Source organism: Aegilops tauschii, chromosome 7 (genome assembly GCF_002575655.3).
Source record: "Aegilops tauschii subsp. strangulata cultivar AL8/78 chromosome 7, Aet v6.0, whole genome shotgun sequence".
Lineage (NCBI taxonomy): Eukaryota > Viridiplantae > Streptophyta > Magnoliopsida > Poales > Poaceae > Aegilops > Aegilops tauschii.
Window position 1 is genome coordinate 419,889,373 of NC_053041.3, and position 72,089 is coordinate 419,961,461.

The 72,089-nt window shown below is 44.4% G+C and overlaps 2 protein-coding genes and 1 non-coding gene across 3 annotated transcripts; all 3 read left to right on the top strand.

Annotated features, from left to right (window-relative positions):
* Positions 1-28,993: 28,993 nt before the first annotated feature.
* Positions 28,994-31,162, top strand: LOC109763582 (uncharacterized). Its single transcript, XM_020322431.3, has 4 exons — positions 28,994-29,281; positions 29,825-29,930; positions 30,535-30,683; positions 30,776-31,162. Exons 1-4 carry the CDS (start codon positions 29,093-29,095, stop codon positions 30,869-30,871), a joined length of 540 nt encoding a protein of 179 aa, XP_020178020.1. The 5' UTR covers positions 28,994-29,092; the 3' UTR covers positions 30,872-31,162.
* A 2,006-nt stretch (positions 31,163-33,168) lies between these two features.
* LOC109763590 (NAC domain-containing protein 105) lies at positions 33,169-34,965 on the top strand. The gene is made up of 3 exons (XM_020322441.4): positions 33,169-33,615; positions 33,718-34,025; positions 34,159-34,965. Exons 1-3 carry the CDS (start codon positions 33,450-33,452, stop codon positions 34,621-34,623), a joined length of 939 nt encoding a protein of 312 aa, XP_020178030.1. The 5' UTR covers positions 33,169-33,449; the 3' UTR covers positions 34,624-34,965.
* Positions 34,966-36,507: 1,542 nt separating this feature from the next.
* On the top strand, positions 36,508-36,579 carry TRNAQ-UUG (transfer RNA glutamine (anticodon UUG)). Its single transcript has one exon. It is a non-coding gene; the product is annotated as a tRNA-Gln (tRNA).
* The last annotated feature ends 35,510 nt before the right edge of the window (positions 36,580-72,089 follow it).

Below are 72,089 nucleotides of genomic sequence, written 5' to 3' on the forward strand. Positions count from 1 at the left end.
CTTTTCCGGCACTCCGCCGGAGGGGGAATCGATCACGGAGGGCTTCTACATCAACACCATAGCCTCTCCGGTGATGTGTGAGTAGTTTGCAAGTGGCCGTGAAGGGATTGACAACCCCTTTATCGCGTTGGTTGCAAGGTTCTTGATTGTTTGTGCAGGTACTAGGTGACTTGCGTGTAATCTCCTACTGGATTGATACTTTGGTTCTCAAAAACTGAGGGAAATACTTAAGCTACTTTGTTGCATCACCCTTTCCTCTTCAAGGGAAAACCAACGCATGCTTAAGAGGTAGCAGTCTGCAAACATAGTATCCACAAAGGTTGGTCCCTGCTTCTTGCTGAGGACACTGAAATTTTTTGTACAAAATTAGTCATGTATTTGTCCTGTTAGGAACAATATAACCAGTGTTAGATGTATTATTTTTTCTTTGGACAGAATAGAAAGAGGTTTACTTAGAAGTTTGAAAATTTGACTAGTGTAAGGAAAGGTATTTGTAGACTGTTGGATAAATTTTCCGAAAATAACGGATTTCGGTGTGTTACCAGAGAAACGATCTCGTGCTGCAGAGGTTGTTCCGTCTTGAACAGGTTCCCTGGTTTAGTTTTCCACAATGCGAGCACACTGCAAATGATGATGAATTTTGACAACACAATTATTGAACCAGGTATGAATGCAAATTAATTTCAACATCATAGAATTCAATACCTATCCAAGAATTGATGAATATGCGTCAGATCCTGAGCGTTTGTTGACTCTCTGAGAGAATCGATGTAGTAAACTGTGTTCTGGTTTGGAACAATGAATACCAATATCCAGTGATTGCTACATATTAAGAAAGCCATGAACTTACGAATGATGTCGAAATCTGAAAGACAATCAGTGTATGTGTGGTTGTTTACTTGACTTACCGTTCATGATATGGCCAGAGAAATGATTCTGCATGGGACGTGTTTTCGAAGATACGGACGACCGTGTTAACGGCCCAGTCCCAAAGGCCCTTACCATCTAATGTTGTGCCATTTGCTAATGCGGGATCTATGAAATACACACTCTCCCTTTTTCTTCTCTGCGCGTTTAATGCCCCGAGAGGAATAAAATGCAGTTAGCTATTTATCATTTACAGCCTTGTATGGAGAAGTTGATCAGGGTTTATTAAGTACTTACAAAATCAGGCATCTAACAAGAGTGGCATCGAGCACGTTGAAGTTGAAGAAGAGATGTAAGTCCTTGAGACTCACATTGATGTAACCAACATCGTGTTGGAAATGATCTCTATTGTAGTGGACTAGCAAAGCATGATGACCTGCTGACATTTGATCCATGCAATATTCATGTAACTCGCGGCAACTGGAGCTGCACTCATCAAAGTATTCACCAACAAGAAATGGCTGGCCATGGGCGTAATTGCATGCTTCAAGTACGTCTGCTTTACTTTTAGCAAGAAACAATTCTACTTCTTCATCATCCATGGCGTCAGAAATAATATTACTCCCTGATTCAAACAAGCTGCTGTTAATTTGGTTCTGGGCGATGCTTTAAGTAAGAGGAAATCATTCTCTTTCCTCTTCACTCTCCCACTGCGCTTCCTCGTGGTCGTGGGTGTAGCCTTTTTGGCCACTTCCTTCTTGGTACTTGAAGCATTTCTGGCCGAATGTCTGGTTGGCTGCAAGGTAGACTGCCGAGCTGACGGTGAAGCTTGGACGGACTGCTTAGCAGACGGTTTATCTATGTCGGACCGCTGAGCTGGCGGTGTTGCTGTGACGGACTGCTGGGCTGTAGGAGCAGAGGCATCGGACTGCTGACCATGCGTTGAAGCTATGTTGGGTTTCTGCGCAGGTGCTGCCAACTTGTTGGTGTGCTGAGGAGGCCGTGCCAATGCGTTGGTTTGCTGAGCAGGAAGTGCTGACGCATTGGTATGCTGATCACGCACCTGTAGACTGACGGACTGATGAGCAGTCGGTTCTGGACCTACAGACTGCTTAGCAGGCGGTTCAGAAGCATCAGACTCTTTAGTAGTCTGTTCCACCAGGTTGGTCTGCTGAGCATGTGCTGCAGCTGGGTCTCCCCCCGCTGTTTCAGCGGCCGGCATCTGAACCGATGGTGCGTCATCAGCAGTTGTAGCCCTTGCCACTGGCTGCTTTGGGGCGGAGGATGACATGGCCTGTACGCCACAAAGTCGGGCCAGTTAATCACAGGTTGATGCATCAGCTCGCAAGAGCTGCTGTGGCAAGGAGAGCGTCACCGGTTGAGGGGCGACAGTGGTTGCTCTTGGTGGGGCTTCAGGAATCTCATCGATGAACTCTATTTCCTTTCATGGCCACTGGATGTGATCTAACAGTGCTTCTCCCAAGGTCCTTTGCTCATCGAAGTCTCCTAGGACATTCTTCAGGGCAAATTCATTGAATCCAGGCTTTACTTCAGTCACGTAGCACTTCACACAGCCCGGCTTCAATGGCACATTGTCCAAGAAGAGGGCATCTTCCAAGAAGGGTGAGAAAACCCAGGCTGTTGCACATTTTAATGTACCTTCATAATGTGTAAGCACGCCCTTCAGTCTGTCTTTCATTCCAAATAGATCAGATATAGCATTATCACGAGCAGCTGCAGTCTCAGTGTCGCTGGGGTCAGCTGATGCACACCTACTCTTGTGCAGTGTTCTCGCGCAATAAGCAGCATCCTCCATGCCCGCCTCCCCTCCCATCTGCTGGCTATCTGTCAGTGTTAGAGTCTTCTGCATCATCATTGACTCCTCAACATCCTTTCAAACAGCCAGATAAATCTCCTTCTTCAACCTTTCATACAATGCATTCTGCTTCATTTCACTCCTTGCTTTTTTCATGCTGAGCCTCTCTTCTTTGCTGAGTGTGAAAGCCCTCTTCTGCGGGACATTAACACCTATACCCCTTGCACGGCCAGGGGGCTCTTTTGTGTCCAGAGCAATGGACAGAATGTCACATGGCCCTGAGTTCCTGTAGAACCTTCCAGGGATCTTGGAAGCCTCTAACATCACTTCATACAGTTTGGCATCACATGCGTTTTCAAAGTAATAAGTTCCGTCATCACACCTCTTTGCACGTGCCCACAAGTAGTCTCTGGCTCGTTCGCCCCTGATTTCACTAAAGGCCGGATTCCCACCCGCCACTACTGCTTCTTTGTCCTCCTGTTCCCATATCGGTTTCATGCCGTAGTATCCTGCCACACCCATATGGTGGGGGTGTATGTTCTTCTTCTGAAGTTCTGATTGCTTGAAACTCTTCTCAGCAAACTCTTTAGTTGCCCTGACCCTTTTGAATTCTGCCCAGTCTGCCTTTGTAATTAGGGGGTATGCGGGGATTGGGTCCTTGCCTTCACTCAAGTACTTCTTGTACAACACGTGCTTCCAGTTTCTCCAAGCATCCCTAGCCTTCTTCAGTGCAGCGTGTTCCACCTGCATTCTCCACTGCTCTAGAACGTTGAAGTGATCCATGATCTCCCGGACTATCCTTCGCCGTGTTCCTGTGTCAGCCTTCCGAAACCCCGGCAGATTAATGTTGAGCCTTTCCCTGCCAACAAATCCACACACACTCCTGAACCTCATGTGTGCTTTATCTGGTTTAGTTGGAGCCCAGGACTTTAAATCAATCTCGGTTACTTCATATACACCTTTAGGCTGGTGTGTGGGCTTCCTTGGAGCGGTCCTCCGTGTCCTGACCGAAAGGGTAATTGCTGCAGCTCCATCCCGTTCAAGACTACTTGATCCCTCACAATCTGCTGAAGACCTAGGGTTGTCCGAATCAGATGAAGATACATGGCCTGAATGAGTGTTGTCGCTGCTACTCGGTATCTACAGAGAACACATGCGAAACTCAGGAAAGGAGGATAAGCATAAAACTAACAACTTGGTATCAAGCTTTCTAAACATGCCATGCAATAATTTAGAAAATGTACGGCTAATTTCTTAAGTTTGTGTGACTCGGGCACCCGCGATCTGTAAATAGGCAGTAACTTATTGGAACAAATACAACTTATATGTAGTAAGGAAGGTATATAATGAACATATATACGCTCTCCGTTATTTTATAGCCAATTTGGGAACATACGGATTGAAATTGGAAGAGGGATTGCGAGGAAATATGCCTCACCGCGATGGAGAGCAGTAACTAACAGGCTTCTTAATGCAAACCCGACTGAACCACAGGAGAGGCGAGGGTTACTGCATCGATATGCTCAAGGGCGGCTGGCGAGCAAACGAAGATGGCAAGGCGTGGGCCGCCACGTGTTGGGAACGACAGTGGACGTAGGCTTGACGCCGAAGAGCGGGCACACGGCCGGGGTGAGCACGGCGGCGCCGGAGAGGGTTCTGCTGTAGATCTGGGGGAGGGGGGAGCTGGCGAAGGAGATTGGGTGGACTAGTTGTGCGAAACGTGGGCGGGCGGTGGGGGGTGTTGGGGACTCCGGGTGTTGGCGGCCTAGGTGAAAATATCCCCGGTCGTCGCGCGCGCAGCAAGGCCTATGCAAACGGTTGTCTCTAAGCGCTTGTGTGCACAAACAGAATAATTTCATTTGAAATGAAGATGTACTAATTTTGAAATGAAGACGTGAGTTCGTCGTTTCGCCTCTAAATTTTTCCCACGTAAACCAATCACAATTTTACCACGGGTTTGATTTGCTGGCACATTTCAGGTCTCGTGTGCTATATGTAAGACATTTTTTGGCATTTACTGTGCATGTTGGCATATAAATCAATTCCTAGCCGGACTGCATTTCCTGTCAAAAGGGATGATGGTTGTCGTTCGATCTGGGAGCATCCAACGGTGCAGACGTACGATCCGTGGGGTTTGGGTTCTGGCCAATTAGAACGCACGACTCAGATCGCGCGCGCAGCAAGGGGGGCATCGGCCACGGTTTGGTAGGCACACGGCTTTCATGTGTGAACTGTGTGCTATTTGAAAACATTTTTTTGGGAGGGGCTATTTGAAAACATGTACATGTGTTGTCGAAAGGGATGAGGATCGCCGTTCGATCAAGGAGAATCCAACGGTGCAGACGTACGATCTGTGGGGTTTGGGTTCTGGCCAATCAGAACGCACGACTCAGATCGCGCACGTGGCAGAGGGGTGGGGGGGGTGCATCGGCCACGGTTTAGTGGACACACGGCTTTCGTGAGTGAACCGTGTGCTCTTTGAAAACATTTACATTACCTAACATCATATTTTTGTTCGCATGAAAACATGAGTTCATCGTTTCGCCTCCAATTTTTTCCCGGGTAAGAAATCACGAGTATAGTGGAGAGTGTCATATACTAGTATCATGAATATACAATATATATGATACTAGTGTATGATACTACCTTTAATTAATTATAGCACATAGTATAATACATAGGCCACGTTCGGCAGTCCGCCAACTCCTTCAAATTCTAGAATATGCAGAGCAGCTGTTTGCTGGCTCCAAGGATTTTAACTACCGCTCCGGAGCGAACCATGGAGCCGAGGGAAACCGAACGTGGCCATAGAATATAGTATCATATATAGATCATATTTATTGGCATGCATGACACAAATTAGCATCGCATTTAACATGATACAGTATCTACCTATATGTTACTCTAACCCTCTTTATATATATATATATATTTAATTCTTTGCCACATCAGCATACTTGCTAATTCCGAGTGCATGACATCGTCGGCTATGATACCACCACTATGGCCAGCCTTATATAGTGAGGAGTATCATATACTATATATATATAATATCATGCATATGATACTAGTGTATGATACTACGTACGTACCTTCATAGTGCATATATAGTATCATAGAGTAGTATATATCATAGATGGTCATATTTATGGCCATGCATGAAACAAAGTAGTATAACATTTATTACATATATATGTTACGGTATCTACCTATGTTACTGCTTCTTTGCCATATCATCATATTTTCTATTCCCGAGTGCATGATACCGGCTATGATACCCCCACTATGGCCACCCTAATAAGGTTGGTCGTAATATGGGAATATCAAGCGGTATGATGCATGCCAACTAGACTTTTTGGATGATGTGGCACACAGTTAAATGAGGAAAGAGAGGGTGTGGTATCATATCATGATACCGTATCATATTAAATGTTGTACTACTTTGTGTCATGCATGGCAATTAATAAGGAACCTAAGATACTAACTTATAATACTATGCATGCGCGCATTACGAAGGTATTGCCGATCATATACTAGTATCATGCATATATACTCCCTCCTTTCCGGTTTATAGGCTTATCTCAAAATTTTAGTTTTTCCATTTTATAAGGCCCAATTTGGTTGTTTCCCCATCACATGTCCAGATTCCAAGGTGGATTAAATCATTGCATGCAAGTATTAGGAGAAAGTTGACCAATGCATGTACTTTATATATGCATGCATGTATTGCAATTAATACATTTGGAAATATAATTTTTTGAGGAAAACAAAAACATTAATTGGGCGTTTTTGCAAACTACAAAAAGTATTCCACCACTCACCATCTACCTTGGTTGGTGAGATTTTTGAATTGAGCCCTATAAGACTGGTTCTAATGGGGGGTATCATATACTAGTATCATGTATATGATAGTGTATGATACTACTTCCGTAATGCATATTATCATAAGTTAGTATCTTAGGTTGCCTTATTAATTGTCATGCATCACACAAAGTAGTAGTACAACATTTAATATGACACGGTATCATGATATGATACCACACCCTCTCTTTCCTCATTTAATTGTGTGCCACATTATCCAGAAAATCTAGTTGGCATGCATGATACCGCTTATGATACTACCATTACAACCAGCCTAAACCGGAAAGGAGGGAGTATGAGACTAGCCACAATGGAGAGTAACATACACTAGTAACATACACATATCCCTAGACTATGTTACTACCTTCATAGTGGGTAGTGACATAAGTGTAGTGTCATGCAAAGCTTCATTTATTAGGTTATAGACTCATATTGCATTGGGACATGTGATATTACAGTAACTAGCTAAGTTACTGAAACTATCTCTCTCCTCATTAACTTATTGCCACATAAGCAAGTTTGCTGAGTTGGAGTCGATGTTACTGCTGAAGTTACTCCCACTGTGGCTAGTCTGATACTAGCTAGTCGTCTATGATATACTAGCTACCTCACTAAGAGCATGGTTATAATAATACAGCCAAGGGTCCGCTATAAGAAGTTGCCATGTCATATACAACCAACCTCTTAGCGGGCATGTACAATAATAGGTTTTAAATACGTACTAGTTTATCAATAGTTGGCCCACCTTACATCCTCACAAAGTGTCCTGGGTCTCGTGTTGCAGCTGGCTCTACTAACCAAGAGCCCGCTTCTCTTCTCTTTCCTCCAACTAATAAGCACATATATATTATTCTATTCCTTATAGCCTGCTTAGACTACCCACAGTGGGAGTAACATAGGTAGTACAATCACACGTATCTAGATAAAATAGATGACGTGACAAGCAATAAATGAAGAAAGAGAGAAAAGTGGTAACATAGCTAGTTAGACTAGCCACAATGGGCAGTAACATAGACTAGTAACATGCACATGTTACTAGTCTATGTTACTACCTCTATAGTGGGGAGTAACATATGTGTGGTAACATGCAACACTTCATTTATTTGGCTATAGACCTATTTTGCCTTGATATGTGTGATGTTACTCATACTACTAGTAACTAACTATGTTACCACTTTCCTCCATTTCTTTATTTATTGTTTGCCACATCATCTATTTTATCTAGATATGTGCGATGTTACTACCTATGTTACTCCCACTGTGGGTAGTCTTACTAGTAGTATGAGTAACATCACACATCTCAAGGCAAGATGAGTCTATATCCTAATAAATGAAGTGTCGCATGTTACTACACATATGTTACTCCCCACTATAGAGGTAGTAACATAGACTAGTAACATCCTATGTTACTACCCATTGTGGCTAGTCTTATGTCACTCTATTGTGTACTTGCTCTAATGCATAGTATCATAGAGTAGCTAGTATCATATGTAGTACTTTATTTATATTGTCATGCATGACACATAGTAGCATAGCTGAAAGAACATGCGGTGCCCCCATGTTTGGTTTTGGTAATTTATGACAATCTCTATGGACTAATGGTTGCCTTGAGTTATATTTGAAGGATTTGTCCATAGGCATTTCTTGAAGTTCATGTGTTGGTTTCAAGGAGTTTATGTGGTGATCAAGGTGTTATTAAGGAATTATCCAAAGATTGGTCATGTGAGAGTTGAGCTTATTGCAAGCATGTCTTGGAGAAGAAGATTGTGTGATCATTCATGTATATCTTCAAGACATCATCCAAAAGAAGAGAGTTGAAAAGATTCAAGGTTGATCAAGACTAAGTCAAGAGTGAATCAACTTGATCAACTCACAAAGCGTAGAAGATGTACCGAGAGGGATCAAGCGATCCCATGGTGTGGTAAGCATTGTCAATTACGCTTTGTGTACTAACCCATGATCTTCGTGAGAGTTCTTTGTGGGGTTAGGTTGCGGTGTGCAAGTTCAAGTGAAGCATCATTAAAGAGATCAAATGCTTGAAGCTTGCCGTCCATTGTGGTGACAATGGACTTGTGAAGATGTTGCGGTGTGCAAGTTCAAGTGAAGCATCATGAAGAGATCAAATGTTTGAAGCTTGCCGTCCATTGTGGTGACAATGGACTTGTGAAGATGTGCGGAAGAGTGGCTCACCCATAGTGGAGTATGGGGGAGCAATCAACTAGTCTTCATCGAGCCAACGCAATCAAGAAAGGTGGTCCAACTTGAGGGAGTCAAGATCGTCATCATCTAGCTCAAGTGGACCATGTGCAAGGCAAAGGTTTGCCCTTGATAGGTTTTCTATTTTACCGGTCTCGTGATGGTAGTTGGGAGACCGGGTTATAGGATCGATTGCCGTACTATCAAGGGGGGCTCTCGATGAGTAGCTTGATCGTATCATTCGTAGAGAGCTCAAACCATTGCATCCTTGCATCATCTTTATTGGTTCTTGTTTGGTTCTTCTCTTTGTGAGTTTTGGAGCTTATGGTCATCTTGATGACAAGCTCGAGTTCATCGAAAACGGAGTTCACTCACATCTTCTATGATGTTTTCGATGTTGGAGGTTATGCCGGTTCTTCTCGGTTGGAGGTTTCACTCCTCTATTTGTTGGCATATCTCCCTTGCCTCTCCTTTATTTCGATGTTGGAGGTTATGCCAGTCGCTGTTTTGATGCTACTCGTCTTCCTCTATCCAACAAGCTTGAGTTTGCTCAATTCGGAGCTCATATGAAGAAGTTTTGGCAGTTCTGTTTTTCTCCCTGCGGTAGTACTGCGGTGGCAGCGGTAGTACCGCTTGTAGCGTCAAGCGGTAGTACCGCGGCGGCAGCGGTAGTACCGCTTGTAGCGTCAAGCGGTAGTACCGCTCTACTACCACCTCGATTTTGGGTCTTCTCTTTTCGTGTCGGGTTCAACGGTAGTCGCGCGGCAGTAAGGCACGGTAGTTCCGCCCATAAGCGGTAGTACCGCTCCGGTCGAGCGGTAGTACCGCTGGGGTGAGCGGTAGTACCGCTTATAAGCGGTACTACCGCCCCAAGGTTCATGTTTTGTTGATCCATTTCCCTGCTTCTTCCGCCCGAGCGGTAGTGCCGCTCGTGGAGCGGTAGTACCGCTCGTGTGCGGGCTGAGCACATAACGGTTGGATTTTCCCCCTCCTATAAAAGGGGGTCTTCTTCCCCAATGTACCTTATCCTTTCAGCTCGTGTTCTTCCCCCATTGTTGACCTTCTTCGATCTTGCTAACTCTCAATCCCTCCATGGATTCTTGCTAGTTTTTGAGGGAAAAGAGAGAGGAGATCTAGATCCACATTTCCACCAATCACTTTCTCCTCTATGTGAGGGGAACCCCTTGGATCTAGATCTTGGAGTTCTTGGTGTTCTCCTTCTTGTTCTTCCTCTCAATTTCCTTCCTAGCATTAGTTGCTTCGATGGGATTTGAGAGAGAAGGACTTGGGCACTCCGTGTGCCCTTGCCTTTGCATTTGGTGCATCGGTTTGAGTTCTCCACGGTGATACGTGGAAGTTACAAGTTGAGAAGCTTATTACTCTTGGGTGCTTGGTACCCTTGAGCTTGTTCCTCTTGGGTGCTTGGGCGCCCTAGACGGTTGGTGGTGTTCGGAGCTCAATCATTGTGGTGTAAAGCTCCGGGCAAGCGTCGGGGTCTCCAATTAAGTTGTGGAGATCGCCCCGAGCAATTTGACGGGTTCCGGTGACCGCCCCCAAGGGTTGCCAAAGTGTACGGGTTCGGTGACCGCCCCCAAGGGTTGCCATTTGTACAGGTTCGGTGACCGCCCTCAAGGGTCCCTTAGTGGAATCACGACATCTTGCATTGTGCGAGGGCGTGAGGAGATTACGGTGGCCCTAGTGGCTTCTTGGGGAGCATTGTGCCTCCACACCGCTCCAAACGGAGATTAGCATCCGCAAGGTGTGAACTCCGGGATACATCGTCGTCTCCGCGTGCCTCGGTTATCTCTTACCCGAACCCTTTACTTATGCACTTTACTTTGTGATAGCCATATTGTTTCTTGTCATATATCTTGCTATCACTTAGTTGTTTATCTTGCTTAGCATAAGTTGTTGGTGCACATAGGTGAGCCTAGTTGTTGTAGGTTTTGTGCTTGTCAAATTAACCGCTAGGTTTATTCCGCATTTGTTCAAGCCTAAACCGTAATTATTTTAAAGCGCCTATTCACCCCCCCTCTAGGCGAATCCACGATCTTTCAATAGCATTTATTATGATACGGTTTCATGATATGATACTTAACCCTCTCTTTCTTCATTTAATTAATTATATGACAGCTCATCAAAATTGCCTAGTTGGCATGCATGATACTAGCTATGATACCCCCTTACTATCAACCTAGCAAAGGTCTACAGATCATTTGTGCGTTGCTTTGTGAGTTTTCATCCGTTTGTTCGAGAAGCGGGGATAAGTTTCAAACATTTCGTCTGCGAGGTGCGGCCACTAGCGTAGGCCTAGTTGGTATTTTAATTACAGGAAATTCATATGGAGTTCGAACATCATAAAAATCGATGTGTGCCTGTGGCGTGCTCTCACGACCCCGTGGAAAAAAATTGGTAAAGTTTGGCACAAGTTTTGATGACCGCTCCTTCCAAAGCGGAGCATCGGTTTTCCAAAAGGAGACGTGTCAATTCAAACTCCTCTGGCCGGTGACTTCAATGTTTGGCCTCATAAAAATTTCCATGGTATGCAATCACCATTATACCACGGGTTTGATTTTCTGGCGCATTTCAAGTACCGTTAGCTATATTTAAGACATTTTTTGAGATTAACGTGCATTTTGTGCATAAAAATAAAATTACAACCGGAACTGCATGTGCTGTCGAAGGGGATGAGGATCGTCGTTCGATCTGGGAGCATCCAACGGTGCAGACGTATGATCCGTGGGGTTTGGGTTCTGGCCAATCAGAAAGCACGACTCAGATCATGGGCAAGGTGGAGGGGTTTGGTCGACATACGGCTTTCATCAAAATGAACCGTGTGCTATTCGCAAACCAGATTGCATATTTTTGTTCACACATACTGTAGTGAGATCAATTGTGTGCTACCTCTATGATATAATAATAATAATAATAACAAGAAACAGTTCATATTCATTGCCTGAGCTGACATCATATCAAGGTCAACGTATTAACGGTTCTTATATCAACAGAAATCGGGCATAACTCACAAATTCAGTACACGCGACAGTTCTAAATTGAACGAATTAACTTGCAAGGTAGACATAAAGACTAGTCTTACGGCTTAATTCCCATGTGCATGGGGGAACTCGGATCATTAAGTTGACCCTGAATGAACTTGGGGTTTTTGATGATTTTACGCTGCTCTGTTACACGGGTGCGTGATCCCTTGGCTGGCAACTCATCAAATTCATCGTACTCGTCCTCATCGGCAACATCGTCGACACCCACTACCCTTCTCTTCCCATGCATCGCTAAATGGTCGTTCTTATGCAAGGGGTCTTCCACAAAGAAAATCTGGGTAGCATCACTGGCAAGAATGAATGGGTCCGCGTGATATGCCATTGTTGTCCTGTTAACACAGGTCTTCCTATACTCATCAATCCTTACCTGACCAAGAGGGATCCATGCGCACCTGAATAATGCCACCTTAACTTTCACATAGTCAAGCTCCCAAATCTCTTTGATGGTTCCATAGTATACCCTTTTATCAGCTTCATTTACAGTCATGCATTCTATTCGAACAGAGCTGTTCTGATACGAGGTCTTCTGATCATGTTCCTCAGTGTAGAACGTGTATCCATTTATGTCATATGCTTGGTACGTCAACACCGTAGGTGATGGCTTTTGTGCCAACCACGTAGCAATGTCATCGATGGATCCTTGTGCCAAACGATTCTTCAGCCATTCGGCGTAGTTCTTAGTGTGCTCCTTCATCTCCACATCTGATGAAGGCACCATTGGTAAGAAGCTTTGGCGTATCTCCGCCAAGTGTTCTTTGGCATAAGCGATGAGAACTGGGCTGTTAAGTAGTACCGTCAAATGGGCTTTCTCTGCCAATTCTCCGGGTGCAGCCATTTGCATGCCAGCAAGGACCCGCTTACCTTTCAGCCTTCCCTCGTGGCGAGAGAGGGGCAAACCTATAGGTCTTTGTTTCATGTATTCGGTGCAAAACTCAACCACCTCCGCAGCGGTATAACCTTGTAGGATGCTTGCCTCTGGATGGTTTTGGTTCCGACAAAAGCGCTTCAATATTCCCATGAGCCGCTCGAGGGGATACATGTTGCAAAGAAACACAGGACCACAATACTTTATCTCGTCGACAAGGTGCACAGTGAGATAGACCATGACATCAAAGAATGATGGTGGAAAAAACATCTCTAGGTTGGACAATATTCTTGCAATATCATCTTGCATATGATCCAACTCTTCAGGATTTACAACTTTCTGCCATAGTTGGTTGAAGAAATCATAGAGGTCAATGAGTGTGTTTCTTATATCTTTGTCCATCAGATTCCTGATGGCCACCGGGAGGATTTGTGTCAACATTACGTGGCAATCATGTGACTTCATGTGTCCCAACTTCATTTTACCTGAGCTCACATCCACGAGACTTCTGATGTTTGCGTAGTAGGAAGAGGGTGTCTTAACTGAAAACAAATAGGTGAAGAACTGTGTTGCTTCTTTTGTACTGAAATTGTAACTTTGGCGAGCTTTGATGAATTTGTCATCATCTTATGCTTCACTCTTGTGTTTTGATTGATCAGCAAGCATATCGAGCCGTGAACCGTCACCATCCTTTCTTTTACCTTTAATCTTGAGCAGAGTATCAAGGATGCTTCCACATACGTTCTTCTCTACGTGCATGACATCGATGCAGTGACGTACACGTAGAATCTCCCGGTAAGGTAATTTCTAGAACACCGATTTCTTCTTAAACACTTGACCCTTGGGTGTTTGTTTCACCGTCAAAGGGTGGTCGTTCTTGCCAAGCACAACATTATTTTTTAGCCATATTGTGGACCACCTCCCCGTCATAGGGTCTTGGGCCCGCACCTGCCTCTATCGTACCATCAAATTCAGCTTTCATCTTTCGGTACAGATTTTTCCACAAGAACCTACGATGACGCAAATACACTGTTTTGTGCGAGTTGGGAAGTCTTCTGCTAGTTGTCCTATCCATGCATGTGACACACCCTACATCTCCCTTTGTTTTCTGCCCCGATGTGTTGCCTAATGCCGGCATATCTCGAATGGTGTGCACCAGCATCGCATGTAGATCGAAAATCTCCTTTCTGTAAGCATCATAACATTTTACAGCAGGCACACTATCCACACTGTCAGCAGTTCTTCTACCAGTAGCTGAAAGTAAATGTCGATGTCATTTCCAGGTTGCTTCGGGCCTTGGATAATCATTGACATCATAATGTATTTTTTCTTCATACACAACCAAGGAGCTAGGTTATATATGCACAGAAGCACCGGCCATGTGCTATGATTGGTGCTCATATCGCCAAAAGCATTCATCCCGTCAGTACACTCCCCGAGCCTTATACTTCTAGGATCCTTGGCAAAATTTTCAAACTTGTTGTTGATTAATTCCCACTGAGCCCCATCTTTCGGGTGCCTCATAAACCTATCCGCAATTCGCTCATCATGATGCCACCGCAACCTCTTTACCTCTCTAGGGTTTGCAAACAAACGCCTCAACCTTGGAATTAAAGGCAAGTACCAAACAACCTTGAACGGGATTCCAGTCTTGACCTCGTCCTCCAATTTGTACTTGTCCTTTGCTCCCCTGCGCTTGTATCGTGCATGCTTGCATGTGGGACATGCACGGAAATCTTTGTACTCACTACGGTACAATATACAATCATTCACACAAGCGTGTATCTTCTGTACTTCAAGTTCCAATGGGCAAACAATTTTCTTCGCTTCATTTGTGCTTCTGGGGAGCACATTATCTTCTGGAAGAATTTGTTTGAAAATACCTAACATCTCTGTGAAGCCCTTGTTTGATAGACCATTTGCTGCTTTAAATCTGAGAAGCGCCAGGGTGGCACTCAACCTGAAATATTTCTTTTTGCAACCTGGATACAATTCTTTCTTGGAGTCCGCATCAATGGTTGGCAGATCCTTGTACCCAATCATATCCTTTTTTGGGCCCTCGAAATCTGCAATCATAGCAACAAAATCTAGCATATCAAGATCGTCATCATCTGCGTCGATGTCTTAGTTTTCCAGTGGGCGTTTCGACTTTCCAGTGTTCCATTGGTAGCTTGACGCCTCCTCCCCGATGTTAGATTCAACATCCATGTGACACTGATCGGGGTTTGGCATCTCGCTGCCCTGGGTATCTTCATCCATGACCTCCTCTTTGTTGGAAATATGCCCTAGAGGCAATAATAAAATGGTTATTATTATATTTCCTTGTTCATGATAATTGTCTATTGTTCATGCTATAATTGTGTTATCCGGAAATCGTAATACATGTGTGAATACATAGACCACAACATGTCCCTAGTGAGCCTCTAGTTGACTAGCTCGTTGATCAACAGATAGTCATGGTTTCCTGACTATGGACATTGGATGTCATTGATAACGGGATAACATCATTAGGAGAATGATGTGATGGACAAGACCCAATCCTAAGCATAGCACAAAGATCGTGTAGTTCGTTTGCTAGAGCTTTTCCAATGTCAAGTATCATTTCCTTAGACCATGAGATCGTGTAACTCCCGGATGCCGTAGGAGTGCTTTGGGTGTACCAAACGTCACAACGTAACTGGGTGACTATAAAGGTGCACTACAGGTATCTCTGAAAGTGTCTGTTGGGTTGACACGGATCGAGACTGGGATTTGTCACTCCGTATGACGGAGAGGTATCTCTGGGCCCACTCGGTAATGCATCATCATAATGAGCTCAAAGTGACCAAGTGGTTGGTCACGGGATCATGCATTACGGTACGAGTAAAGTGACTTGCCGGTAACGAGATTGAACGAGGTATTGGGATACCGACGATCGAATCTCGGGCAAGTAACGTACCGATTGACAAAGGGAATTGTATACGGGATTGATTGAATCCTCGACATCGTGGTTCATCCGATGAGATCATCGTGGAACATGTGGGAGCCAACATGGGTATCCAGATCCCGCTGTTGGTTATTGACCGGAGAGTCGTCTTGGTCATGTCTGTGTGTCTCCCGAACCCGTAGGGTCTACACACTTAAGGTTCGGTGACGTTAGGGTTGTAGAGATATTAGTATGCGAGAACCCGAAAGTTGTTCGGAGTCCCGGATGAGATCTCGGACGTCACGAGGAGTTCCGGAATGGTCTGGAGGTGAAGAATTATATATAGGAAGTCCAGTTTCGGCCACCGGGAAAGTTTCGGGGGTTACCGGTATTGTACCGGGACCACCGGAAGGGTCCCGGGGGTCCACCGGGTGGGGCCACCTGTCCCGGAGGGCCCCATGGGCTGAAGTGGCAGGGGAACCAGCCCCTGGTGGGCTGGTGCGCCCCCCTTGGGCCTCCTCCTGCGCCTAGGGTTGGAAACCCTAGGGGTGGGGGCGCCCCCCACTTGGCTTGGGGGGGAAGCCACCCCTTGGCCGCCGCCCCCTTGGAGATTGCATCTCCCAGGGCCGGCGCTCCCCCCGGTGGCCCTATATATAGTGGGGGGAGGGAGGGCAGCCGCACCACAGCCCCTGGCGCCTCCCTCTCCCTCCCGTAACACCTCTCCCTCTCGCTGAGCTTGGCGAAGCCCTGCCGAGATCCCCGCTACTTCCACCACCACGCCGTCGTGCTGCTAGATCTCCATCAACCTCTCCTCTCCCCTTGCTGGATCAAGAAGGAGGAGACGTCTCTCCCAACCGTACGTGTGTTGAACGCAGAGGTGCCGTCCGTTCGGCGCTAGGATCATCGGTGATTTGGATCACGACGAGTACGACTCCATCAACCCCGTTCTCTTGAACGCTTCCGCTCGTGATCTACAAGGGTATGTAGATGCACTCCTCTCTCTCGTTGCTAGCATCTCCTAGATAGATCTTGGTGACACATAGGAAAATTTTGAATTATTGCTACGTTCCCTAACACTCTTCACCGTGTCTGGTCCAACATGTATATCCATCCATGAATCCCCTAGAGACTAAGTGCATCTGGACATCTGCAACTTCATGTGACTCTATATTGGCACAATCAGTACATGGACACAGGATGTAATCCGCATTACCAATTCTCCTCTTTGTACTTTCAGCCAAATTCATGAACTCTGTCACGCCACTGATAAAATTTGTGGTTTTCTGATTCTTCATCCATCGAGATCGTCCCATCTGCAGCACATGAATGGTAATTAAAAACAAAACAACAACATTAATACATAGATTAACTGCTGCCCAAAGATGCGTGCATAAATCACAAGGTTTTATTTTAATAATTACTGAGGGCGCTCCATGTTGTTATCCGGACGTGCAATGACAAAAATTAATGGCCAGTCAATTTACACGCAGAGTACTAGTACAACACTACCCTTAGGAATTGAATACCTTAATTAAGCCACTCACGAGAAGAATACCTTAATTAATTAGCCGTGCGGCGACCTCCACCCAGCAGACAGACAAGCGCGATGCGGCGGCACGCCGAGACAGCAGGGTCGAGGAGCAAAGCTTAGTGCGGCTGCCGCCTGAAGTTCGACCTCCACTATCCCGCCATCGACCGCGATGGATGTGCTCGAATCACGCCGCCGCCGACCTCGATGGTTGAGCTCCTCCTATCTCCCGCCGCAGACCGATGATTGACCTCCTATGACGCCGCCACCGCCCACCGACCGAGGATTGACCTCTTCTCTGGTAGCCGCTGCCTAGGCCCCCGCTGCCATCTCTATACGCAGAGCGGCTGTTTTTTTACGGATATCCGCAGAGCGGCTGTTTACACAGTATCTCACCGTAACTCAATTATATGGACAGGGTAGTACATCACATACGGTTATGTAACAACAACCGTGTCTAACCTACGTTGTCTTCTCACATGGTTTGGTGCAGAAATCGTGTGTGACGTTGTAATACCTAACACACAAATGACATGTATAAACAGTGTGCCGTATACAACATATAGTGCCATAAGTAGTGCCCGACCATTAGCTTATCTCCATAGTTTCCCCATTTCCCCCAAATCCCTACATACCCTCCAAATTCCCTCCATGGCGCTGAAATTGGGATTATGCAGACGCGTGGTGTTGATGGTTTCGGTGCGGCTGCTCCTGCTCGTATCGCCGCCACAACGGCGGTCGCCGCCAAGCACTTGCCTAAGGTCATCAGAAGGCAGGTGTACTACGGATCTGAATCGTCCTGTCAGGTTCCAATCTATCCCGATCTATTTTAGCATGTCCAAAGTATAGCTCCTTGCTGAATCCGTCCTGAATGCCCCCCCCAGGAAAGCGATATGCCGCCGGATCTGGAGCATGACTCCAGACTCCCGCAACACGAGTTCGAGTCCGAGTTTTGCGCCACCGAGAAGTACCAAAAGCTGAGTTGTGTGCACGGGCACACTCCCGCTCGACGTGTATGCACGGAGGGATTTGACATTGGCAGGCGGTTTCTCAGTTGCCCCTTAGAGGTTAGTGCTAATTAAGTTCATCATTTTACTTCATTTAATGCCACCGCTCATCCAGAATACTATTTAACATTGGCAGGGATATGAGGCTTGTGCCTTTGTTAACTGGCTGGATGAAGAATGGCATGGCAGGGCTCGGAGTGTTATCACCAAGCTCGCCGAAGATAACGTAAAGCTAAAGAAGAAACTGGCTGATCTGGAATGTACAATCAGTATGATGAAGTAAGAAAGAATCAATCACAGGTAACAGATGAAAGAAAGAGACAAGAAGGAACTAGCATGTGTAGTTGTGGTTGTCGCATTAGCCATGTTCTATGCGTTGTTTGCAGTGATGATTAGGGGTTTTGTTTGACAGTATTGCTAAAGCACATCTAGATGTGCTCTAAGTAATGCACATCTAGGTCCTATGCCATTGATGTTACGCGAAGATTCGTGCAGATATTTTTCTTTGTCTTTTTTCTTTCCTTTCTAGTTTGATTATTACTGGCTTTATCAATAAGAAGAGCTCAATGTATTGCTTGCCAACTGTCCTACTCCATTCGTACCGTACCGGTGCATAATCCCAAAACTCGTTTCTTGTTTTTTTCCTGGAAAAGGAAACCAGCCAAATAGCCAATAGGAGTCCTGCGCAACCCCGGGAATTTGGAGCGACTGGGTACAAATAATTGCGGTTGATTATATCAGCGGTTAGATAATACGTCAACCCCCGCTTCAATCCCCGCTTCAATTGGCAGTTCCTCTTCTCCGAATACCCCGCTTAAGTGTCCGCCATCTTCATCGTCCCCAGCAGACCGCGCTACACACTGGCACACACTCTGCAGCCATGTCGAGCGACAGCGAGGACGACAGTTCGGCCAGCAGTCTGGCGCTCGATGATAGGTCAACATCGGAATCATCCCACTCGTCTTCCATGAGTCCGGCGTCGAGCCCAGACCTCGATTATATCCAGTTCATGGAAGGGACGCCGCCTCCGGAGTCGTCAGACAACAACCAGATGGACGAGGAGCCGTCGGAGGACGAAGAAGAGGACGACGATGAGGAGGAGGAGGAATGGTCGAACGAGGAGGACGACGACGACGACAGCAACGACGATGACGACGGCGGCGGCGATGATAAGCCAACGGTCAACGGCAAGAAGCGTCCTCGCCAAGACGATGTCGCGGGGCCATCCAACAACAACAACAACAACAACAAGAAGGACTAAATTAAGCAGACTGTATATATCTCTGCTTATCCTGTCAATCTCATCACAGACGGTTAGTAATATCTATTCGACAAAGATCTTCTACATTATCGTGCACAGGTTGGTTTGTTGAACTGTGTGCCCTGACGAGCACACAATTCACAAAAAAAGACCATATGGGCTGTCTATAATGATCGGACACAATTCTGATTACCGACCTGTTTACCGGGTATCACACACATATTGTTACGCCGAATCGTTTGTGTTCACCTCAATCATCCCAAATGGTTCATCGGAGTGAACTGTATGCCGTATATCGCACACACCTTGATCTGGATGCCCATTTCTATTGTTCTGTCTCATCGCAAACAGTTTGTACAGATCAACCGTATGCCCCTCATCGCACATGCAACTAAAATCTGAACCGTGTTTGATGTATCATCCATCACAAACATTTTGCACCTTTTTTGACGGTTTTTTACATCACCATTTGCGATTAATGCATCGCACACAGTTTCGTCAAAGGGTTGATAATCCCCAAGTGCAGGGAATCATCATAGCAATTTCCAAAGGTGGAAGTGATAAGTATGGAGTGTCAAACCGGCAAGGAGCTAAAGGTAAGATCAATATTCTCTCAAGTCCTATCTGCCACTGATATGACTCTACGTACACAGAACGTTTGCTTCCAACTAGAAACGAGAAATAAAACTACGTTGTGGGTATGAAGAGGATAACTTTGCATGATATCGGAGAGCCAAAACATAAAAGTAGGTGCTGTTATCATAAAGTTAGAATATATTACTAAATATTATAAATAGCGAGTGTGGAATAATGATGGGTCGGTGTGCGGAATTATCCTAGGCAATTGTTAACAAGACCGATAGTCGTCATTGCAATTCATATGAGGGAGAGGCATAAGCTAACATACTTTCTCTTCTTGGATCATATGCACTTATGATTGGAACTCTAGCAAGCATCCGCAACTACTAAAGATCATTAAGGTAAAAACCAACCATATCATTAACATATCAAGTCCCCTTTATCCCATACGCAACAACCCCCTTACTCGGGTTTATGCTTCTGTCACTCAAGCAACCCACTATAAGCGAATCATGAACGTATTGCAACACCCTACAGCGGGAATCCCTCACGCTTGCACGACATGGAGGGCACAATAGGACAGCACCAAAATAAAACATACAACTCGTACCAATCTAGATCATCAATCAACCCAAGGACAAAAGATATCTACTCAAAACATCATAAGATGGCAACACATCATTGGATCATAATATGTGGCATAAAGCACCATGTTCAAGTAGGGATTACAGCGGGGTGCAGGAGAGTGGACCGCATAAAATAGATGAGGATGGTGATGTTGATGAAGACGATCACCGCTGCGATGATTCCCCTCCCGATGGCACTCCGGCGCCACCAGGAGAGAGGAGGAGAGGTTCTCCCCCTTGTGCTTCCTCCTCCATGGCCTCCCCCCTAGATGGGGAGAGGTTCTCCCTCTAGTCCTTGGCCTTCATGGCGATGATGGCCCCTCCGGGATCCTCCTCCATGGCCTCCGGTGATGATGGCCCTCTCCGGCAGGGTGCCAGAGAGGGCCTAGATTGATTTCTCGTGGCTAGAGAGGCTTGCGGCGGCGGAACTTCCGATCTAGATTATTTTCTAGGGGTTTCTGTATTTATAGGAATTTTTGGCGTCGGTTTCACGTCAGGAGGATCTCAGAGTCGTCCACGAGATAGGGGCCCATGCCCAGGGGGGTTGGGCGTGCCCCCCACCCTCGTGGACAGCCCGGGACTCTTTTGGCCCAACTCTTTTACTCCGGGGGCTTCTTTTGGTCCATAAAAAATCATCAAAAATTGACACGTCAATTGGACTCCGTTTGGTATTCCTTTTCTGTAAAACTCAAAAATAAGGAAAAAACAGAAACTGGCACTGGGCTCTAGGTTAATAGGTTAGTCCCAAAAATCATATAAAATAGCATATAAATGCATATAAAACATCTAAGATGGATAATATAATAACATGAATACTTCATAAATTATAGATACGCTGGAGACGTATCAAGGGTCTCTGATCGTAGTGTCGCGTTAGCAGCATCCTGCAGTAGTGTGGGCTCTCATGCAACAGTCAGGCTCTATGCGTGCTCCTAGGTAAAAACATTTAATGAGAAGAGAGAGACAGAGAGAAAGTGGAAAAAATGTGGCCTTATAGCAAAAATAAAAGTGGGCTTATAGCCAACCTTATAGCCAACTCTATTATATGAGTAATTAATATTGCTAACTCTTGATGACATGGCATGTCTATATAGCAGCTGCTGGCTATATTATTAACCATGCTTTAAGAGCTACTCAGCTCTCCTTCTCATAAATGAGCTGCTACCATTCTAACTTAATTGTTGCAAGGAGCCATGAGTGATCCAATAGCGACAAATGAAAATTCCATTACCAATGAAACTGCAAAAATCAGTAAAAATATCACACTCTGCATTTGCAGGCAGTTTATATCCAAGAGATTAAATGGACAAAAAAAGCCAACGTAAGATAAATAAGCTACATGGATGAATACATCAGAAGAGCAAACTTAAGATCAAAAGAATTGCAATAACATATAATCCATGTAGATATGTTACACCTACAATAATTAAGCACCATGGATAAATACATCAGAAGAGCCAATATAAGATTAAATGTAGATTCTTGATCTTAGTTGTCCCTGGGAAATTGTATAACATATTTGTCAGTGATACAATGCTAGTTTACTGGAAAAGTGAGCTTCGGTATTGATGTATTTGTTTGGAACTTGGAAGCAGAGAAAGAGGTCCTTTTGCTGATGAATTAGGCCATGTTCCGAGGCATCAAAACAATTAATTCAGTTTAATGCTAGTTTAAAATTAGTACCATGGCACACACTGTAGAGAAAAGGACCACATCTCAAGGAGGGTTTTCATATTGCCGTGGTATTCCCTATTATGTTTGTCTGCCAAAGACAGCTAGGTTCAATTCAAATACCTCTCTTTGTATGTTTTGCAACTAAGACGATCTTCAGTTTAGTTCCCCTTCCACCAAACAATCCATGCGCAATTGGGCTATAGGGAACAGTTCCAATCCCTAATTATCTGAGGTTCGTACAACCAATGAATCAGTTTCTTCACATGGTCAATCAATCAATCAAGACCATCATCGATTATGGAAGCACACAAGTATAGTTTGCAATGTCGAATTTACCTATAGAGAGATCACAGAGACCAGTTCATCTTCACGGCAGAGATTGGGTGCACGGCTGAGCACGCCTGATGGTGTTGGGGCTCGTCGCCGATAACCCAAATGTACCTGACCTTCCCCTCATGTACCATCTTATTCATCTCACCAATCCACAACAAATATAGCCGTATAGCAAGGAATCACACCAATTAAACACAAGGATTCTCGTGTACGAAATTAACAGGATGAAGGGCTTAATCAAGAAAGGGGGCGGAGCTAAGAAGAGACTCTGTCCTCGATGGGGATGGTGATATGGTCGACACCGAGGGGCGCATGCTAGTCTTGAACCTGGCACGCACATACTCCGACCGGCCACAGATGGTACTCCTCTCATGGGTGTCCGCTGGCTCCCGAAATTTGTGGCCACCTGCACCTGTTCTTGCGGCAACTGGTTCAACGCCTGGGTCGATCAATCTTCCCACACCCATTCTCACCACCACTGCATTTGACACTCCATCCAACCACGAAGCCACTGACCTCGGTCTCCAAGATCCTCCACGCAAAAACGTCCCTAGCTTCTCGGTAACGCCAAATGGACGGGAAGAAGTCTGGCTATGCCTTATTCCACTTGCCGCCATCTTCACCGCCACGATGATGACGCTGGGGAAACTCACCCATATTACGGATCTCCTTTCCCCTCAGCCTTCCCGCACCCAAACTGCCGCCACAGGACGACGACCCTTGTTTTGCCTCGAACCACTCTAGACACGGACATGGGATACATGAGAGATTGAGAGAATTCTGCATGTGGGCGGCGACTGGGTCTCTGTGCGGGGAACGGGGAAGGACGAAGCAAATATTTGGAGTCCCCACCAGCGACATGAACCGACATACCCAATGACACGAACCGACGTACCTAGCGACACAAAGATAGCATGGGCCAATCGTCACTCCAGCCGCAATGCACCATAGGAGAGTAATTCTTGGGAGCTTAGTAACTAGTTAGAAGTTAGATTTGGTAATGGACTCCATTCCAGTTCCTTGAGCACAATGTCTACATCAAACGAAGTCTAAACGATTCTTATCGTACAAATTTGGAAAATATTGAGTTTATGGGTCTCACACACTTATCAAACCTGCACATATATTTGGACGTATCCCGTGCCATACCTGGAATTTTTAGATAATTTCATGATTTTATTTTATGGTCGGTATGTGAATTTGAAAAATCATGAACCAAAAGTTTATGAAAAGGAAAATGATTGGCTTCAATCAGCTGATAATCAGATCGCGTCGATCACCTTGAGCGATCGACACACATTGCATGGGCCCCCACTTCACCACTATCCTTATCGCCAGAGAAACGCCTCCTCCACACGTTTCTCCCCCATAGCCAAAACTCATCGCAATTTTAACAGCTTGGCCAGCGCCCTCGCCTGCGGTGTTGTTCGCCCGCGCGTGGTTCGCCATCGAACCGCACCCCTCGTCGTTGCTCGACGGCCCTCCACATTCGCCCAACCCCTGCGTCGCCGTTGTCGCTAGAGGACGCTCCCAGTCCGGCGGCATTGGCGAAATCAAAGGGCGCCTCCATGCTCACATGCGGTCGCCGTCCTCTCCTCCTCGCCAGAGCACGGGCCGGATCCAACGATAACAAGGCATCCAGTCGTGTGAAGGGGCTCTTCAACGACAACAATCATGCGGCTCCTTCCGCCCGTGCACGTAGCCCACGATGGTTTTGCAATAAGGGTCATGTTGCAATTGCGACAGGTCTCTTGTTGTAATGGCGACACAACGGAGGAAGAGGAGAGACGACGGGAGTGGCCAGGGACATGGGGGTGATGCCGTCGAGACGATTTTTTGCAACAACGATGGAGTTGCAAAGGGCGACACCAACGATGGCGGTGATGTGGCAACATCATCTTTCATTGCAAAAAAATTCTGCAACATCATCCATGTTCCAGAAGTCCTTCCACAACATCATCTATTGCAAAAAAGTGAAGTCGTTTTTTTCTACAACACAACCTCTGTTGCAAAGGGTTCTACAACAATGCCTTTGTTGTAATGTTAAGGATGAGACTGGACCGCTATATGGTGCCAAATCTAACGGCCGTCAAGGTTGCGGATCTTTAAAAGATCCGTCGGGCGCATAGCACGCCCTTACAAAAAGCCATCTATGTAGACCTATTTGAACGCTATAATATGCCGTGAAAGTCAAGAGTAGCTCGTCGACACTAATTCTCAATTGAATTTAATGTTTTTATATGCGAATGAGAGATTGAAATTTAAATACCAAAATTTTACATAGCTTGCCGAGACACTCTGGCATGGTTCAGTCTCCAAATAAGATCAAAGTACCTCCTTTCCACGTGGATAATGTTGGTCAAGTTCCAACAAGTTTGGATCAACTTTTTAAAGTGTGAACAATGGATTAAAATTCTAAATACCAAAATTTTACAAATTAAATAGTTTGCATTTTTTGTAACACAATAAATATATAGTATTAAATATAATATTTTATTTTTAATGTTAAAGTTGAAATTCTAGTGTAATTATATTTGAATGAAATTGATTGAATAGTGTATTCGATTACTGAAAATCAAACGAGTTTCTTTTAGTCTAAACACACTCGACTTTATCGATTATAAAAGTTCATAAGAATACAATGTAGATCCGGCGGATTAAGGAGCCACAAATGGCATCCTAAAAAAAGGCCTAGAGTATGTTTAGCGAGGCTATGTGCCTCAAGATTAGTTTCTCTTCCTTCGAAGATGAAGGAACAGCGAGAGAACTGCCGAGATGTAAGATTGATCCCCTTAATAATACTATAGAGTGTAGCCAACCCATATTTCCGTGGATATCTTTGATCACACCTTGATAGTCTGAAGCTACCTGTATGTCTTCAAGTGACAAGTCAAAGAGCAAGTGAGAGCGCTTCTCGACAAGGCAAAGCCTGCAATAATGCTGGGTCAGTCACACCTTGACATTTTATCGCCGAAGAGCCTAGATATTTTCCAGTGGAATCGCTGTAAACTGCGTTGTAAGTCCTTTCCATTGCGTCGCTTGACACGGCACCATCAGCATGAATTTTTACAGTTCCTGTGGGCGGCGGGATCCATCTTTGATGTTGTCTCAGAGGTGTTTGAACAGCTGCATGTTGCTTCAAGGGTTTGCAAATCTGAAGCTCCCTTAGATACTTATTGACAAACTGATTAGTATCAAACGACCCCTGATATACATGCTCACGGATAGCCTCTCTCCGAGCATGCCAAATCGCGCATAGTGTTACAAGTATCTTGATGAAATCCTCATGCGGTATAGACTCCATCAGTGAGAAAATGAAGCATTTCGCATCGGGTTCTTTACACTGCATCATAACTTTCATCAGATCATCATCCTCTAATGCCCAAACGCGGCGTGCCTATTGGAAATATGCCCTAGAGGCAATAATAAATGGTTATTATTATATTTCTTTGTTCATGGTAATTGTCTATTATTCATGCTATAATTGTATTGTCCGGAAATCGTAATACATGTGTGAATACATAGACCACAACCTGTCCCTAGTAAGCCTCTAGTTGCTTAGCTCGTTGATCAACAGATAGTCATGGTTTCCTGACTATGGACATTGGATGTCATTGATAACGGGATCACATCATTAGGAGAATGATGTGATGGACAAGACCCAACTTAAGCATAGCATAAAAGATCGTGTAGTTTCGTTTGCTAGAGCTTTTCCAATGTCAAGTATCTTTTCCTTAGACCATGAGATCGTGCAACTCCCGGATACCGTAGGAGTGCTTTGGGTGTGCCAAACGTCACAACGTAACTGGGTGACTATAAAGGTGCATTACGGGTATCTCCGAAAGTGTCTGTTGGGTTGGCACGGATCGAGACTGGGATTTGTCACTCCGTGTGACGGAGAGGTATCTCTGGGCCCACTCGGTAATGCATCATCATAATGAGCTCAATGTGACTAAGGCGTTAGTCACGGGATCATGCATTGCGGTACGAGTAAAGAGACTTGCCGGTAACGAGATTGAACAAGGTATTGGGATACCGACGATCGAATCTCGGGCAAGTAACATACCGATTGACAAAGGGAATTGCATACGGATTGATTGAATCCTCGACACCGTGGTTCATCCGATGATATCATCGTGGAACATGTGGGAGCCAACATGGGTATCCAGATCCCGCTGTTGGTTATTGACCGGAGAGGCGTCTCGGTCATGTCTGCATGTCTCCCGAACCCGTAGGGTCTACACACTTAAGGTCCGGTGACGCTAGGGTTGTAGAGATATATGTATGCGGAAACCCGAAAGTTGTTCGGAGTCCCGGATGAGATCCCGGACGTCACGAGAGGTTCCGGAATGGTCCGGAGGTAAAGATTTATATATGGGAAGTCTTATTTTGGTCGCCGGAAAAGTTTCGCGCTTTATCGGTATTGTACCGGGAGTGCCGAAAGGGGTCCGGGGGTCCACCAGCCCCGGGGGGCCACATGGGCTGTAAGGGGTGCGCCTTGGCCTATATGGGCCAAGGGCACCAGCCCCAAGAGGCCCATGCGCAAGAGATAAGAAAAAAGGGAGAGTCCTAAAGGGGGAAGGCACCTCCGAGGTGCCTTGGGGGGGAAGGACTCCCCCCTGGCCGCACCCTTCCTTGGAGGAAGGGGCAAGGCTGCGCCCCCCCTCTCCCTTGGCCCTATATATAGTGGGGGGAAGGGAGGGCAGCAAGATCTAAGCCTTGGGCGCCTCCCTCCTCCCCTGCAACACCTCTCTCTCTCGCAGAAGCTTGCGAAGCCCTGCCGGAGAGCCGCTACATCCACCACCACGCCGTCGTGCTGTTGGATCTCCATCAACCTCTCCTTCCCCCTTGCTGGATCAAGAAGGAGGAGACGTCGCTGCACCGTACGTGTGTTGAACGCGGAGGTGCCGTCCGTTCGGCACTCGGTCATCGGTGATTTGGATCACGGCGAGTACGACTCCGTCATCCACGTTCATTGGAACGCTTCCGCTCGCGATCTACAAGGGTATGTAGATGCACTCCTTTCCCCTCGTTGCTAGTAGACTCCATAGATGCATCTTGGTGAGCGTAGGAAAATTTTAAATTATGCTACGATTCCCAACAGTGCCATGTTACACTCCATCAAAGAATGCCGACAGGAATCTTCAGAGCCACAAAGTCCACACTCTGATTGTACTGCAATCTTCCGGTGTTTGAGCAAGTCTAAAGTTGGCAAGGACTGTTGTGTTAGCCTCCATAGTTTTTTTTTGCTTTTTGATGGAACATCAATCTTTCACATTTTCGTCCATGCTTTTATTTCTCCCTCAGAATTTGAGTTGTCACCACGCCCTTCCAACCATGCTTCCCGACTGAGTTTAGTTGATACCAGCATGCGGTATGCCGGGCGTATGGGAAAAGCACCATTTCGCTCATGTACCCATGACCAGAAATCATCGAGCTGTCTTGTGCAAAGCGGTATGGACAAAATTGTTTGAGCGTCTGTAGGCAGAAAAACTTGAGAGATCCTCACCAGATCCCACTCCATCGACGACAAAATAATCTCATTGACCAACTTAGGTGGATCAAGTACCAGCGATGTTATCGGCCGCATGTTGTGCACCCTTGGTAGCCATTGGTCGCGCCAAATATTTGTGGTCATACCATCACCAAGGCGGCGGATCAAATCCTGCACCATTACATCCCGGCCTTCAAGGACGGACCTCCAAATCTGGGACGGTGCACCCCCAGACTCGGCATGAAGAATTCAGTCCCAGAAAAATACTTAGCTTTTAATATCCTGACACTTAAGGAGTTGGGTTTCTGTCAATATACGCCAAGCTTGACTCGCCAAGAGGGCGACGTTGAAGAGCTCAACATCGTGAAGTCTGAGACCACCGGCAAACTTAGGTCTTGTCATCACACTCTAGGACACCCAGCAAGCCTTTCTTTCACCTTCTTTGCTTCCCCATCAAAATTTTCAAATCAGAGAATTAATATGTTCACATAGGCCACGTGGGAGCTTAAAACAGGACATGAAATAAACAGGTACAGCCTGGGCAACAGATTTTATGAGTACATTCTTATCTCCTGCTGACAATAGCTTTGCCATCCAACCCATTACCTTGTTCCACACATACGGTCTTTGAGAAACTTGAAAGCACCATTCTTACTGTTTCCCACATCCGAGGGCATACCAAGATATTTCAATGGTTGATTTGGAACATTGAGAGTGATCTTGATCGATTCTTTCAAACTCATTGGGCAGCCCTTGCTGAAAAAAATAGATAAAGGAAATCAAACGAGGTTTTTTTTTTTTTTTTTTGAGGGAAAGGAAATCAAACGAGGTGCATGCAGAGTTGGCACGATTGCTTAAACAAGCCCAGCCCAGTTAAGGAAGAACTCGGCCCAAGTGTTTCCAGCGTTTAAAGTCACAGACGTGTGGTCCCGAATTAGCAGGGGGGAACGACCTTTTGCCTTTGCGTCTCTTGCAGAGAAAGGACGAGAGAAGTGCAGAGGAGATCAGATCACGAGACGAGATGGCGGCGTCCTCCTCCTCCCCGGCGGCGGCGGCGGTTGGGCGAGCGGTGGAGGAGGTGCGTTCGGCGCTGAACGAGCACGCTGACGTGGTGGCCGAGCTCTTCGGCCGCGTCTCCACCGAGCTCCGCGGCGGGTTCGGCCCCGCCGTCGACACTTTCGTCGGCTTCTTCCACGCCGTTGACTGGAAGGTGCGTCTTTTTTCCCTCATCCCCCCTGCTTCGCTCGCCTGACCCTAGGATTTAGTCCACCGGGAAGCAGAAGCCGCTGCTGCAACCGCCGACTTCAGTGTGCTCATTGTCGACTAAATCGAGCCGACGCCGCGGATTTTTCACCGCCGGCCTCGCCTGGATCTCTCTTGAGAGGCAGAGATGGTCTGGGTAGTTATGCTATGTAGGATTCATCTCTGCGCGATTCCACTGCCTCCTCATTCCTGTGAACTAGTAAATCAATCAAACAACCACCGCGCTGCATCTAAGAGTAGAGTCTGCAACAGAATGCAAGTTACTTAATGCCGCTTGTGATTACTCCAATTTCGGAGCTTCCATGTTGATGGTTTACCACATGAAACTCAGTAGCTAGTACTTCTGCGTAGTCATATACCATTGTTTTCCTGAATCAACCGCTGTATGTCGGTTCATGCATTATTGTGTAATAATCAACTTCGCCTCATCTGATGAGTAATCCTCGTCCCTGTTCTTACCTTGACTGATCTGTTCCTTCTGTGTCTTCAGGAACCTTGGTTGATCGGCATGATAAGTTTCCATGTCATTCTGCTACTGGTAACCATCATCTCCAGGAGGAACATCAATTTCCAACTTATCTTGTCAGCTTTAACATGTGAGTGTTATTTTCCTATCGTAGTTCCTTTTTATTTGGCCTTCGGACTTCTAGTACCGTTACCCAATGTTAATAGAATGTGTACATCATTAATGTCATACTAGTTCCGAATGTCATGCTATACCGACCATAAGTATCGATATTTTTTTATGATTGCTGAGCTTAGCAGTTTTATGTATTGTGTCTCCTTGAAACCATCAAAATAATCACACTGCACATGTCAACTCCGTAAAGCTTATCTAATTTGCAGCGGCACGGGCAACGTCCAAGTCCTGCATAAATGTTGGTTTAATCATGTCAGTGAGGTCTCAGTGTAGCGTTTTTCTCTCCGGTTTCTAATTATGTACTGCATGTGAGATGAGAAGACCTTCACCTTCTTTGCTATTGTGCCTGTTATTTTACATCAGTGTAAAATGTAACCACACAAGTAGTTTGAATATTTCAACAAGTAATTAGTAAATGTAACCTTGACATTGAGAGATAATGTTTCCTCTTTCCATTCCGATGCAAGTCGGGATTTAAAGGCAAAGCGCCAGCAAGCAATATCTTTTGTAATACGCTAGATTACCCCCTTTGCTTACCTGATGTACTTAACTCATTGCAGTTTCTGGTGTATTCCTTGCCGAGAAAATAAACACGTTCTTAGGACAAAACTGGAAGAGCTTCTCAAGCCAGAATTACTTTGATCCCCAAGGCCTCTTCATCTCGGTCATGTGGTCCGGTCCCTTGCTCCTGATTACGATACTTATTCTGGTAAGCGCATAGTCAGTCTCATTCACCGTGTCAGTCTGCATCCCCTTCTGCCTTCCTTATGCGTAACTGCCTCCTCTGCGCTTGTTCCGCAGGTGAACACCCTTGTGACGCTCTGCATGCTCATGGTAAGGTGGAAAAGGGCCGAGCTCAAGCACCGTGCTCGTGAGGCCCGTAGCAAGCAGGAGTGATGATGCTGCCCTGCTCTTGAACCGTGGATCTATTGTGCGGTAGGGGATTAAGCTGCTGATTTAACGGAGAAGTTTGATTGGAACAGTAAAGTGGAAGGTTAATTAGCCCTTGATTTTGATTGATGGTCCCACTTATGGTCTCTGGTACTGAAGCACACGGTTTTACACATGTATTAGCTGCTGTTCGTCAAATTTAAGGGATATGTTTGTGTAGGGAGCTCTGAATGTTATTTGGATGGCTGCAGGAGTCAAGTGCCGTCGTATATGCATTGCTTTGTCATCTATAGTCTATAGACTTGCCTCTCCAAAACCTCGGTTTCATTTGTTCTATGATTGATTCACTTTTTCAGCTAGTACTTGAGACGGCAGTTTAGGTTGGAGCATACAGGGATTTGGTTTGAGTTGATGTTGCGTGGAGTCCATTCCTGAACCTTATGGCACGTCACTCCACCCTTTCTTTCTTTATGCGCTCCCTACCTCTCACCCCCGGCCGGCCCCTCGTGATGCATGGACGTCCTCGGGCCTCCTTCCTCCCTTGCCCGAGTAGCCATCCTGATCTCTCCTTTCCTCATCCCTTGTGACCCCTTCTTTCTCCTCTGATCATCCGTTTCTAAATGTTTGTCTTTTTAGAGATTTCAAATAGATTACTATATACGGATGTATATAGATATATATTAGAGTGTAGATTCACTCATTTTGCTTCATATGTACTCCATCCGTCCCAAATTTTTTGTCTTAGATTTGTTTAAATACAGATGTATCAAGTCATATTTTAGTATTAGATACATCCGTATCTGACTAATTTAAGACAAGAATTTTGGGACGGAGGGAATAGTCACTTGTTGAAATCTCTAGAAAGACAAATATTTAGGAACGGAGGGAGTACCATTGTGTCCTGATAAAACTCTGCGACTTCTCGTCATTGACCCTCCACCTTATTTGTGAGCCCCCTCCTCCTCCTTGCCTACTTATCCACTGCTCATCTCCTCCCTATAAAACATCGCAGCGCGTCGCGAGCACAAAATCTAAACATTTGCTCCCTATAGTTTTCCAATATAGAAAAGGAAAGAGAAAACAACTAGTAATTGCATGAATTTGATATTTCGTAATAAACGGTTTCAATAAAACGGTTGTAGAGGCCAATCACACTCCCTTGTCTCTTTTTTCAAACCATGTGGGAGATGCATGTAATTCATTAAGCAGAAATATATTACAATGCCGAGGGCGACCCAACCCATAGATCCCCAAAGTTGGCACGACCCTTGCAACACCACGGCCCAAGAAAAATGGGGGAAATAGGGAGGGATGGTGATGAGGGGAGAGTAGGGCGGGGGTGGCTTGGGTTAGAACACAACCCCCTTCCTTTTCGGGAAAAGGTAATTGCTTGCACATATATATGTACACTCAAATTTGCTCAACTCTCAACTGGGAAACTGTGGGTCGCTTTCGCAGTGATGGTGGTGGTGGTCGCTTGTTGACGACTTATTAACCGACTAAGCAAGCTTCTCTCTCTCCATCGATCTCTATCTCTCTTTAGATAGATAGATTCTACACGCGCTGTAGCTAGTTGCAGATCTCCACTCCACGCGTGCCTGTAACTTGCGGACCTCATGTTTACATCAGGTTCAAGTCTTGAACGCAGCATGCACTTATCATCTTTAGTGTATAAATAGGTCATAGCTCACAAGCTCCTCTAGCAACCAGGCCTATCATCAACGAGCATCATCCAGCTCTTTAATTTTGGTGAGTCCATTAATTATGTTCATATATATTCCCAGGTACAAATATGTCTTGTGTTGTTATAGTCGTCTGCTATATATGATCGTCGTTTGTTGCAACATCTGTCATAATCATATCTCATATCTTATATCTGATCCATCAACCTGCGGTGTATGCATGGCAGCCATACATAGTCCCTTTTTATTGGTACATGTATTATGTTATGTGGGGGGTCCTGAAGGCTGTAGGTGACAGAGAAGGGTCAGTACTTGCTAGCTAGTATATCTGGATGGTGGATGTGAGTGAGATCAGCCCTGAAGTGCACTCCAAGCTAGCTAGCTAGCTAGGAGACCCTCTCTCTACCTTCCAAAAAGCTTCACTACACACCGTCCAAAAACTAGTACCACTTTGGATTTGCACTAAATTCCGTTCCTGCTTTGGTATGTCACAAGCTGATCGAGCCTGTCGTCCTAATTAACTGACCAGTCCATGTCTCATGTCTGAAACCGAAATAGTAGCTATTAGGTAGTACGTACTGTACAATACACGGATTGTCTAGATAGCTACCTAGATTTTCTCCTAAAAGAATTATGTCTGTCTGTATGTGTTGTATTGTATGTACGGGTACGACTCCTTTAGGTGTGGTGCAACAACTAATTAGGTCGGCATGCCATCCTGAATTCCATTGCATGAGGAGTGCAGTGCATGCCTCCCTATTTCTAGGACCTTTTCTCTCCCTGCCTGGCCCATTCAGATACACATGCACATGCTCGCTCAGACCTGAACCCGCTAGCTTTTGCATGTTCTATAGCAGAGAGCTAGCATCGTCGTCTGATCGAGCGATCGAGGTGGTCTGGCAATGGAGGAGTCCTCTTGCAACACGGTGCCCCCGGGGTTCAGGTTCCACCCCACGGAGGAGGAGCTCGTCGGCTACTACCTCGCCAGGAAGGTCTCCTCCCACAAGATCGACCTCGACATCATCCAGGAGGTCGACCTCTACCGGATCGAGCCGTGGGATCTCCAAGGTACGTAGTTCGTTCGCCACTTCGTCGATCCTGCATGCAGAGCTCGGTGGTTTCCAGTGGTTAATGGAGGCTGACCGAGCTGTGTGTGTTGATTGATGGCAGAGAGGTGCGGCAAGTACGGCGGCGGAGGAGGCGGGCAGGAAGATCCGACGACGGAGTACTACTTCTTCAGCTACAAGGACCGCAAGTACCCCAGCGGCACGCGCACCAACCGCGCCACGGCCGCCGGCTTCTGGAAGGCCACCGGGAGGGACAAGCCGGTGCTGTCCTCGTCCTCGTCGTCTCCGGCGAGCGTCATCGGCATGAGGAAGACGCTCGTCTTCTACCGCGGCCGCGCCCCCAACGGCCGCAAGACCGACTGGATCATCCACGAGTACCGCCTCCAGTCCAACGAGCACGCGCCCACACAGGCATGCAAATCTCCATCCATGCATGCATGGACTAGCTAGTCTCTCTTCTCTGCCTTGCCGATCTAATTCAGCAACGAATTTGGTTGTTCAATTGTAGTGCTAACTGATTTTGTGGGTTGATTTGATCGTTCAGGAGGAAGGGTGGGTGGTTTGCCGCGCGTTCGTGAAGCCGGTGCCCAACCAGCAGCACAGGCTGTCCTACGGCGGTGGCGGGTACCCGACGATGAACGGCAGCTACAGCTCCGCCTCCAATTACTACTACTACGACAACCCTAACGCGCGGCTGATGGTCGCCGGCGGGGGTCCGCCACATGATCAGCATGTTCTGGCGGCGGAGTCCAAGCAGCAGGTGCAGCTGTTCCCCTCCGACCTGCCGCCGCCGCTCCAGAGCCCGACCTTCGACGGCGAGGGCGAGGGCGACATCTCGCAGATCAGCGGTGGGTGTAGCAGTGCTGATCAGCAGCTGGCCGCTGCTGCTGGGACGATCGACTGGAACCTGTGGAGCAGCTTGCTGCCGTCCACGGCGCCACAGCTCTTCCACGGCCAGACAATGACGCCGCCGCCGGCAGCCAATTCGAGCTCCTCCAAGAACACTTAACGATATATATATTTGATCCGGAGGATTCAGAGTATCTTGACTGATTAATTGTTGACAATTTGATCATACGACGGAGTATGTATGTTTGACGACTACTTGCCATTTTTACACGTGGCTAATTAGTTTCCACTTTGATTCTAGTAGGTCATAGGATGATATATACAAATATACTTACAATACATCAACATATATACGTAATTTCAGTAATGGGATTTGGAACACAGGATTGATCAACCCTAGTTAGCTAACTAGTATTTTGTCATGTCAATTTCTCCATATGAAGCTCACATCACTACATCATTGTATACTTGCATTGGCATGTATAAAGAGCGATTTTATTGAGTTGTTTGGAATTTTGTCAACACAGTAAGACTTATATATTGTCTTTCTTTCTTCTTATCCCCCCCCCCCCCCCCCCCCCCCCCCACTTCTTCAACCATTCTTTCTCCCACAAAATCGACTTATGAAAATTACAAATTCAGTCAACTTACATATACTATTGCGGACTTATATTAATCTTCCAGCATATGTACTATAAGTTGTTTGCGGAGCTTAAATAGCATTCGTGTGGAGGACAGAGGATCCATGAACTTTGGGCGCGACAGTCTCGAGATCGACCAATGGGATATGCCATTAAGTTATTTTATCTTGTTGGAGCCTGGTTGCTTCGAGCTTTCAGCTTTATTTATTTACTTATATGAATGATACTACTCCCTTCGTTCAAAATTAACTGTCGCTGAAATGAGTGAATCTAAATTCCGTTATGAATTAATTGTCATTAAAATGAGTGAACCTGGTTGTATTTTTTAGATGAATATGTATTTACGAAAAAGGGTTTCCCCCCGCTGTATATATAAAGCACAATCACCACAACATCGAGTAAGAAGATACAAACGCACGCCAACACCACACTCAACGCACACACCCAAGGCGAGATACAAAGGTGCCGAGCACCGAAAACACCACCCCAACGACGACTAAGCACGACGAATATGTATGCATGCTTGATACTCTGAAGTCTGAACTTAATAATATGTGTGTGTGTGTATCATCTGAGGATGGGGTAAACTAGCCCTTCTTTTTGAAAAAAAAGGCTTACATAACACGTACGTACATCATCTTGTATTGCATATCCAAGTGCTTGTGTCGTGTGCACCTTAAGCCTATAGGGCGGTAGATATTCTTGGATATCTATGCATGTCCTTGTCCGTATGGTACGCAGAACCTAGCCGTGCAAGTGCACGAGTAATCAGTCTAGTTTGCATATTGCGTGACTTGACAGATTGGAGCGGCCGCGATAGCAACATCCACTAATCATAACACCAGATGGTACTCCTTGTGTAATGATCGATTTTGATCTTCCGTGATTCATGTGTTGATTTATACATGACCCATCACTCAAAAGTACTAATTTCCAGTTGCATGACTCTACCAAATTGAAGAATCATACTAGTGATGGTCAAACTTCCTAAGGCAGAGTATTCAGAGTGAAGTAAGAGAGCTGATAAAGGAGAATTCCAATCATGAATCACAGCTGGCTTTATCTAGTTTCCTAATTTTGTATTTTCAGTTTCCTTTTCTCTTAAAAAAAATTCAGAGAGATGTAGATGTAATTTTTGTTATTTCTGATATTTGCTGTACTGTCGTGATTGATGAAAAATAGATCGGAAGTTTTTCTGCCAAAAAAAAATTGGTGCGAGACATTTTTTTAAATATATAGAAGATAAATTATTAAGAACAAGAAGAAACACAAGATCAGTATTTGTTTTTGTCGGTAAGTTAGAGCAATAATCAGCTTAGTGCAAGGATGCTTGGGCGTGTACAACCAATAGCTTCTGAACAACATTCCGTACTAATAAAGGAAAAATTCTAATTAATCAAACAGGTTCTATGGTGTAGTGGTTAGCACTCCAGACTTTGAATCTGGCGACCTGGGTTCGAATCCCGGTAGGACCTTTTTTTTACTTTACCTCTTGTTTTTCACATGACTTCCATTCTTTTCACTTTCTTTTTGGCACTGTTTCTCCCCATGGACTTGTACTTTTAGTGCTGCTAATGAAAAGCATTGACAGTCAATTTATGCTCTTTTTAGATTTTTTTTGAGGGGTTGCTCTTTTTAGATAGGAAACTGTCATTCGATTTTAGAATGAGGCCCTTAAAGCAACTCTAGCAGACCCCGCATCCGTCCGGCCCGCAAAACGTGTTCGCAGTTCGCGGAAAAACGCTTTTGCGGGCCAGCGGGACGGCCAGAGTTGCAGACCCCGCATAACGGACCCATAAAAAAGGATATTCGCGGAATATGCTTTTTTACGGGTCGGCTATGCGGGGTCTGCTCTGGCGCAGCTCCTCCGGTCCGGAAAACCTAAATTTGCACCTTAATTTCATTTAGCATAATGCATTTCTTTGCTTTTTCAACAACATTGGATACATAAGACATTACCAAATCTTTGCTAGAATAGCAAGACCAAAGAAAACAAAAACCACAAGTATGCATTTTAGAAGATTTCCAACTTCCATAACTGCTCCCACAAGTTGGACTAATATCTTTTCAATGCATTCATTGTTTATCTGCGGAGTCTTAATTTTGCATTCTTCTTTCTTCATCTTTGGTTCGAAAGAAGTAGCCGTTGCTTCCCCTCTAGTTGCACATGCAGCCGCATCATCGCCTTCGATTCTACTAAGGAGTGCACCAACATCTATTAAGTTTCTTTCTATCAATAAATCAATGTATTGGCCTTCCCAAAACCAAAATGAGCATCCATCTTCCTACACAAAAGAATGAGCATGTTCGAAATGAGCTACCGCAATTGAAGCAACGAATGAGCTATCAAAATGAGCTACCGCAAGTGCACGTACCCCGTCGTTTTCGCATTTGAAGAACACCCATCCGGGGTGCTTCGGCTTGCCCGAAGTTAGCCGCAGCACTGTCCGCGTGCAGTCGTCGCACTGTATGAGCGGCATCGGCGAGCCACAAAGCCGTTGCGCGAGCGTCGAGCCCGGTGGACGGCCGGACGAATCCATGCCTGCAAACCGTCGGCGGTGGCGGGAGGACGAACCCGTACCTGCATGCGGCGATGCGCCCTTGCCGGGGCTGCGGGAGAGGCTCCCCGACCACTCCATCGCTTGGCGCAGACACCGGCGGCCCGCGATGAAGTGCCGCAGATCCGCAAATCTGGCGGCCCGCCGACGCAGGGGGGAGAGAGGGGAGTCCTCGTGCGTGTGGCGGCCTTTCGACATGCTCCTGCCGGCTGCTTTGGCCGGAATCTTGGGCGGCGGCGCGAGGGGGAGAGGGGAGGTGGTTGGTGGGGAAAGCGCGGGCTGAAATGTCCCCCACCAACCGCTTCCCGCTTATATGCAGGGCACCGCAGGGGCGAGGGGGGAACCCGCGAATACGCTGGTTGGGGCCGAGATTTTGCCGCGCCCCTCAAATTTTTTTGCGGGCCGGGGCGAGATGCGGGGTCTGATCGGACAGCTTTTCCCGCCCCGACCCGCATTTTGACAGTTATTTTACGGATCGGGACGGGATACGGGGTCTGCTAGAGTTGCTCTCAGGGCACCCACAATGTATTTCAAATTCATTTTTTGGGCTTTGGCACTAGTTTCTAACATTGTGAAGCCATTGCCAAATAAAAGATACAGTTTTTAGATAGGAAGTTGTCGCTCGACTTTAGAATGAGGCCCTTAGCGCACCCACAATATATGCCAAATTCATTTTTTGCACTGTGGCACTAGTTCCTAACATTGTGAAGCCATTGCCAAAAAAATAAGGAATCGGATACTCTATAAACTTGTACTGTTAGTGCTGCTAATGAAAAGTATTTACTGTTTGTTTATGCTTTTTTAGATAGAAAGTTGTCTTTCGACTTTAGAATGAGGCCTTTAGGACACCACACTGTATGCCAAATTCGTTATTTGGGCTTTGGCACTAGTTCCCTACATTGTGGAGTCATTGCCAAATAAAAAAAACAGGGAATCAGGATAGCTCCATGCGCCAATGCCAAATCCTGATGAATAATAAAGAAATCGTTGATTTGCATGTCCTCTTGTTTCACCCTGTGAACCTGTACGGTCAGTGTTGCTACTGAAAATCATTTACAGTTAATTTATGCTTTTTTAGATAGGAAGTTGTTGCCCGACTTTAGAACGAGGCCCTTAGGGCAGGCACAATGTATGCCAAATTCATTTTTTGGGCTTTGGCACTAGGTCCCTAGATTGTGAAGCCATTGCCAAATAGTAATAAAAAACAGGGAATCGCAGTACTCCGTGCGCGAGTTAAATCCACACAACCACCACATTTGTGTCTCAATTAGTACAAAACCACCACTTTTCAAATTGGTGCACTTTGCACCGTATCGAAATTTTGGCAGTAGCAAAAAACATTGAGCCAAAAAATAAACTCGTTTTGACGTGGCAAACCGCGAGCGGACGACAAGCTAGACGGCCCTGCGTTAACGACCAGGTCGGACCGGGTTGTTTGGGCCCGAGTGAAGCAAGGCGAAGCGGCTCGTTCGCTCGATACATTTTTGTCCCTATAGCGACGCTGACGACGGTCGTTCATGAAATAACGTGGCAGACGATTCACATTTGCGCGCATGGTAAAATCGAGCGGTTCATGCCCGCGTCGCCCAGTTAGTCCATTGCATTGACTGCCACTACCACTCGCACAGAAAACCGTAACCCACCGCCCCCTGCTTGTGTCGGTCGTTACCGCTGCTGAAAGGATCGATACGGTCGACTAGAGGGGGGGGGTGTTTGAATAGGAGACTACCAATTTTAATCTTTCTTGTCAATTTTCTATACCCCTATATAGTGTGCGAATAACTTTAAAAGATGGTCGTTGGATGAAGCCAATCCGACGGTGCAGAGATGGCAAATCCAAGCACTACTGGTCGTTGGATATTATCTACATTCCACCAGATTTTGCCACATGTACAATCTAGAAGACTCCATGGTTGAACTTAAGCATAATGCACAAACCTCAAAACACAAGCACTTCTCCTTTGTTCTAGAATCTTCCGTATCATAATTGCCCAAATTGTTTTCTACATGAATTGTCATTATTTGTTTTTACTTTATGCTTTACAACGCACAATTCCATGAATCTTAAAATAGATTAGCTTTGTTATAAAAACTAATTGATTTTGAATGAGATGAACTGTAAGCTACATCATTCATATATGACTCAAAACTTACATGCTATAATATGGTATTTATTCATAATTTGGTTGCCAAATCTCATGCGTGCAATGCACGTGTACCTTACTAGTAAGGTTTAGCGGATAAATAGGGTTCACTAGATATGCAACTAGGTGAACACAACCTATATTACAAGCAAGCTTAAAGCAAAGTATACTAGGCAACAATCTAATTAGCAAGCCAACAAGCATACAAGGCAAAGTAAAGTGCGGGAAAGGATTAACCACAAGTGAGGCAAGGACGCGGATTTTATCCCCAAGTTCACTCTTCCTTAGGGAAGAGCTACTCTCCGTTTAGAGCGGTGCCGGAGCCAAAGCTTGCGGAACGCCACGAAGGCTCACCATAGTCTCTTTCAGGTCACCCCCGACGGATGAGCCTCGAATCACTCGGGGTTGGTTTTGAAGGCGACCACCACACCTTTACAAACTTCTCCGGAGCACACCACAAGTAAGGAAGCTTCCGGAGGAACCTCTAACCGCCTAGGAGCCCAAGCTCCAAGAGTAACAAGTCAATGGGGAGGAAATTTTGCGGGGAACGCGATTTGGTTTGGTCCAGATGTAGATCGGGCCTTGCTCTCCCAGTCCCTAAAGTTTCAACAAGTTTCGGTGAAGGGATTGAGAGTATTGAGCAAAATGGAGTGTAGCAATGGTGGAGCTCAATAAGACATTAGGGTTAGGCATGGAGGAAGAAGAAGGGGGGCTTTTATAGTGTTCTTGCTCGGGTGGCCGTTTCTGCCCGTTGGACCCCGTGCGCATGGGGGTCAAAAGACCCCGTGCGCATGGGATACCCAAAGAGTTTACGCAGTACCCCATGCGCACGGGGGTCAAAAGACCCCATGCGCACGGAGTACCCAGTAACTTTCTGTTGCAAGCACTCTGAGTACCACATGCGCGCACACTATGGATTTAAGTGGTAGGAATGGGTAGGCTAGTGTATATGGTTCGGCGATGGCATTCCCACACAACATTTATCCACACCAACCCCATTGAATCGCTGGTAGACCACGCCTTTGACCTTTTTGAATTGGGGGGTCGCACATCTCCATCACGAAGCACTTGGAACCAATATCCTGAGATAAACTTTAGCAACCGATATTAGTTCTACTAATCACATTGTCATCACACCAAAATATAGTTTAAGTGCCACTTGTACTTTCAATCTCCCCCTTTTTGGTGCATTGATGACAACGTGGTTAGAGCATGGCATAAGGGATATGAACTTTTAAATAGCCATGTGACAATGATTGATCATAGTAGCTCCCCGTATATGTGTGCCCGGATAAATTAAATGATTGAGAACACATTTAGTACACACATAGGAGGCTCCCCAAGATCAACATTGTCAAGACATGAGATCAACATAATAAACCTATAACGGTGCCTAGATCTCATGAGATGGTGTAGTGAGCAAATAATGTGAGACACATAATAAACAACATAATAAGCACAATATAACCATTGCATAAGGTTCAAGATAAATGCTAGAGTCTCGGGAGCAAATACGAGTAGCTCACTCCCACACCAAGGCGCGCAAATAAGAGTATCTCAAGCCAACTAAAACAATCAACAAAGTAAAGAAACACGAGGCTTGAGATCTCAACACACACTAAAGAGCACCAACACACCACACCACTTCTCCCCCTTTGTCATCAAGACAACAAAAAGGAAAAAAGGCGACACACAGACACACTAGACAAGAGGTGGAGCGCTCGAAGCATCATCATCATCATCATCATAAAAATGCCATCCTGCCATCGGAAAGGAACGAGCTGTGGCCTCATTATCGTTGTCCTCGGACCCTGGCCCAACCTCCTCACCAGCTGCAGCCCTCACTGCCTTTTGCTGACATCTCACCAGCTTCTCCTTGTTAATCTCCTTAACCTGTCGGCGCTGAATAGACTGGCACATCTTGAACAAGTTGCTCATAGTCTTGAACAATGACTTCTTCTCCCCTCTGGCAAAAACAACCTCACAACCTCTCTTCTTGGCCTTACCACGAGGGATCCGTGCAGTGGAGGACATACTAGGAGTGTATGTAGCACGATCCTCAGGCATAGGATTGCGCCCCTTCTTGGAGGGCACATATGGAGCAGGAGCAGCCGGGGTCCAGTTGGAGTTGCGCTTTGGGACAGAAGTCTGATACGTCTCCAACGTATGTATAATTTTTTATTGTTCCATGCTATTATATTATCTGTTTTGGATGTTTTATATACATTAATATGCTATTTTATATTATTTTTGGGACTAACTTATTAACCTAGAGCCCAGTGCCAGTTTCTGTTTTTTCCTTTTTTGTGCTTTGCAGAAAAGGAATACCAAACGGAGTCCAAATGGAATAAAACCTTTGCAATGATTTTTCTTGGACCAAAAGACACCCAGGAGACTTGGAGTGCAAGTGAGAAGAGCCAAGAGGCGGACACAAGAGTGGAGGGCGCGCCCAGGGGGGTAGGGCGTGCCCCCTACCTTGTGGGCCCCTCGGTGACCCCCCGACCTAGATCTTCCTCCTATATATTCCCATATATTCCCAAACCACCAGAAGCATCCACGAAAACACTTTTCCACCGCCGCAACCTTCTGTTCCCGTGAGATCCCATCTTGGGGCCTTTTCCGGCATCCTGCCGGAGGGGGATTCGATCACAGAGGGCTTCTACATCAACTCTATTGCCCTTCTGATGAAGCGTGAGTCGTTTACCACAGACCTATGGGTCCATAGCTAGGAGCTAAATGGCTTCTTCTCTCTCTTTGATTCTCAATACCATGTTCTCCTTGATGTTCTTGGAGATCTATCCGATGTAATCTTCTTTTGCGGTGTGTTTGTCGAGATCCGATGAAGTATGGATTTATGATCAGCTTATCTACGAATATTATTTGAATCTTCTTTGAATTCTTTTATGCATGATTTGATATCTTTGTAATTCTCTTTGAACTATCGGTTTGGTTTGGCCAACTAGATTGGTTTTTCTTGCAATGGGAGAAGTGCTTAGCTTTGGGTGCAATCTTGCGGTGTCCTCACCCAGTGACAGCAGGGGTAGCAAGGCACGTATTGTATTGTTGCCATCGAGGATAAAAGATGGGGTTTACATCATATTGCTTGAGTTTATTCCTCTACATCATGTCATCTTACTTAAAGCGTTACTCTGTTCTTCATGAACTTAATACTCTAGATGCAGGCAGGAGTCGGTCTACTTGACATGGACGTGATGACTATATTTCATAATCATTGCCTTAGATATCGTCAGAACTTTGCGCTTTTCTATCAATTGCTCAACAGTAATTTGTTTAGCCATCGTATTATTTGCTATCTTGAGAGAAGCCTCTAGTGAAATCTATGGCCCCGGGGTCTATTTTCCATCATATAAGTTTCCGATCTGCTATTTTGCAATCTTTTACTTTCCGATCTATAAACCAAAAAACCCAAAAATATTTACTTTATCTTTTGTTTAGTTTTATATATCTATCTCTATCTCTATCAGGTCTCACTTTTGCAAGTGACCGTGAAGGGATTGACAACCCCTTTATCGCGTTGGGTGCAAGTGTTTGATTGTTTGTGCATGTATTGGTGATTTGTGTGTTGTCTCCTACTGGATTGATACCTTGGTTCTCTAACTGAGGGAAATACTTATCTCTACTTTGCTGCATCACCCTTTCCTCTTCAAGGAAAAAACCAACCAAGCTCAAGAAGTAGCAGGAAGAATTTCTGGCGCCGTTGCCGGGGAGATCTACGCCAAGTCAAGACATACCAAGTACCCATCATAAAACTCTCATCTCTTGCATTACATATTCACCATTTGCCTCTCGTTTCCCTCTCCCCCACTTCTAAAACTATTTTTGAAAGATTTGCCTTTTTCTTTCACCCTTCTTTCGTTCTTCTTTTTGTTTGCCCTTATGTCTTACTTGGTTTGTTTGCTCGTTTGCTTGGCATAATTGTGTATTTTATTGAAAAACAGTAAGAAAGAGTTTATGGATCCTCATCCACTTGCTAATCTTTTTAAGAGATCCAATTATGATGAACCAATTGCTACTGAGTTTTGTGCACTAGATTATCTTTATGAAGTTTTGCTTAAAATTCGTGAATCTGAAAATTGTGATGAAGAAATTTATGAAGTGATTCACGATAGCTCCTTGAATAAAAGCATGATTTCAATGGTTTTACTATAAATTCTATTGATGTCAATTGTGCTAATAATATGCAAAACCCTAAGCTTGGGGATGCTAATTTTTCTATCTCCACTACTTGTTGCAATGATCATGATTGGGGTGATAATGTTTCTTATGATATTGAAAATTTGTTTAATCCTCGTGATGAAAATGATATTGATAATAATGTTTACAATAATATTGAAAGTGTGTTTGGAGAAATCTTGACTTTAGTTAATGTTAATCCCACTATCTTGGAAGAGTGTCAACTTTGCATGCATGTGGATCATCTAGAGAACATGTTATGTGATAGCCATATTGTTGAATTTGAGTATGATCCCACATGTAATTATTATGAGAGAGGAAAATATGGTTGTAGAAATTTTCGTGTTACTAAATTACCTCTCGTTATGTTGAGATTGCTATTGTTTCTTCCTTCTTCCTTGCACATGCTAGTTTTTCATTGTCTTGATAATTTGTTTGCTTATAAAATGTCTATGCATAGGAAGTATGTGAGACTTAAACTTGTTTTTCACATGCTACATGATGCTCTCTTCATGTTTCAATTGATATCTTTCATGTGAGCATCATTAAAATTATCAATGCCTAGCTAAAAGGCTTTAAAGAAAAGCGCTTGTTGGGAGACAACCCAATATTTTTATTTTCTGTTTTTATGAGTATACACATTATTATCTCTGTAGTAATTGTGTTTTGGTGTTTTAATTAGTTTTGGTGTTTTAATTAGTGTTTGTGCCAAGTAAGACCTTTGGGATAGCTTACGGTGTCAGTCGATTTGATCTTGCTGAAAACAGAAAATTTTGCGCCCAGTCCCAGAACTTTTAAAAATCATAGAAGCATGATAAAATTATTATTATTTACACAAAATTAATATAAAAATTTCCTATGTTGTCCTAATTTTTTAGAATTTTTGGAGTTACAGAAGTATTCGAAGTATCTAGATTACTACAGACTGTTCTGTTTTTGACAGATTCTGTTTTCTATGTGTTGTTTGCTTATTTTGATGAATCTATGGGTAGTATCGGGGGGTATGAACCATGGATAATTTGGAATACATTAGATATTACACCAATATAAATAAAGAATGAGTTCACAACAGTACCAAAAGTGGTGATTTATTTTCTTATACTAACGGAGCTTATGAGATTTTTTGTTGAGTTTTGTGTTGTGAAGTTTTCAAGTTTTGGGTAAGGATTTGATGGACTATGGAATAAGGAGTGGCAAGAGCCTAAACTTGGGGATGCCCAAGGCACCCCAAGGTAATATTCAAGGACAACCAAGAGCCTAAGCTTGGGGATGCCCCGGAAGGCATCCCCTTTTTCGTCTTCGTCTATCGGTAACTTTACTTGAGGCTATATTTTTATTCATCACATGACATGTGTTTTGCTTGGAGCGTCTTGTATGATATGAGTCTTTAATTGTTTAGTTTTCCACAATCATCCTTGTTGTACACACCTTTTGAGAGGGGCACGCATGAATCTTGGTTTATTAGAATACTCTATGTGCTTCACTTATATCTTTTGAGCTAGGCAATTTTGCTCTAGTGCTTCATTTATATCTTTTTAGAGCACGGCGGTGGCTTTATTTTGTAGAAATTATTGAACTCTCATGCTTCACTTATATTATTTTGAGAATCTTTTTAAACAACATGGTAATTTGCTTTAGTTATAAATTTAGTCATAATATGATAGACATCCAAGAGGGATATAATAAAAACTTTCATATAAAGTGCATTGAATACTATGAGAAGTTTGATTCCTTATGATTGTTTTGAGATATAAAGATGGTGATATTAGAGTCATGCTAGTGAGTAATTGTGGATTGTATAAATACTTGTGTTAAAGTTTGTGATTCCCATAGCATGCACGTATGGTGAACCGTTATGTGATGAAGTCAGAGCATGATTTATTTATTGATTGTCTTCCTTATGAGTGGCGGTCGGGGACGAGCGATGGTCTTTTTCTACCAATCTATCCCCCTAGGAGCATGTGCGTAGTACTTCGTTTCGATAACTAATAGATTTTTGCAATAAGTATGTGAGTTCTTTATGACTAATGTTGAGTCCATGGATTATACGCACTCTCACCCTTCCACCATTGCTAGCCTTTTTAGTGCCGCACAACTTTCGCCGGTACCATACACCCACCATATACCTTCCACAAAACAGCCACCATACCTACCTATTATGGCATTTCCATAGCCATTCCGAGATATATTGTCATGCAACTTTCCACCGTTCCATTTATTATGACACGCTTCATCATTGTCATATTGCTTTGCATGATCATGTAGTTGACATAGTATTCATGGCAAAGCCACCGTTCATAATTTTTTACGTGTCACTCTTGATTCATTGCACATCCCGGTACACCGCTAGAGGCATTCATATAGAGTCATATTTTGTTCTAAGTATCGAGTTGTAATTCTTGAGTTGTAAGTAAATAAAAGTGTGATGATCTTCATGTTGGGGAACGTAGTAATTTCAAAAATATTCCTACGCACACACAGGATCATGGTGATGCATAGCAACGAGAGGGCAGAGTGTGTCCACGTACCCTCATAGACCGAAAGCGGAAGCATTAGCACAATGCGGTTGATGTAGTCGTACGTCTTCGCGATCCGACCGATCCAAGTACCGAACGTACGGCACCTCCGAGTTCATCACACGTTCAGCTCGATGACATCCCGCGAACTCGATCCAGCATAGCTTCACGGGAGAGTTCTGTCAGCATGACGGCGTGATGACAGTGATGATGTTGCTACCGACGCAGGGCTTCGCCTAAGCACCGCTACGATATGATCGAGGTGGAATATGGTGGAGGGGGGCACCGCACACGGCTAAGAGATCAAGAGATCAATTGTTGTGTCTCCAAGGGCTGCCCCCCTCCCCGTATATAAAGGAGTGGAGGAGGGGGAGGGCCGACCCTCTCTATGGCGCGCCCTAGGGGAGTCCTACTCCCACCGGGAGTAGGATTCCCCCTTTCCTAGTAGAACTAGGAGCCCTTCCAAGTAGTAGGAGTAGGAGAGAAGGAAAGGGAAAAGAGAGGAGAAGGAAGGAGGGGGCACCGCCCCTACCCCTAGTCCAATTCGGACTAAGCCTTTGGGGGGGGGGCGCAGCCTCCCCTCTCTCTTTCCCCTAAAGCCCAATAAGGCCCATATACTCCCCGGCGAATTCCTGTAACTCTCCGGTACTCCAAAAATACCCGAATCACTCGGAACCTTTCCGATGTCCGAATATAGTCGTCCAATATATCGATCTTTACGTCTCGACCATTTCGAGACTCCTCGTCATGTCGCCGATCTCATCCGGGACTCCGAACTACCTTCGGTACATCAAAACACATAAAATCATAATACAAATCGTCACCGAACGTTAAGCGTGCGGACCCTACGGGTTCGAGAACTATGTAGACATGACTGAGACACGTCTCTAGTCAATAACCAATAGCGGAACCTGGATGCTCATATTGGCTCCTACATATTCTACGAAGATCTTTATCGGTCAAACCGCATAACAACATACGTTGTTCCCTTTGTCATTGGTATGTTACTTGCCCGAGGTTCGATCGTCGGTATCTCAATACCTAGTTCAATCTCTTTACCGGCAAGTCTATTTACTCGTTCCGTAATACATCATCCCGCAACTAACGCATTAGTTACAATGCTTGCAAGGCTTATAGTGATGTGTATTACCGAGTGGGCCCAGAGATACCTCTCTGACACTCAGAGTGACAAATCCTAATCTCGAAATACGCCAACTCAACAAGTACCTTCGGAGACACCTGTAGAGCACCTTTATAATCACCCAGTTACGTTGTGATGTTTGGTAGCACACAAAGTGTTCCTCTGGTAAACGGGAGTTGCATAATCTCATAGTCATAGGAACATGTATAAGCCATGAAGAATGCAATAGCAACATACTAAACAATCAAGTGGTAAGCTAACGGAATGGGTCAATTTAATCACATCATTCTCCTAATGATGTGATCCCGTTAATCAAATGACAACTCATGTCTATGGCTAGGAAACTCAACCATCTTTGATCAACGAGCTAGTCAAGTAGAGGCATACTAGTGACACTATGTTTGTCTATGTATTCACACATGTATTATGTTTCCGGTTAATACAATTCTAGCATGAATAATAAACATTTATCATGAAATAAGGAAATAAATAATAACTTTATTATTGCCTCTAGGGCATATTTCCTTCAGTCTCCCACTTGCACTAGAGTCAATAATCTAGTTCACATCGCCATGTGATTTAACATCAATGGTTCACATCTTTATGTGGTTAACACCCATAGTTCACATCGACATGTGACCAACACCCAAAGGGTTTACTAGAGTCAGTAATCTAGTTCACATCGCTATGTGATTAACACCCAAAGAGTACTAAGGTGTGATCATGTTTTGCTTGTGAGATAATTTTAGTCAACGGGTCTGTCACAGTCAGATCCGTAAGTATTTTGCAAATTTCTATGTTTACAATGCTCTGCACGGAGCTACTCTAGCTAATAGCTCCCACTTTCAGTATGTATCTAGATCGAGACTTAGAGTCATCCAGATCGGTGTCAAAGCTTGCATCGACGTAACCGTTTACAACGAACCTTTTGTCACCTCCATAATCGAGAAACATATCCTTATTGCACTAAGGATAATTTTGACCGCTGTTCAGCGATCTACTCCTAGATCACTATTATACTCCCTTGCCAAACTTAGTGTAGGGTATACAATAGATCTGGTACATAGCATGGCATACTTTATAGAACCTATGGCTGAGGCATAGGGAATGACTTTCATTCTCTTTCTATCTTCTGCCGTGGTCGGGCTTTGAGTCTTACTCAATTTCACACCTTGTAACACAAGCAAGAACTCTTTCTTTGACTGTTCCATTTTGAACTACTTCAAAATCTTGTCAAGGTATGTACTCATTGAAAAAACTTATCAAGCGTCTTGATTTATCACTATAGATCTTGATGCTCAATATGTAAGCAGGTTCACCGAGGTCTTTCTTTGAGAAACTCCTTTCAAACACTCCTTTATGCTTTTGCAGAATAATTCTACATTATTTCTGATCAACAATATGTCATTCACATATACTTATCAGAAATGTTGTAGTGCTCCCACTCACTCTCTTGTAAATACAGGCTTCACCGCAAGTCTGTATAAAACTATATGCTTTGATCAACTTATCAAAGCGTATATTCCAACTCCGAGATGCTTGCACCAGTCCATAGATGGATCGCTGGAGCTTGCATATTTTGTTAGCACCTTTAGGATTGACAAAACCTTCTGGTTGCATCATATACAACTCTTCTTTAATAAATCCATTAAGGAATGCAGTTTTGTTTATCCAATTGCCAGATTTCATAAAATGCGGCAATTGCTAACATGATTCAGACAGACTTAAGCATAGATACGAGTGAGAAACTCTCATTGTAGTCAACACCTTGAACTTGTCGAAAACCTTTTGTGACAATTCTAGCTTTGTAGATAGTAACACTACTATCAGCGTCCGTCTTCCTCTTGAAGATCCATTTATTCTCAATGGCTTGCCGATCATTGGGCAAGTCAACCAAAGTCTATACTTTGTTCTCATACATCGATCCCATCTCAGATTTCATGGTCTTAAACCATTTTGCGAAATCTAGGCTCATCATCGCTTCCTCATAGTTTGTAGGTTCGTCATGGTCAAGTAACATGACTTCCAGAACAGGATTACCGAACCACTCTGGTGCGGATCTTACTCTGGTTGACCTACGAGGTTCGGTAGTAACTTGATCTGAAGTTACATGATCATCATCATTAGCTTCCTCACTAATTGGTGTAGAAGTCACATAAACAGATTTCTGTGATGAACTACTTCCCAATAAGGGAGCAGGTACAATTACCTCATCAAGTTCTACTATCCTCCCACTCACCTCTTTCGAGAGAAACTCCTTCTCTAGAAAGGATCCATTCTCAGCAACGAATATCTTGCCTTCGGATCTGTGATAGAAGGTGTACCCAATATTTTCTTTTGGGTATCCTATGAAGACGCACTTCTCCGATTTGGGTTTGAGCTTATCAGGTTGAAACTTTTTCACATAAGCATTGCAACCTCAAACTTTAAGAAACGATAGCTTAGGTTTCTTGCCAAACCATAGTTCATATGGTGTCGTCTCAACGGATTTAGATGGTGCCCTTTTTAACGTGAATGTAGCTGTCTCTAATGCATAACCCCAAAACGATAGTGGTAGATCGGTAAGAGACATCATAGATCGCACCATATCTAATAAAGTACGGTTAGGACGTTCGGACACACCATTACACTGTGGTGTTCCAGGTGGCGTGAGTAGTGAAACTATTTCACATTGTTTTAACTGAAGGCCAAACTCGTAACTCAAATATTTTACCTCTGCGATCATATCGTAGAAACTTTTATTTTTGTTACGATGATTCTTCACTTTACTCTGAAATTCTTTGAACTTTTCAAATGTTTCAGACTTGTGTTTCATCAAGTAGATATACCCATATCTGCTCAAATCATCTGTGAAGGTCAGAAAATAATGATACCCGCCGCGAGCCTCAATATTCATTGGACCACATACATCAGTATGTATGATTTCCAACAAATCTGTTGCTCGCTCCATTGTTCCGGAGAACGGAGTCTTAGTCATCTTGCCCATGAGGCATGGTTCGCAAGCATCAAGTGATTCATAATCAAGTGATTCCAAAAGTCCATTAGCATGGAGTTTCTTCATGCGCTTTACACCAATATGACCTAAACGGCAGTGCCACAAATAAGTTGCACTATCATTATTAACTTTGCATCTTTTGGCTTCAATATTATGAAAATGGTGTATCACCACGATCGTGATCCGACAAACGATTTTCATTGGGTGTATGACCATAGAAGGTTTTATTCATGCAAACAGAACAACAATTATTCTCTAGCTTACATGAATAACCGTATTGCAATAAACATGATCCAATCATATTCATGCTCAACGCAAACACTAAATAACATTTATTTTAGTTTCAACACTAATCCCAAAAGTATAGGGAGTGTGCGATGATGATCATATCAATCTTGGAACCACTTCCAATACACATCGTCACTTTACCCTTAACTAGTCTCTGTTCATTCTGCAACTCCCGTTTCGAGTTACTAATCTTAGCAACTGAACTCGTATCAAATACTAAGGGGTTGCTATAAACACTAGTAAAGTACACATCAATAACATGTATATCCAATATACCTTTGTTCACTATGCCATCTTTCTTATCCGCCAAGTATCTAGGGCAGTTCCACTTCTAGTGACCAGTCCCTTTGCAGTAAAAGCACTTATTCTCAGGATTAGGTCTAGACTTGGGCTTCTTCACTTGAGCAGCAACTTGCTTGTCGTTCTTCTTGAAGTTCCCCTTCTTCCCTTTGCCCTTTTCTTGAAACTAGTGGTCTTGTCAATCATCAACACTTGATGCTTTTGTTGATTTCTACCTTCGTCGATTTCAACATCACGAAGAGCTTGGGAATCGTTTCCGTTATCCCTTGCATATTATAGTTCATCACGAAGTTCTAGTAACTTGGTGATAGTGACTAGAGAACTCTGTCAATTACTATCTTATCTGGAAGATTAACTCCCACTTGATTCAAGCAATTGTAGTACCCAGATAATCTGAGTACATGCTCACTGGTTGATCTATTCTCCTCCATCTTGTAGGCAAAGTACTGTCAGAGGTCTCATACCTCTCGACACGGGCATGAGTATGAAATACCAATTTCAACTCTTGGAAAATCTTATATTCTCTGTAGCGTTCAAAACATTTTTGAAGTCCCGGTTCTAAGCCGTAAAGCATGGTGCACTTAACTATCAAGTAGTCATCATACCGAGCTTTTGTCAAAATGTTCATAACGTCTGCATCTGCTCCTGCAATAGGTCTGTCACCTAGCGGTGCATCAAGGACATAATTCTTCTGTGCAACAATGAGGATAAACCTCAGATCACGGATCCAATCCGCATCATTGCTACTAACATCTTTCAACTTAGTTTTCTCTAGGAACACATATAAAGCATAGGGAAGCAACAACGCGAGCTATTGATCTACAACATAGATATGCTAATACTACCAGGACTAAGTTCATGATAAATTAAAGTTCAATTAATCATATTACTTAAGAACTCCCACTTAGATAGACATCCCTCTAATCATCTAAGTGATCACGTGATCCAAATCAACTAAACCATGTCCGATCATCACGTGAGATGGAGTAGTTTCAATGGTGAACATCTCTATGTTGATCATATCTACTATATGATTCATGCTCGACCTTTCGGTCTCAGTGTTCCGAGGCCATATCTGCATATGCTAGGCTCGTCAAGTTTAACCAGAGTATTCCGCGTGTGCAACTGTTTTGCACCCGTTGTATTTGAACGTAGAGCCTATCACACCCGATCATCACGTGGTGTCTCAGCACGAAGAACTTTCGCAACGATGCATACTCAGGGAGAACACTTATACCTTGAAATTTAGTGAGAGATCATCTTATAATGCTACCGTCGATCTAAGCAAAATAAGATGCATAAAAGATAAACATCACATGCAATCAATATAAGTGATATGATATGGCCATCATCATCTTGTGCTTGTGATCTCCATCTCCGAACCACCGTCATGATCACCATCGTCAGCGGCGCGACACCTTGATCTCCATCGTAGCATCGCTGTCGTCTCGCCAACTATTGCTTCTACGACTATCGCTACCGCTTAGTGATAAAGTAAAGCAATTACAGGGCGATTGCATTGCATACAATAAAGCGACAATCATATGGCTCCTGCCAGTTGCCGATAACTCGGTTACAAAACATGATCATCTCATACAATAAGATTTAGCATAATGTCTTGACCATATCACATCACAACATGCCCTGCTAAAACAAGTTAGACGTCGTCTACTTTGTTGTTGCAAGTTTTACGTGGCTGCTACGGGCTGAGCAAGAACCGTTCTTACCTACGCATCAAAACCACAATGATAGTTCGTCAAGTTAGTGTTGTTTTAACCTTCACAAGGACCGGGCGTAGCCACACTCGGTTCAACTAAAGTTGGAGAAACAGACACCCGCCAGCCACCTGTGTGCAAAGCACGTCGGTAGAACCAGTCTCGCGTAAGCGTACGCGTAATGTCGGTCCGGGCCGCTTCATCCAACAATACCGCTGAACCAAAGTATGACATGCTGGTAAGCAGTATGACATATATCGCCCACAACTCACTTGTGTTCTACTCATGCATATAACATCTACGCATAAAACCTGGCTCGGATGCCACTGTTGGGGAACTGTAACATCCCAAATTTTCAATTTGGAATGTTATACATAGATCATCATTTGCATATCATGTATTGTGCATTTTTGACAAATCCTCGATAAATCCTAAGCAACTCAAGGACCCTCGGAGAGAGTTGGGGATTTTCTTGAATTTTCTTATTTGATTTTCCAACGAGGATTTTGATTTTTAATTATTTTTCTCTCCGGAAGAATATTTCATTTTAAAACAAACGAGAGGAGAAAATATGACTTCTCCAAAAACATTGAAATACTGGAGGAAAAATGTTAAAAACATTATTTGGAATTTATTGGATTTTATTTGCAATTTTTATTGCATTAAAAATATGCATGTTTTCAAAATATTTATTTTTGATTTTAAAAATGTTCACCCTATTCTAGATTTTCTAACTAGACGGGGAAAATTTATTTCATATTTTTCTGATTTTTATTTATTTTTCTATGCAATATTTTCCACGGAACATATTAAAAAAAAATACGCGCTTGCCCGACTGGGCCGAGGCCCAGCCGAAGCTAGGCCGGCCCGCCCGCGCTCTCCTTCTTCTCCACGACGCCGCCGGAGTCCGGCCACGCCACGGAGCCCGCCGCCGCTCGGATGCCCCTTCCCCAAGCCTCTAGCCCCCCTCCATATATACCCCGCCCCCCTCCGTTTTCGCCATCACCGCCGCCGTAGGAGCCGCCGCCGCCGCCGCCCCGCATCTAGCCGCCGCCGCCGCCTTTGCCTCGCCGCCCGCCCGCCGGAGCCCCGCCCCGCCCCCCGAGCCCCCAAGCCCCGCCGCCCTCGCCGCCCCTCACCGGAGCACGGGAGCCCCCGCCGGAGCTCTATCCCCGACGAGGTAGACCTCGCCTCGTTTGCCGGTTTTTTTTGAAAAAAAACCCTTTTGTTTAAAAAAACCCTAGATCGGTTTTTTTCGGTTTTCTTATTTCGCGAGCATTCACCGAACCGTTCGTTTTAACGAACGCGTTCGTCGGTTTTTCTCTGTTAACGAACGTCCGTTATTTAACCGTTCGTCCGTTTTTCTTTTTCGTCAGATTTTCTCGTTATTTTCTCAGATTCGATTTCTGATCGAAACTTCGAATCTGTTTAACTTCTCGCTCGTTTATCGGAATCAGGTGATTCAAGCGCCTAGAGTTTCGTCTCGAAATTCTCTTTCCGTTTAACCTACTCAAACAAGTTTTTGCTACAGTGAAATTTGACCTAGATCCAGATTAGTAAACGAAGTTTCTTTCTTTCACCGTTTGACTTTCGTTGCTTCTTTCGAGTTGATTCTTTTTGCAAACCGGAGTTCTTAAGTTGAACTTTCTGGTTGGATCTTTCATTCGAGTTTTACCTGTGCATTAGATGAGTACTGATTGTATGCTTGTTTGTTTGCGATAGAGTACCCGGAGTGTGCCGCTTGTTACTTCGACTCGCTAGGTTTTGCGGATCATCAGCAAGGCAAGTAACACTTTGATCATACCCCGTTCATACCCAGTTTTATTGCATTAGATCTGTTTTCCTCAAACACATTGCATGATTAGGATCTAATTAAACTGTGGGTATTGGGATGTAGTTGAGGTAGTACCTATTACCTGTTTACTATCAAACCCTTGGGAGTTACTTCTACGTTGCTTTTATTATTGCCATGCTATGCGTAGACGTGGTTTGGGTTTGAGAGATATTCATGGCAGATGTGAGTGCTTAATAATGGTTCAACTTAAGGTGGCAACTAAAACTCACATCTGGGTGGATTGAGACACCTGGAGAACCCAGTGTTGTCTGTATGTATAAGGTCCGCCACCCAGGCTCAAAGGGATCATAAGATTATTCATGCTAGAAACTTCCGTGTGCAGCCGCAAGCTATTATGGGCTCTAGCATAGCTGAGTAGGTTACAGGATCTCTTGAAGAGGTGGACTAGCAGATGTAGGGGAAAGTAGGTGTACCGGTCCATCCAGAGTAGAGAGTGACTGTTTCTGAAAGACTGTGTCTCGGTCATCCGTTTCTCAAACATCATGCAGTGCGAGAATCAAGCGGAGGCGATCGAGTCTTGTGGGAAAAGTGCACAAACCTCTGCAGAGTGTACAAACTGATCATGATTAGCCGTGTCCCGGTTATGGACAACTTGAGTATCTAGTACTTGGATTATCATTTGAATCTCATCACCGTGATACTTATAATTAACTTTGTTGGGTTAATGATGTTACTTAATTGGGATTGAGTTGGAGGTACCTTCTCAATGTTTCAACCACCATGATAGTTAAATAAAATTTATTCCTTTGCAGTAGGATAAAATTGGCTTTTCGCAAAACTGTAACCATAGAGCTTTCTACCAGCCATATATGCATATAGTATAGCATTATCATTGTTCATTGCTCTCTATGTGTTACTTTGCCAGCATATTCTATGTGCTGACCCGTTTTTGGGCTGCAACGTTTCATGTTGCAGACTTTTCAGACGACGAGTAAGGTGCCTTAGGTCGTGGTCTTATACTCAGTGATGCCGCTGGAGTTGATGGACTCACTTATCTTCCAAGTCTTCCGTTGTTATCGTTTTTAGATGGCCTTAAGCCATGTTCATTATACTTATTCTCTTCGGAGATATTCGATGTAATAAGTGTGTGATTGCTACTCTGTTATAAATCCTCCATTTGTACTGTGCGTGTCAGCATTACTGATCCAGGGATGACACTGGTGCACAGCAGCACAGGCCATTTGAGGTCTGGTCGCTACAAAGTTGGTATCAGAGCACACGCTGACTATAGGACACGACCACTAAGCTTAAGCCCTAGAAAAACTTCTCTCTTCTCATTTCTGACCCCTCTCCACTTTCTACTCTTTTAGGAATGGCGAATGCAAGGAGCAAGTTCATGCAACCAGATGAAGACACGCCATTTGGACGACATTTGAAGGAAGTCACCAAGTACTTGAACATAGGAATACCAAGCATCACCGGAACTTACAACGCCACATTACCTAAAGAGGAGAGCTGGAAGATTCAAGTTATCATTCCAGGAAGGACGTTTGCGCCAATTACGGAACCCATGAGATTGGTTTTCGAAGCACCAACTTGGAGCTTAGGGAAGAGCATGGCCGCACATATCGCCATGGGACGCATTGGAGAAGTCTATCACCAGGAGCTTAAGGATACAATTTATCAAATTTGTGGACGTCGAGACGCGCAATGGGAGATGATCAAGACCAAGAAGGATGGATCAATTGCAGCTTTCATCCAGGAGCAGAACCAACATATTCGACGCCAGGAGAACCAGATATGCACGGACAAGGAAGAACTGAAGAAGGCATTCACGAAGATCAAGGAACTCCAAGAAGAACTCAAGGCTACACGCGAAGATTATTTGGAGGAAATCAACGCACTAGTCGGGAAGATTGACGACCTGGAGAATAAGATTGGATCATTCGTGGGAAATCCAGTGCCAAAAGCAGAAGTCGACGAATGCACTTGTCCGGATAACTACATCATCATCGACGACACCGACTCGGAACCAAGTGAAGTCGAATGGATTGATGAAGCTGGAGCAGACATCATGGAGTCTTCAACGGATCAGAATTTTTAGTAGACTACCATATCAGTAGTAGTTTTTCCCCCATTTAGTAGTATAGCTCAGCACTTTGTAACGCTAGTTAGATCGATTATTTTGCCTTGTTTGAATTGATTGAGTGATATTGATTGAATTTGTCTCATGAGCATATGGGTAGTGTTTTCTCTCTAGACCTCTTTCTATTCTTAATTCTCATCTTTTCTAAACCTATCAGATGCCTCCGAGACGCGACACCGGATTTGTTTTCCCGCCCGAGATCACCCAGTTGATTCAGCAACAGAATGCCTTGATGCAAGTGTTAGTTCAGAACCAAGGCAACAACAACAACAACAACCCACCGCCACCACCACCTGTTGATCACTTAGCCCGTTTCTTAAGGCTAAACCCGTCGGTGTTTTCCAGTAGCACCGAGCCGATTGTAGCAGATGATTGGCTCCGCAAAGTTGGAAGGGAGTTGACCACTGCAGGATGCACAGATGCGGAAAGAGTGCGTTTTGCCGCACATCAGCTTGATGGACCCGCAGCATCATGGTGGGAGAATTATACAGCCACGCACCCTATTGACACTGTCACATGGGACCAGTTTCAGCAAGCTTTCCGTACAGCTCATGTTTCAGCAGGAGCTATGGCTATGAAGAAGCGTGAGTGTCGCAACCTACGCCAAGGAGGACGCACCGTAGGCCAGTATGTGGAAGATTTCAGTAAGTTAGCACGTTATGCACCAGATGACGTTGCTACGGATGCTGCCAAGCAGGAGAAATTTCTGGAAGGATTGAATGATGAGCTGAGTATGCAGTTGATGGTAGCAACTTTCAACAACTACCAGGAGCTGGTGGATAGAGCTCTCATGATAGAAGGGAAGCAACAGCAGATTGAAAACCGCAAGAGGAAGTATGGACAAGGGAAGTATAATTCTGGAGCCCAGCAGAAGCCACGATTTACCCCGAAGCCGGGAGGACAGTTTCAGCATACCCATGGAGAAGGTAGTTCGCACAACCATAATGGCTCCAAGAATGGTAATGGGAATGGAGGAGGAAACGGACAGAACCGCACCAACCCACCTACCCCAACCAAGAGAGATCTAAGTCACATTACTTGTTTCAAGTGCCAGAAGACGGGACATTATGCAACTGATTGTCCCGAAGCCCAAAATGGAAACGGCAATGGAAGCTCAGGGAAGAAGCCGAACCCGTTCAACAAAGGACATGTGAACCACGTGAGCGTGGAGGAGATTGAAGCTCAGCCTGATGCAGTAATAGGTAAGTTTTTGGTTAAGTCATTTACTGCAACTGTTCTTTTCGATACTGGTGCATCGCATTCATACATATCAAGGGGATTCGTAAACAAGTTTAAGATGTCCACCCAAGTTCTCAAAAGCCCCATGTTAGTAACCTCGCCAGGAGCAGAGTATATGGCCACCCAAGGATGTTTTAAGATACCGTTGGCCATTGGAAGGCATGTTTTCCCCTCAGACCTCATTGTTTTGGAATCGCAAGGTTTGGATGTGATTTTGGGAATGGATTGGCTATCGTTGTATGGAGGAAACATCGATTGTGCCAGCAAGACTATTTTGCTTACCACCCCGGAAGGAAAAAGGATCAAGTATGTATCCAGGCACATGCCGAAGAGGACTCAAGTGAATTCCTTATCAGGAGTTGTACAGGAGGAAGTACCAGTGGTGAAGGATTATCCGGATGTATTTCCAGAAGAGTTGCCAGGCATGCCACCAGATAGAGACATTGAGTTCTTGATTGAACTTTTGCCAGGCACAGGGCCAATATCTAAGAGACCGTACAGGATGCCCGCAAAGGATTTGGAGGAAATTAAGAAGCAGATCAAGGAGTTATTGGATAAAGGCTATATTCGCCCAAGTTCGTCACCTTGGGGATCACCAGTACTTCTAGTAGAGAAGAAAGATGGATCATTAAGGATGGTTGTTGATTACCGAGGATTGAATGAAGTGACAATCAAAAACAAGTACCCACTGCCGATGATCAATGATTTGTTTGACCGCCTGCAAGGAGCTAAAGTATTTTCCAAGATCGATCTACGATCAGGATACCATCAGTTAAAAATTCGAGAGCAGGATATACCCAAGACGGCATTTACCACCAGATATGGATTGTATGAGTATACCGTTATGTCATTTGGACTGACTAACGCATCGGCCTATTTCATGAACCTGATGAACAAAGTGTTTATGGAGTTTTTGGATAAGTTTGTCGTGGTGTTCATTGATGATATTCTAATATTTTCCAAGGATGAAGAAGAGCATGAGCAGCATTTACGATTGGTGCTTGAGAAGCTCAGAGAACATCAGTTATATGCTAAGTTCAGCAAATGTGAGTTTTGGTTGAAGGAAGTTGGATTCCTTGGACATGTTATTTCTGGAGAAGGAATAGCAGTAGACCCTGCCAAGGTTGACACAGTGACCAGTTGGGAATCACCCACTACAGTTGGAGAAATCCGGAGTTTTCTTGGACTCGCAGGATACTACCGGAGATTTATCGAGAATTTCTCAAGGATTGCTAAGCCCATGACCGAGCTATTGAAGAAGGACACCAAATTCAATTGGACTGAGGAATGCGAAGCTAGTTTCCAGGAGTTGAAGAAACGATTGGTTACATCACCAGTGTTGATTCTGCCAGATCAACGCAAGGACTATGAAGTTTATTGCGACGCTTCTCGTCGAGGACTTGGAGCAGTGCTTATGCAGGAAGGAAGAGTTGTTTCGTATGCTTCACGACAACTTAAACCCCATGAGAAGAATTATGCTACGCATGATTTGGAATTAGCAGCCGTGGTGCATGCATTGAAGACATGGAGACATTTTCTCATCGGAAACCATTGTGAGGTGTACACGGATCACAAGAGTTTGAAGTACATTTTCACACAGAAGGAGTTAAACCTCAGACAGAGGAGATGGTTGGAGCTCATCAAAGACTATGATATGAGATTGCATTATCACCCCGGAAAGGCTAACGTAGTAGCAGACGCGTTGAGCCGCAAGAGTCATGTCAACACCCTCATGACAGGAGAGTTACCTCAGGAGTTAGCCGAGGACGTACGTGAGCTATGTTTGGAGATAGTCCCAAGAGGCTATTTAGCGACATTGGAGATTCAGTCTACCTTGATGGAAAAGATCAGAGAAGCTCAGAAGACAGATAAGGAGATTGAAGAGATAAAGGAGAAAATGAGCAAAGGAAAAGCCAAGGGATTTCGTGAGGATGAGCACGATACCTTATGGTTCAAGGACCGCGTTTATGTGCCAAATGATCCGGAGATCAGGAAGTTGATTTTGCAAGAAGCCCATGATTCACCGTACTCGATTCACCCAGGGAATACCAAGATGTATTTGGATTTGAAGAATACTTTCTGGTGGACCGGAATGAAGAAGGATATTGCGGAGTTTGTAGCAGTTTGTGATGTATGTCAGAGAGTGAAGGCAGAGCATCAGAAGCCAGCAGGATTGCTACAGCCATTGCCGATACCCGAATGGAAGTGGGATAAAATAGGCATGGATTTTATCACAGGATTACCCAGGACTCGTTCAGGCTATGACTCGATATGGGTTGTAGTCGACCGTTTGACGAAAGTGGCTCATTTCATTCCAGTGAAGACCACTTACACCAGCGCTAAGTTGGCGAAGATATACATGACCAGGATAGTATGTTTGCATGGAGTTCCGAGGACCATTGTATCAGACAGAGGAACCCAATTTACCTCGAAGTTTTGAAAGCAGTTACATGAAACATTGGGAACCAGGCTGGAATTTAGTACAACATTTCATCCGCAGACAGATGGACAGACCGAGAGAGTCAACCAGATTTTGGAGGACATGTTGAGAGCATGTGCGCTAGATTATGGATCAAGTTGGGACAACAATTTGCCATATGCGGAGTTTTCGTATAACAACAATTATCAAACCAGTTTGAAGATGGCCCCTTTCGAAGCTTTGTACGGAAGGAGGTGTAGAACACCGTTGTTGTGGGATGAAGTTGGAGACCGTCAGTTGTTTGGACCAGATTTGATTAAGGAGTCTGAACAGAAAGTGAAGTTGATTCGCGATAGGCTCAAGGTAGCCCAGTCCAGGCAGAAGAGTTATGCCGATTCTAAACGCAAGGAGACCGTTCACGAAGTCGGAGACAGAGTGTATCTTCGAGTATCACCACTTCGAGGAGTGAAGCGCTTTGGAGTTAAGGGAAAGTTAGCGCCCCGTTTTATCGGACCATACAGAGTGTTGGAACGTATGGGAGAAGTTGCCTACAAGCTGGAATTGCCCGAAGGATTGTCTGAAGTACATGATGTATTTCACGTTTCGCAGTTGAAGAAGTGCCATGCAGAGATGGCTGAGATACCACTGAGAGATACTGTGCCACTGGAAGCGATTCAGTTGGAAAGTGATTTGACCTATGAGGAGAAGCCAGTTAAGATTCTCGAGTATGCCAGCCGAGTTACCCGCAGCAAGGTTATCAAGTTTTGCAAAGTTCAGTGGAGTCACCACACAGAAGATGAGGCCACCTGGGAGCGAGAGGAAGATCTACGGAAAAACCACTCCCACCTGTTTTCTAGCCAACCCGAATCTCGAGGGCGAGATTCATCTTAAGGGGGGTAGGTTTGTAACATCCCAAATTTTCAATTTGGAATGTTATACATAGATCATCATTTGCATATCATGTATTGTGCATTTTTGACAAATCCTCGATAAATCCTAAGCAACTCAAGGACCCTCGGAGAGAGTTGGGGATTTTCTTGAATTTTCTTATTTGATTTTCCAACGAGGATTTTGGTTTTTAATTATTTTTCTCTCCGGAAGAATATTTCATTTTAAAATAAACGAGAGGAGAAAATATGACTTCTCCAAAAACATTGAAATACTGGAGGAAAAATGTTAAAAACATTATTTGGAATTTATTGGATTTTATTTGCAATTTTTATTGCATTTAAAAATATGCATGTTTTCAAAATATTTAGTTTCGATTTTAAAAATGTTCACCCTATTCTAGATTTTCTAACTAGACGGGGAAAATTTATTTCGTATTTTTCTGATTTATATTTATTTTTCTACGCAATATTTTCCGCGGAACATATTTAAAAAAAATACGCGCTTGCCCGACTGGGCCGAGGCCCAGCCGAAGCCAGGCCGGCCCGCCCGCGCTCTCCTTCTTCTCCACGACGCCGCCGGAGTCCGGCCACGCCACGGAGCCCGCCACCGCCTCGGATGCCCCTTCCCCAAGCCTCTAGCCCCCCTCCATATATACCCCGCCCCCTCCGTTTTCGCCATCACCGCCGCCGTAGGAGCCGCCGCCGCCGCCCCGCATCTAGCCGCCGCCGCCGCCTTTGCCTCGCCGCCCGCCCGCCGGAGCCCCGCCCCGCCCCCCGAGCCCCCAAGCCCCGCCGCCCTCGCCGCCCCTCACCGGAGCACGGGAGCCCCGCCGGAGCTCTATCCCCGACGAGGTAGACCTCGCCTCGTTTGCCGGGTTTTTTTTTGAAAAAAAACCTTTTGTTTAAAAAAAACCCTAGATCGGTTTTTTTTCGGTTTTCTTATTTCACGAGCGTTCACCGAACCGTTCGTTTTAACGAACGCGTTCGTCGGTTTTTCTCTGTTAACGAACGTCCGTTATTTAACCGTTCGTCCGTTTTTCTTTTTCGTCGGATTTTCTCGTTATTTTCTCAGATTCGATTTCTGATCGAAACTTCGAATCTGTTTAACTTCTCGCTCGTTTATCGGAATCAGGTGATTCAAGCGCCTAGAGTTTCGTCTCGAAATTCTCTTTCCGTTTAACCTACTCAAACAAGTTTTTGCTACAGTGAAATTTGACCTAGATCCAGATTAGTAAACGAAGTTTCTTTCTTTCACCGTTTGACTTTCGTTGCTTCTTTCGAGTTGATTCTTTTTGCAAACCGGAGTTCTTAAGTTGAACTTTCTGGTTGGATCTTTCATTCGAGTTTTACCTGTGCATTAGATGAGTACTGATTGTATGCTTGTTTGTTTGCGATAGAGTACCCGGAGTGTGCCGCTTGTTACTTCGACTCGCTAGGTTTTGCGGATCATCAGCAAGGCAAGTAACACTTTGATCATACCCCGTTCATACCCAGTTTTATTGCATTAGATCTGTTTTCCTCAAACACATTGCATGATTAGGATCTAATTAAACTGTGGGTATTGGGATGTAGTTGAGGTAGTACCTATTACCTGTTTACTATCAAACCCTTGGGAGTTACTTCTACGTTGCTTTTATTATTGCCATGCTATGCGTAGACGTGGTTTGGGTTTGAGAGATATTCATGGCAGATGTGAGTGCTTAATAATGGTTCAACTTAAGGTGGCAACTAAAACTCACATCTGGGTGGATTGAGACACCTGGAGAACCCAGTGTTGTCTGTATGTATAAGGTCCGCCACCCAGGCTCAAAGGGATCATAAGATTATTCATGCTAGAAACTTCCGTGTGCAGCCGCAAGCTATTATGGGCTCTAGCATAGCTGAGTAGGTTACAGGATCTCTTGAAGAGGTGGACTAGCAGATGTAGGGGAAAGTAGGTGTACCGGTCCATCCAGAGTAGAGAGTGACTGTTTCTGAAAGACTGTGTCTCGGTCATCCGTTTCTCAAACATCATGCAGTGCGAGAATCAAGCGGAGGCGATCGAGTCTTGTGGGAAAAGTGCACAAACCTCTGCAGAGTGTACAAACTGATCATGATTAGCCGTGTCCCGGTTATGGACAACTTGAGTATCTAGTACTTGGATTATCATTTGAATCTCATCACCGTGATACTTATAATTAACTTTGTTGGGTTAATGATGTTACTTAATTGGGATTGAGTTGGAGGTACCTTCTCAATGTTTCAACCACCATGATAGTTAAATAAAATTTATTCCTTTGCAGTAGGATAAAATTGGCTTTTCGCAAAACTGTAACCATAGAGCTTTCTACCAGCCATATATGCATATAGTATAGCATTATCATTGTTCATTGCTCTCTATGTGTTACTTTGCCAGCATATTCTATGTGCTGACCCGTTTTTGGGCTGCAACGTTTCATGTTGCAGACTTTTCAGACGACGAGTAAGGTGCCTTAGGTCGTGGTCTTATACTCAGTGATGCCGCTGGAGTTGATGGACTCACTTATCTTCCAAGTCTTCCGTTGTTATCGTTTTTAGATGGCCTTAAGCCATGTTCATTATACTTATTCTCTTCGGAGATATTCGATGTAATAAGTGTGTGATTGCTACTCTGTTATAAATCCTCCATTTGTACTGTGCGTGTCAGCATTACTGATCCAGGGATGACACTGGTGCACAGCAGCACAGGCCATTTGAGGTCTGGTCGCTACAGGAACGTAGTAATTTCAAAAATATCCCTACGCACACACAAGATCATGGTGATGCATAGCAACGAGAGGGGAGAGTGTGTCCATGTACCCTCGTAGACTGAAAGTGGAAGCGTTAGCACAACGCGGTTGATGTAGTCGTACGTCTTCACGATCCGACCGATCCAAGTACCGAACGTACGGCACCTCCGAGTTCAGCACACGTTCAGCTCGATGACGTCCCGCGAACTCCGATCCAGCAGAGCTTCACGGGAGAGTTCTATCAGCACGACGGCGTGATGACGGTGATGATGTTGCTATCGACGCAGGGCTTTGCCTAAGCACCGCTACGATATGATCGAGGTGGAATATGGTGGAGTGGGGCACCGCACACAGCTAAGAGATCAAGAGATCAATTGTTGTGTCTCCAAGGGGTGCCCCCCTCCCCGTATATAAAGGAGTGGAGGAGGGGGAGGGCCGGCCCTCTCTATGGCGCGCCCTAGGGGAGTCCTACTCCCACCGGGAGTAGGATTCCCCTTTCCTAGTAGAACTAGGAGCCCTTCCAAGTAGTAGGAGTAGGAGAGAAGGAAAGGGAAAAGAGAGGAGAAGGAAGGAGGGGGTGCCGCCCCTCCCCCTAGTCCAATTTGGACTAAGCCTTGGGGGGCGTGCAGCCTCCCCTCTCTCTTTCCCCTAAAGCCCAATAAGGCCCATATACTCCCCGGCGAATTCCTGTAACTCTCCGGTACTCCGAAAAATACCCGAATCACTCGGAACCATTCCGATGTCCGAATATAGTCGTCCAATATATCGATCTTTACGTCTCGACCATTTCGAGACTCCTCGTCATGTCCCCGATCTCATCCAGGACTCCGAACTACCTTCGGTACATCAAAACACATAAACTCATAATACAAATCGTCACCGAACGTTAAGCGTGCGGACCCTACGGGTTCGAGAACTATGTAGACATGACCGAGACACGTCTCCGGTAAATAACCAATAGCGGAACCTGGATGCTCATATTGGCTCCTACATATTCTACGAAGATCTTTATCGGTCAGACCGCATAACAACATACGTTGTTCCCTTTGTCATCGGTATGTTACTTGCCCGAGGTTCGATCGTCGATATCTCAATACCTAGTTCAATCTCTTTACCGGCAAGTCTCTTTACTCGTTCCGTAATACATCATCCCGCAACTAACACATTAGTTACAATGCTTGCAAGGCTTATAGTGATGTGTATTACCGAGTGGGCCCAGAGATACCTCTCCGACAATCGGAGTGACAAATCCTAATCTCGAAATACGCCAACTCAACAAGTACCTTCGGAGACACCTGTAGAGCACCTTTATAATCACCCAGTTACGTTGTGACGTTTGGTAGCACACGAAGTGTTCCTCCGGTAAACGGGAGTTGCATAATCTCATAGTCATAGGAACATGTATAAGTCATGAAGAAAGCAATAGCAACATACTAAACGATCAAGTGCTAAGCTAACGGAATGGGTCAAGTCAATCACATCATTCTCCTAATGATGTGATCCCATTAATCAAATGACAACTTATGTCTATGGCTAGGAAACTCAACCATCTTTAATCAACGAGCTAGTCAAGTAGAGGCATACTAGTGACACTATGTTTGTCTATGTATTCACACATGTATTATGTTTCCGGTTAATACAATTCTAGCATGAATAATAAAAATTTATCATGAAATAAGGAAATAAATAATAACTTTATTATTGCCTCTAGGGCATATTTCCTTCACTTCATTATTAGAGGACTGTCCCATGTGAGGAAAGGATGATGGAGACTATGATTCCCCCACAAGTCGGGATGAGACTCCGGACGAAAAAAGAGGCCAAAGAGCCCAAAATAAAATAAAATAAATGAGAGAAAAGAGAGAAGGGGCAATGTTACCATCCTTTTTACCACACTTGTGCTTCAAAGTAGCACCATGATATTCATGATAGAGAGTCTCCGATGTTGTCACTTTCATATACTAGTGGGAATTTTTCATTATAGAAGTTGACTTGTATATTCCAATGATGGGCTTCCTCAAATTGCCCTAGGTCTTCGTGAGCAAGTGAGTTGGATGCACACTCACTTAGTTTCTTGAGCTTTCATAAACTTATAGCTCTAGTGCATCCGTTGCATGGCAATCCCTGCTCACTCACATTGATATCTATTGATGGGCATCTCCATAGCCCGTTGATACGCATAGTTGATGTGAGACTATCTCCTTCTTTTTGTCTTCTCCACAACCACCATATTCTATTCCACCTATAGTGCTATGTCCATGGCTCACGCTCATGTATTGCGTGAAAGCTAAAAAGTTTGAGAACATCAAAAGTATGAAACAATTGCTTGCCTTGTCATCGGGGTTGTGCATGATTTGAATATTTTGTGTGATGAAGATGGAGCATAGCCAGACTATATGATTTTGTAGGGATAAGCTTTCTTTGGCCATGTTATTTTGAGAAGACATAATTGCCTTGTTAGTATGCTTGAAGTATTATTGCTTTTATGTCAATATTAAACGTAGTAGCAAGCTTCGCACTCCGGAAACTCTATCGTGAACAAACAATAGCATACATAAGCACTCAAGCATAAGATGCAAAGGTAAAACCAAAATAAAAGATCTAAACAGAAAGTATAAGCATAGAACTTTGATTTGCAAAAAGAATTGATCAAATCGGAAATACGAAACTCAAACTACGATCAAAAGAAGTTCGAACTCAAATCTGCTTGAAACCAAATTTTAAATTTTCAAAATCATGTTCAAGTTGGTTATCTGGACAGAAGAAAATGAGACGAAGAATTTGGCATTGGTTTCGTCGGGTTTGGAATAATGAGCAAAAAGTAATGAGGGTTTAAAGATCAGGGACTAATCTGCAAAGAAAATAACTACGGATAGATCCCTGGCCGAAAATAAAACTAAAAAGAAAAATCTAACGAACGAACATTCGCTAACATAAACTAACGAACCAAAATGTTCACTAACAGATCTAAACGAACGAACGTTCGCAAATTAAACTAACCAAATAAAATTAACCGATCAAAAAAAGTAAACCAAAACTAAAAAAACCGGGGCGGGTTTCGGCGGTTATACCGGTTCGCGAAATAAAACCGGCGGCGGCGGATCGGATCGCGGCGGCGGCGGCTCCGGCGAGGCTCTGGCGACGCGGGGCGGCGGCGGAGTGGTTCGGCAGCAGCGGCGGGCGGCGGCGCGGTGCGGGCGGCAGCGGCGAGCGGCTACGGCGGCGGGCGGCTGTAGCGGCGACTTATAAGGAGCCCCGGGGGGGGGGGTCTGACTTGGGCATGGGGCCGGCCGGCAGCGTGCGGTGCGCGGACTCCGGAGGAGTCCGGCTCGGGCGTGAGGTGGAAGGCGGCGGCGCGGTTTGGGCCGGCTGGGCCTTCGGCCCAGTTTGGTCCGGGAAATTTTTTTGTTAAAATAATTTCGCCGCAGAGAAAAATCCAAAAAAATAAAAAAAATCCTAAAAATTCTAGAAATAATTTTCACCGTCCTTCCCTAATATTTAGGACAAAGTGAACATTGTTCCTGGCTAAAATGCAATTTTTAAAAATGCATATTTCCCTAATTTAACCGAATAAAATATCAAATAGAATTCAAATAAAATATAATTTTATTCAAAATTAAATTTCCAACATTTCCTAGCTGCTTTGAAGAAGTCATATTATCTTCTCTCATTTATTTAAGTTGGAATAATTGGAAAAATAATTTGAATAAAACCACTTTGATCCAAATACCAATTTTGAAAAATTCAAAAATGGATTTTTGTGACAACCTCCAACTCTCTCAATCGGTCCTTGAGTAGCTTAAGGCTTCTAGGATCAAAATGTCCAAATAAACCAAATTCAAAAATGCACAAATCGTGGATGCATATGATGAGCTAATGATTAACATCCAAATTGAAAATTGGGATGTTACAAACCTACCCCCCTTAAGATGAATCTCGCCCTCGAGATTCAGGTTGGCTAGCAAAAAGGTGTGGGTGGTCTTTCCGGAGGTCTTCTTCTCGCTCCCAGGTGGCTTCTTTCTCAGTACAGTGGCTCCACTGAACTTTACAAAACTTGATGACCTCGCTGCGTGTAACTCGATCGGCAAACTCGAGAATCTTGACGGGTTTCTCCTCATAGGTCAGGTCACTCTCCAACTGAATTGCTCCCAGGGGCACTGTATCTCTCAGAGGAATATCGGCCATCTCTGCATGGTACTTCTTCAACTGGGAAACGTGAAACACATCATGAACTCCTGACAAACCTTCGGGTAACTCCAACTTGTAGGCAACCTCACCCATACGTTCCAAAACTCGGTATGGTCCTACAAATCGTGGTGCTAACTTTCCTTTGACTCCAAATCGTTTAACTCCTCGGAGTGGCGATACACGAAGATTTGCTCTATCTCCAATTTCATAGGCTACCTCCTTACGTTTAGTATCGGCATAACTCTTCTGCCTGGACTGAGCTACCTTTAGCCTATGACGAATCAATTTGACCTTCTCCTCAGATTCTCTGATTAAATCTGGTCTGAACAACTGTCGATCTCCAACTTCATCCCACATCAGTGGTGTCCTGCACCTCCTTCCATACAAAGCTTCGAGAGGGGCCATCTTCAAACTAGCTTGGTAGCTGTTGTTATATGAGAACTCTGCGTAAGGTAAATTATCATCCCAACTAGATCCATATCCGCTCATCCCCAGTTGATTCAAGTATTTCACAAAAGTGTTCAAAATACCATTCGATCTTCCGAAAATCCTCAGGAGCCTTTTGCTCTTGAAATTCTTGCTTACTTGCATTATGATTAATCTTAAGTCTCGTAATCTTATTGGCATATCTTGTCATTATCATTTTGAGTCCGTTGATTCAATCTGTTGCGAATGCTCGCAATCCTCAATCAGAGCCTAGAATTCATCCTTCCGGCTCAGACGTCATTTGAAACGTGAGCTGGTTCTCGCCAATCAAATTGTCGTCGATTCTGCCCCTATGTCTGTTGAACTTATCCATCCTTGATCAGAGCGTCTGTTTCTGATCCTTCGCTTTGTAAATCATAATTCCTTTACAATTGAGCTCTAATTTACTTAGTTGTTTCTGTAATCCAAGGTCTTTGCATTGATTCTACCTCTGGTTGTGTGCCAATACTCACATCAGATCCTTTATGGACCATGAGAACCTTGTTGGATTTTATCCGACAACGTCCTTCATATTCAATCACTTTGGAAGTTCTTTCCCTGATACATAATGCCTTTAGTAAATTGTATCCTCTCGTTTTGTCACCCATGCTCTACTATCGAGCTTGAGTTATTTACCCCTGAAGCTTGTGGTATATGTTTCCACGATGCCCCGATGGGTTGAACCTATGCCTTTCATAGTATGTGTGAACTCGAAAGTTTTCATGAGTCATACTCTTCTGGTATTTTGCCAGATAAAAATTTTCAACACTGCAACTTCATCAAACGCGAGAAGTGAATGAAAGGGTATGCATTGGAGAAGTGGGAGTCGACCTTGAACTTTGTGTTCATGCCCATGGACACGATGTAGATCCTATCATAGAAGCTTCTTGTAATAATAACTATTTCCTTGATATGATATTGTCTAGTATCTGTGTATTGATCCTTTTGCAATCGTGGTTCCGACCATGTTCTCCTTTAAATACCATTTCTCGTGCAAGTTTAAGCACTTGTCCTCTGCAGAGCAATACCCCCGTCCAACCTCTACTTTGGTCTGTCGTCGAGTATTACCCACCTGGTATCTCGAGAATGCCAAGGAACTACTTAACTTCTTATGAGTTCTTCATCAACTAATATTCTTGCCGATTCCATTTTTCCAACGGGTTCTGAGTTGTTAGAACCCCTCAAAGACACCGATAAGTGAATCAATTCCGCACTCCGATTCAATAACTCTAAGTAATTTTTGTTGCTTACGAGTTTAATAATCCTTCAAGTCATTCCTAGCCTGCTCGGCTATGTCATTATCGTGCCGATTTTAACTGTGCTACCTGGACCTTCCCAGCGCACAAATTTCGACAGTGAGCTAATCTTGCGTCAATCTTCCTTGTCATATCACTTCTCCTTGAACAGCAAACTTGATTTCGAGTTTGTGTCCTACCCGTGGTTCCAATAACCTTTCGCTTTCATCATTCCTTTGACTTGATGTCATCGTCGATCAAGTACATCTTCTTGAAAACCTCTCGACAAATTTGTCGTGATCATTGTCAACAATTTGACTTCTTCCAAGTTGTGTGTCGAAATTCAGGATGAGAAATACCATCCTTGCCCCTCGATGAATTGTGTTATCATCGACAACATTCTTGCCTCCCCTCAACACAAACTTGTTCATATTTTGTGTTGTATCTTGATTTCCCTGCTATCCAACCTATGTTATGTTCTACCGTGGAGTATTACCATCTTTGATGTCAAGAATGTCGTGAGCATTACTCCACCTCTTAAGAATTCTTGGTACAGTGATACTTCTCACCATCATCATTCTTTCTTGGTCCCCGTGTTGTTTATAAACGAAATACCGACAAATGGTCTGTGATGTGTAAATTCTAAACTTCTAGCAACCCTATTGCTTTGAAGTTATTGGTCTATAGTTTCATTCTACGTCTATGGCTTAATGAATCATCATTCGAACATTGATCGTGCTACCTAGCCCATATTTTGGGTGCACATTTCAACCAATGTTTAACTGTGTATGTTTTCCTCGAGCATACATCATTAAGTTATTCGATCTAGCTAATGTTATCTCCTTGTTCACATAGTTGTGGAAATCCATCTTTTGGAAATCTCAATGGAATGTCGCTGTGTCCATCAGCCACCTCCTAACCCTCTCCTTGGTTTAATGATGAACTCTTGTTTCGGAACTTGCTTTCATAGTTCATTTCCCGAGAATCTTACAATGTCATCCCATCAATTTGTGTTGCACCTTTCTTCTCAGACATCCTGAGTCTGAGGTATCCTGACACCAATCAGATCTGAATCTCGGTCAGATATGATGGTTGGAACATATTTCCAATAGTTATAACGTTGGTCTTTATATGACCCGGTAAGGTGGTGTCATACCTAGCCCTCCGGCCCTATTGTTATAGTTTTCATTTTTAGCAAGGTTATCCATTCTTTCCATGAGGAAATTGTAAGACTTACTCTATAAGTTGTTCCTGATGGATCCTTTGTGTATCCATAGCCTGATCTTACCTAATGACCATGTCAATGCTATCTCGAAGCATGTCTATAGTACTCCGATTTTCAACAAGAACATTTGAACCCCAATGCTAAATGTTTCTTGCTCAATTATCCAAACACCGTTGTATGGGTAATGTCATGAAATTTCTCTCCCCTACCTAAAGAGTTTTCTACATTATATCCTAACATGGATATCATGCTCTGCTTGACCTTCGGAAGGATATACCCTTGAAATATGTGTTTAAACACATTTTCCTTTCCATTGATCCGTTTAATCTGATAGTCATATTTTCCTTTCCATTGGTTGGTTTAACGTTGCTTGTGATCTATATGATCTAAGCAGTAATATTCTTCTGCTTATGTAAACACCTTGGTCTGCAACTGTGTCAGCAAGACTGTGTTACTATTGTTGATGACATTTCGGTAACCACCGATGGACGAGAACTTTGCCTATTGGCCCGCCTTGTTTCAACAAGCAGGAAAATGGTTCTCTTCGTCCCTCGCCCTTGGTACCAGCGATGCTGCCAACATAACTGACCGGTTATTCTCTGACATGCCTTGCTTACATGATCGTGCAAGACGTCACCCCTCTTCCTACTTTTAACCCACATGGTGGGTCCATAACCCACAGTTCCACAGGATCGAAACCTGACTCTCCTGGACACCCCCTGTTCCCAAAGTTATTCCTCGCGTGTGGCCTCGTATGTAATTCATGAGCCACCGTCTGAGAGTTC

What these genes read in the sequence shown, in the direction of transcription:
- LOC109763582 (XM_020322431.3), top strand. Translation starts at nt 29,093, where the DNA reads ATGGCGGCGTCCTCCTCCTCCCCGGCGGCGGCGGCGGTTGGGCGAGCG. An exon ending in TCCACGCCGTTGACTGGAAG is followed by an intron (nt 29,282 to 29,824) that starts GTGCGTCTTTTT and finishes CTGTGTCTTCAG; the next exon opens with GAACCTTGGTTGATCGGCAT. An exon ending in TATCTTGTCAGCTTTAACAT is followed by an intron (nt 29,931 to 30,534) that starts GTGAGTGTTATT and finishes AACTCATTGCAG; the next exon opens with TTTCTGGTGTATTCCTTGCC.
- LOC109763590 (XM_020322441.4), top strand. Translation starts at nt 33,450, where the DNA reads ATGGAGGAGTCCTCTTGCAACACGGTGCCCCCGGGGTTCAGGTTCCAC. An exon ending in CGAGCCGTGGGATCTCCAAG is followed by an intron (nt 33,616 to 33,717) that starts GTACGTAGTTCG and finishes GATTGATGGCAG; the next exon opens with AGAGGTGCGGCAAGTACGGC. An exon ending in ACGAGCACGCGCCCACACAG is followed by an intron (nt 34,026 to 34,158) that starts GCATGCAAATCT and finishes TTGATCGTTCAG; the next exon opens with GAGGAAGGGTGGGTGGTTTG.